Here is a 72089-nt window from a genome sequence, read left to right as displayed (position 1 = left end):
GTAATGGAAATCAAAATAAAGTTGCTATAAACCAAAGTAAGAGCTATGAAATGAGAAGGCAAATCTAGAGTAGTGCTTACAGAAAAGAAAACAAAAGACAGAGCAAAGTGACAAAGAATGTTCTACACAAAAGAAGGCAAACAGCCATCAGAGGAGAAATATAATAAGCAACTGTTTAGGAATAAGGAAGGAGGCTATGGAGTGTTTCCAAATATTCAATAAAGAATACCCCGGGAAGCCAGGCATGGTGGCACACACCTTTAATCTCAGGACTGAGGAGGCAGAGGCAGATGGGTCTCTGTGTGTTTCAGGCTAACCTGGTCTACAAAGCAAGTTCCAGGGCAGTCAGGACTACACAGAGAAGCCCTTTCTCAGAAAAACAAAAGCCAACCAACCAACCAAACCAAATCAAACCAAAACAAACACAAAAAAGAGTACTTCAGGAAAATGTTATTTGGGCCCAACAGCTAAGAGGTCATACCCTATGTGATGGTTGGGGGGAACAAAGAGCAGGAGGAGATGGCTGAGTATGAATTGGGGAATGTAGATATGAGTATGATTAATATGAACTACTCTATCTAGTAAAGAAAAGGGAATAGAAGCCAATTGTGTCCAATATCACCTACAAATTTGAATCATATGAAAAAATTTTAAACTATATTGATGTCCTAACCCAGTTAGAAATTGGAATTCTAATAGAAATTCTGGAGTGTGTGTGTTTATTTTTCTTTTTCTTTTAGATTTTTTCTCATATAATATATCTTGATTACAATTCCCCTTCCTTCTACTCCCCCAGTTTCTTTCCAACTCCCCTCCCATCCAGAACCATCCAATCTCTATCTCTCACTAGAAGATAAACAGGCTTCTAAGGGATAATAAAAAAGTAAAATGTAAGATAAAACAAAAACTAACACATCAGAATTTGGCAAAACAAACAAACCAACAAAAAACAAAAGGAAAAGAACATAAAAGAAAGCACAAGAAACAGAGACACACTCAGGAATTCCATAAAAACTCTAAACTGGAAGCCATAATACACATGCAGAGGACTTGGTACAGACCCGCGCAGGCCCTGTGCATCCTGCCACAGTCTCTGTGAGTTCAGATAATAAATACAATATCACCAGTCATGTGACAGCATATATGCTATAGTTTGAAGAAGTCCTCTCCAAAATTCATGTATTGCTTGAATGTGACAGTATTTATTAAGTGGGCCTCTCCTTCTTGAATGGGGTAAAGTCCTTTCTTTGCTTGAAAAGGTTTCATGATGAGCCCACTCATCATTGAACTTCCAGTATGTGAGAACAGAGTTCCTAACCTCAAGAAATCACAACCTTTATCAGACAACCAAACCTGCTGTAGTCTGACTTTGAACATCCTAGCCTCTAAAAATTCAAAAAAAAAAAAAACCTGTCTGCTTACTGGGCTTTGCTGCTGGAAAGTTAATATTTTCCCGTGTGGTATTGAAAATAAGCTGATGTAAGCACTTTCTTCTTTTGATTTTCCTTTATTTCTTCATATTATTTTTCTTTTATTTTTTTTATTTGGATGTATCCAAACATGATACTATATATTTACTCATTTACTTAGTCTAAAATTTCAACATTTATCATATGATAGCCATTGTTATTTTTATGGGTGGTCTTAAATTTGGCCATGCATCAAAATCACCAGCAAAACGAAATACAGAATTAAGGACCCTGATTCAAGCTGGTAATTTGTATCTCTAGAAGGTTTCCAATGATAGTGATGCTGCTCACTTTTAGACCATCATTTGATAATGACTAAATTAGCTCTCCTACTTTTGCTTCAATAACTTGAAGTAAATCTCAGGTATCATTTTATTTTCTCAGAAAACATTCAATGGATATATTTCTAAATAGAAATTTTAACAAAGTACATTGTATACTATATTAAAATGCCTTCATAAGGCACAATTAACTTCTACAATGAATATAATTGAATATGTTATAAATGAATAATGAGAATGGCCCACATAGGCTCATATCCTTGGTCACCAAGGACTGAAACTGTTTCAGAAGTATTAGAATGAATAAGAGGTGTGGCCTTATTGACTGTATCACTTGAGGTGGGTTTTTAAGTTTCAAAATTGCATACCAGGCCCAATATGTTTCTTTCTCATCTGTTGCCTGCGGATCTGTGTGTAAATCTCCCAGCCACTGCTCTAGCACCACACCTGTCTGTGTCCCGCTATGTTAATAATGGACTAATCCTCTGAAACTCTACTTAAGCCCCCAATTAAATTCTTTATTTTACAAGAATTGCCTTGGTCACTGGGTGCAGTGGCACATGTCTCTAATACCAGCACTTGGGAGGCAGAGGCAGATGGATCTTTGTGAATTGCAGGCCAGCCTGGGCTACAGAGTGAGTTCCAGAACAGCTTATCTCAAATAATAATAATAATAATAATAATAATAATAATAATAAATAAAATAAATAATAAACAAGCAAAAATAGAATTTCAATTACCTTGGTCATGGTGTCTCTTCACATCAATAGAACAATAACTAAGAAAAATTTAATATAAAATGATACTATTTAAAATAAAGTTTAGACATACCATTTCTCATCTGAAATATTAATTCTCATATCAAATATTCAGTCAGTGCTCAGACAGGCCTAGTTATTTTATATGTACATTTTAGTTAGTCCTTTAAATTCAACATAATTTTTTATTTAGTTGCTGAAATTCTTTTATAAATGAGAAATTGTCTTCTCAATGATTTGGTAACCTTGATAATAGTTTTCTGTAACAAATTCAGGGCAAATGTTTGATTTTTTATATTCAGCTACCTATTTAAGAATAATGGATTGGTAGATTAACAAAAATTTCCAAAGATAAAGCTAGGACCTTGTTTAAAGTGTTGTATGGACACAAGAATTGTTTTTAATAGTTTGGTTAACATGAAATTTGCATTCCTAAACCTTACCTATTTCAAAAGTACAATACAACTTTTTCAGTATAGTTGAAGAATTAATATCATCACAGTCTAGAACATTTCCATCATATAAAAATGAAACCTCATGAATGCATGTGTTTTTCAAAAATGTCTTTGATGTATACAAGCTCACTTTTAAAATCTTGGAATTTTAATTTATTTCAGTTTTGATCCTACTTGAGCTTGCTTCCTTTGCTAGACTATAGTGAAAATAAAAGGGTGAATTGTTAGGTGCTGGTGCATAGTTATGATTGTGTTTTTGAACCTTGCATGCATACTATAACAATTTGAATATACAGTCCATTCTCCATTATAATTATAGCAAAAACTCCGTAGGTGATATCCAATTAACAATCCCTATCAAGCCTACTGAAGCAAATACCACAGTTAGGACCCACTGTACATTGATGAGATACATTAATTTCCTTCCTTCTTCCACCTTTCCTAATACCCTACCTAGTCTTTTATTTCTGTTTACTCCTCTGATCTCTGTGTTACTTTTTGACCCAGTTAACAAAGCTGCTTTACTCATATGGCATCTTCTCCAGAAATCTATAAATACAAAGGATCCAGTGACAACTCATGCTGCCTTAGATGAAATATAAGAACTTGAATCAAAAACATGAAAATTAATAATACAAGACTACTCAGTGTCTAAGTACTTCCCTAGAATTCCTATAACAAGTTTTATATTGTTCATTATGATATTTTGGGTCACTCCTTTAATACTGTTGTGTCTATACTCATTTGCTCTAAAAGCCATATAGTGTCTTGCAATGGACCGATACAGCATTGTCTCCCCTGAGTTCTTCCCAAACATGCTGGATTCAGGCCCCACCAAGAGGCTGAACCAAATTTCAGCCTTCATTTCAGCAGTATTTATCAGTTGTCTCAGAGGCCCAGAAAAGTGAAAGAATTTTTCTCTAATAACCTAAAACTTAGAACTTTACCTTTTCTCCTCTGTTCTCTTTTTAGTAATCCTACCAACATTATTTAATTTTTGTTGCCCTGAATTCTTCACTGATTTCTCCTTTCCTTTCCTGTCACTTTGTCCTTTTTTGTCATGTCCTTCTGTTACTATGATATGCTAGATTGTCCAGGACCAATATCAATAGGGCCAACCAACCAGGAAGTAAAACCTCTGAAACTGCAGGCCATAATAAACCTTCTCATCATTCAATTTGCTCAGATAATTTGTAGTAACAGAGAGTGGCCAAGCAGTGGATATGTCATTATTATCCTCATGATATTGTTATGAAAATTAAATAAAGTATTGTGTGTAAATGGTTTAAAGTACTGCCTAGCATATAGTAAATTTTCTATTTGCTGTTAGTACTGCTATTATTAATATAATAATTTTTCAAAATATCTCCATGAAGGAACTAATCACCTAATTATAGAAGGTACTATTTGAGTACCATTCTTACCACATTACATCTTACTCTTTCCTATCCTTTGTGATTCTATTCAGTTTCTTTACAAATGCTTACATTTCACATCACTATGGTTGGGCCAAATATATGTATATTTGTAATCAGTGAGAGATGATTGTGCATTTCTATCTCCTCCCATCACAGAAATCATTGTCATCTAATTCATAACTGCAAACTGGCAATGGTTAGAGGATAATTGGTAAAAAGTATAATACAATATTGAAATCAGCAAACCCTAGAAATCAAGGATCATTTTTAAATAATCGGTTGGTACATATTTGCCAACACACCACTGATTTACACCCTTGTAATTTCTCCATCAAATTACTACAAAGCACACAGATTGTTTATTTTGCCTCTGTTCTTGGGTTACTCTGATCTATTCCTTTTACTAATGCTAGAATAAAAAAATATGTTTCTAAAACACTAATCCCATCAAGGCACCACTCTTCAGATTAAATAATTCAGTATCTCTCAGTTCCCTTAGGTTAAAAGCATAAATCTTTCGGATAGCATGCATAACTGGTACTGATTCTGTCAGTATCCCATTTTCATGCTCTGGGCACTCACCTTTCTTTTATATGAAAAGACTTCATTACCACAAACACATATAAGTCTCTGCCCGGGGCATTTTTTCAACCTAGTTAGAAGACAAAGAGTGTCAGAGAGTTAATTCTCAGGGGAGCAGTCTCCATCTAAAAATGAAAAGAAGTCATCTGGAATTATATAAATGTATATATTCTATCTATCAGGATGACTCAGAGGTATTTAGTGGACTGAGTCCCAGTTTACAGCATCTGAAATCTATTGGTATTACTGAGATCACCTCCCAAATAAAATACAGTCTTTAAATTCATTATCTCAGGGTCTGTTTCCAGGGGAGCCTAAGCAAAACATGATCATCCAATGCTTGCCTGTTCTCTACTTTAAGCCTGCCATCCCTCTCCTCACCCTATAATTCAAGATGTACAGAACAACTTTACATATAATTTTCCACATGTAACATTGTGCTTGATGCTTCCATATGCTGTGCAGGTGGTGCTTACTTTAATGTGGAATGGCCAATCCCAACTCTACATTGCTTCACTCAAACAACTTTAGCCTATCCTAACCACATCTCTGTATCCAACTTTGCCTTGATCATAGCTGTCTCTTTCTAATGGTACAGGACTCTGATAAGTTAAGCCACCTCTTCCTCACAAAATTGCTGGGCAATGGCTAGTGGGTTCCTTCCAGCATCCTCTTCTTCAGCAGTCTGTCAACCCTGCTCTTAATTCTTGTCATGACAAATACAATCAAGTCAATTAAGGTTTTGTGAGAGCATACATTTTTCCTGACCATTTGTCCCCTGTGTTCTCATCCTTAGAGAAAGTGTTCAATAAGGAGTTCAGGCTGAGTAACAACCACTTTCATGTGCTTGCCTATGCCTGTTGTTTAATTACAAACATTATCAGAAAATAAGCTATTTGCATAAATATAGCCAAACACACATTTTGCTTTAGTGCTGTTGATACATTTTACAAAAAAATCAGTAGCTTTTAGTCTTGACATTTTCTTATTATCTTTGCATTTCAATATTACCTTCTGGCTTTGCAATTAAGAAAATTCTTAGAATTCTCAGGAAATAAGCTTGTACCATTTAGAAGTGGCACCCAGAGCACTGCTTAATCGTCCAATTCTCTCTGGATGGGGTTACTCAGCTGTGACTACAAAGCCTCTTTTTCTGGAAGAGCTAGCCTTCCTGTTATCCTCCCAATTGTATCCTCTATGGGTTTTGTATTTGTTTTGTTGTTGTTGTTGTTGTTGTTGTTGTTGTTGTTGTTGTGTGTGTGTGTGTGTGTGTGTGTGTGTGTGTGTTTTGAGGCCATGTCTTACTATATAGATTGGGCTGGCCTTAAACTCAGAGATCTGCCTGCTTCCTGAGTGCTGGGATTAAAGGTATGTCCAGACTATTGTATATTCTCTGTTGAACATATTGCCTTACAGAATTTTAGTGTGAAGACCCTGGGAGGTTGACTCATAATCCTTGTCCTGAAAAGTGCCCTAGAGGATATGCTGAGAAACTGTTCTCTACTTACTGTGTAGACAAGCTTTGGTTAGGAAATAAGTGCTCTGCTTCCAGAAGTGTTTCCAACCTAGGCAAAAAACAGCACTTCACAAAAGTTGAAAAATAACTATAATGTGGATATACTGTGACTTCTTGGCCCCAGATGTACTATAAGTAAATAAATTCAGTTTAAAAAGCATTTTGAGTACTCACTACAGCATCAGCAGTAGGGGCTAAGTCTTTCCATATAGCCACCTTGGAAAATTTCATTTTACCACTTGGAAAATTATTACTTTCGTATCTTAAGGGCAAGTTATTACTTTCACATCTTAAGATTAAGCATTTGTATAGTTTATATAAATTAACTAGATACAAAGTTATGGCATTGTCTTTCATCTCATGTGTAAATAGACTAATATATGAGTGTGTGACTTTCCTTATGTCTATTCACATTTTAAATATTATTTCTGTCCAAGTCTGAACTCCTTAGTGAGGACTATCTAGAAATCTCTATACTTTTATCCTTTTATACATACTTTGGTTGACAACAAGAATGTTGAGATGACCAGTAGATTACACAGGTGAAATAAAAATTTGGCATAAAACACTAACATGAAGTTGAGAGACATGGAGGAGAGGGTTTGAATAAAGGCAGTGGTGCAGGGAAGTCCTGGGACCTGAAATTTTCAAAGAAGAGTGTCCAGAAAAAGAGCAATTCAGCACAATATATAAGTATTAATGTTAAAAGCTTCAGAAAGTCTTAGAAAGCATGTTCACATTTCTGTGGGATAATGCTTTTGTATACTGGTTTAATAAAACACTGATTGTCCAGTAGCCAGGCAGGAAGTATAGGCAGGATAAGCAGACAAGGAGAATTCTGGGATGAAGAAGGCTGAGTCAGGATACACCAGCCTGCTATCCAGGGAGCAGCATGTAATGACATACAGGTAAAGCCACAAAAAAAACATGGTGACATATAGATTAGCAGAAATGGGCTGAGTTTAAGTGAAAGAGTCAGTCAGTAGTAAGCCTGAGCTAATGGCCAAGCAGTTTTAATTAATATAAGCCTCTGTGTGTTTACTCGGGTCTGAGTGGCTGCAAACTGGGCGGGGCACATGAAAACTTCAACTATATCACATGAGCAAATAATAAAACCGAGATGGGCCAGTTGTATGACTACCAGCATGAAAAGCTAAGAATGATGGATGTAGTAGTAAAGGAAGTTATGGAATTACTACAATGGTGTATACCACTAGGTATGAACGAAGATTCTAGAGTTAGACCTCTTGGATACAAAGCTTTTATTCAACAAAATAGTTGGGATGAGTTAATATCTCTAAGTCTTGGGGTTCTCATCTGTCAATAACAACAACAACAACAAAACAATATATCATTATTTTTGTTTGTTAAAATATATTGTATGAAAAAAATTAAATAAAAATACAAAAACAGTATGCCATTCCCACAATTCTAGTCACCCCTTGATTTGGAAGACATATATGCCTGTATATGCCTTGAAAGAAAAAATGAAAAATTAATAACTAAAATTGTAAGGTGCTTTGATTGTAATATATAACCTTTTTGGAGGAGAATATTTTTCAAAAAAAATAGTGCCTAAGAATTGATAAAAATAGGAAAGTAGAAGTATTCAACACATAGGGAAGCCAGAAAAATGATATAGACCAAATGTGTGAAAAGCACTTATAACACCAACTGGTACCAGGTAAATGTTGCTTTCAGCTCCATGGGGTTGAGACCATAGGACATGTTTTATTTGTAACACCTTGATGTATGAACATAGAAGTTTCTCCAATTATGTTTCCCACCTTCGTCTTGTGTGACTTTCTACCAGCAAGAAACCTTAAAATTTAAAACTCCATGGTTCCAGAATGAGTCAATTCTCCTGTTGCAAGGGTAGTTTCTGATACCTTGTTATATGTGGAGTTGAGAGAATAAGGTAGATAGGGTACTAAGTATGCTTGTAATGATTGTTTTACAATGAGTGCTTATACAAAAGGATTATTTCTCTACCTTATATACCTACAGTTGCAATACTAAGATATAACTTAACTAAAACATAAAATAAAATAAACTAGTCTTACTATTTTATCAGCATTTGTTTTCCCACCTTTACTACAGTTTAGCATCATAATTTCTTACTATTTCTACTATATTTACTACTTCTAAAGATTTATTTTAATTTATTTTTATTTAAATTGTTTGGGTGTTCTGCCTGCATGTACTTTTTGTGCACCACATGTGTACCTAAATTCTGTAGAGGCCAGAGAAGGATGTTTTATCCCATGGAACAGGAGTTACAATTTGGTGATTATTCACAGTATGGGTAATGGGAGCTGAACCCCATTGTTCTACAATAGCAATAAGTGCTCTTGACCACTGTGCTATCTCTCTAGCCCCTAAATTGCGTATTTTATAAAACATCTTCTGGCTTAAAGGAGAAACCAGTGAAAATTCACTAGTGAACTTGTTAAAATAGTAAAAATATAGATAATACCTAGAATATAAAAACTGTTCTAAGTAACTAGAGGGAAAAAAAGAGTTCCTGCTCCATACTTTGTTTCTGAGTTATTCAGCCTTAAAAATCACATCATGAAAAAAGAAAGTTAGAGACCAAAATTTAGCTATGAAATTGTATCACTACAAGACCTCTACATTAAATATGAGCAAATTATCTGTAACAATGCCAAACTTCACACAATATGTTGAGCAAAGCTTTCACAAGAGTGGACATATGACTTCATGCAAACATTTAATATTTAATATATTATATATTGTATAGTACACTTGATATACTTATATGAAAATATCTTCATGAAACCCGTCATTGTGAATAATGAATATATAGAATAAAAATTTATAGTTATAAAAATGAATCTTCTGTTTAACATAGCTATAATTAGAAACTGCATTGTGAAATTTGAATTATTTTAGGAGGATCAATCTTACATTGTGTTTTTGCTAAAAATACATGTACTTAAGAATATAAGGAAGTAGAAGTATGTTTAATACTTTGTGATGTTATTATATCCATATTTTAAAAATGATTCAAATGTGTATTTTAAATATATCAAATTTTTTATTTTTTAAGAAACTTTTCATTCATTTTACACACCAATCAAAGATACCCCTCTTCCTTCCTCCCACCCCCTCAGCCTCCCCCTCCCAACCCAACCCCCACTCCCCCACTCCCCCACAAAAGAAGGCAAGGCCCCCCATGGGAAGGCACATCCAGTAGAGGCAAGTCCAAGCTCTTTCCCCTGCCTCAAAGCTGCCAGAGGTGTCCCATTATAGGTAGTAGGCCCCAAAAAGCTGGTGGAGTCTGTGTCTCAGGAAGTTACTGGGGTCACAGGTGGATGGGTATTGAGGTAGGGCATGGGTCTTGTAGATTGCAGGGTCAGATGGGGGGTTTTGGTGGGGGAGCCTGCCAACAGGAGTTTTCCCTGTTGGCCAGCAAATGGGGCAGAGTTTGGTGGGGGTTCTTGGGGACTGGATGTGTCTTAGGGCCTAGGTCCTAGAGGCAGGACTCTCTGGGTGGGAGAAGAGTCACTCAACTCTTGGTCCAATCTGCAATTTTTATATAACAGTCATACCCCAATAAAGCCAAAAAGTTATGTACAATAATTAAAAGTATATTCTGCTATTAAAAGACATTTTATAAATGTTTAACAAATAAAATATAAATATATATATATGGATCAATGTAGGAATAATTACTCTTAAAATGGATCCAAAAATATATAACAACAGTATTCTATTTTTCAAAGTATTAACAAATAGTAAAAATGGATTTTGTGCTCAAATGTTAGTGGAAATATTTTTTTATTTAAAAAGTATCACAGACAGAAAGACATGGATATAGGAAAGGGATTGGCTGGGAAAGGGAAGAGTTTTAGTGAGAGAAGAAGGGGAATGAGAATGGAAGAGGGAGGTTAGGGCAGGGTGAAAATGACTAAAGTTCATTATATAGATGTATGGATCTCTCAAAAGATAAAATGAAAAAAATAACTTAGGGCCTCACCATGTAATATATCAATATAGCACTAATGTATATGTGTGTGTTAAAGATAAAAATTGAAACAAAAGTAGACAGCAAAAGAGATATTTGAAAATAATTTCTTTTGAAATCTAGAAGGCTTGTACCCAAAACCATCACAGTAGTTGCAAGTGCAAACAATGACCAGGAGAACACAGTGTTCAGAGATAAGATCTCACAGTGCTAAGAGTTGGAGTTCTGGGCCAGACTTCCCACATGCCTGCATTGCCATTTCCTAGACATTAGCTTCAAGCAAGTTACTTTACTTCCCTATACCTAAATATTTTTATCTCTAAATTGGTATTGAATGATTCTCTACTTCAAAGATTGTTTCATGAAAATTAAGTGAATTAATAAAATTAGAAAAATGCTTACCACAGAGCAAGTATTATAGACTTTATTCTAAGTACATTTGAAAATGATAGATATCTATTTGTTACAAAGACAAAGGGAAAAGCTAAAAATCATTTTGAGTACAAGCTATGGCATATAATGGATTAACATTCTTAATTAAAAACATCTTCTGTAAGCCATTAAGAGAAGCCTGATTTAGTATGAGGAAGTACAAATGGCTGAACACTGCATGAAATTGTAGCTTTAAAACACGGACAAGCTGCTTCAGGGGCTTCATACTTTTAGATATGAGCTCTTCTTTTCTGCTTTTCTACTCAGCTTTTGACCTTTTCCAAGGTCAGTTTATGGTATACAGTAACTCAAGCTGCAGCCATTCTGTTTTATTCCAGTCAGCAGAAATGAGAAAAGGGGCAAATGACCTCATGACCTCTTCCTTGAAAGGATAACCTCTAGAATTTTTACACAAGATTTTTTTTTTCATATCATATGACAACAAATAGCTGCTTAAAAAGCTAGGGCATATCTTTTTTTTTTTAACTGTGATTGTATCCTTAGCTATTATTTGATACTCTTAATACTAAAGTACAATGGGGAATAGCCATTAGTGTCTCTGGAATTAACTCAGTTTTATTTGGCATGAGGCAGGGAATATCCAGTAGTCAAATATATATGCAATGAGACACTCAGTTTCATACACTGATTTTCTTTCTACTATACAGTACAAAGTTTTAAAGGTGAATTTTGACATGGTTTAAACTTTTAGAAGTGTGTACATGCTAACCTGCTCATTTTCTAGGAAATTATATGATGAAAATAATCAGATTCAATAAGAAATCTAGGAGCATTGATCGTCAGAGGTATATTCTGTATCCAAGACTAGTGAGACATAGAAATAATATTAACTTTTGGGTTTTAAATTGAAGTGTGGCTATAAATACAACATCCATTAATGAACAAGGAAAGGGGGAACAAGCAGAAGGGAAAGGGTTTGGGTAAGATGAGGAAGGGAAGGATGAATTTTTAAAAATAAATGAAGTACCTTGTTTTTTAGATTCCAGTTGCAAAACAGCTAATGTAGTAGGTAGCCATTCCAGCTTTGACCTGGAAGTTCCAACCCCCATTGAGGCTTCGGTGACTGTCAAGCCTACAAGGCAGGGCCAAGGGAGGGCCCTGAATACCCGAGATCCAGATGTGTCACATTCTCTTGTTTCCTTGACCCTGGACACTGGAGGTAGACCTAGCAGAGTTCATCAGAGAACACCACTGGACTGCTCTGCACACACCTTTCCCAGAATCTATAAACTATCCATTCACTTGTAAGTTACCCCACAAAATAAACCTCCCTTTTAACTACGTGGAATTGTCTTAATAATTTCACCAATAAGCTAACTTTTATATTTTTATTTATCGGCTTTTAAGTTTTTATACAGTATATTTTAAATATATTATTTCCCCTTCCCCAATGCCTACCATATTTTCCCTGCCTCTCTATTCACTCATTGTTATGTTCTCTTCTCTCCCCTCTGTCTCTGTCTCTGTCTCTGTCTCTCTCTCTTTCTGTTTCTCTCTCTCTCAAAAATCAAAACAAACCAACAAAACCACAAAAAAATACTAAACCAAGCCAAAACAACAACAAAAGCAAACAAAAACATGGTCTATTTTGTATTGGCCAACTATTCCTGGGAATGGGACCCACCCTGAAGTGTATTTGATATAGCCAATGACACTCTATTAAAGAAAGCTGATTATCATTTCCTCTCCCAAGCAGGTATCAATTACAAATAATTTCCAGGTTAGGAGTGGTACTTTGAGCCCACACTTCCCTTTCCATATGAATAGCTAACTTTTATTGAGTAGATAAGATAATTAACTTGTAGCACTATTTCATTTAATGTCTGAAATTCCCTATCAGTAAATACTATTATTATCCTACTTCTATAAATAAGAAAACTATTGAATAGAGACATTAATTGTCCTAAGTCACAAATATCAAAAATAGCAAGTTTAGTTCCAAAGTTTGTGGTTTTGTTTTGTCGTAACTGGAGAAAGACACAATAAAAAGAGAAGAAACAAATCCAAAGACTGGCCACTTCGGTAACAAAGCAGGTCATTTATTTTCTTCATTCTTTTGAGTCTAATTTTTTTATTGGAGGACTGTTAGCTGTAATAACAAAAATGGTAAAATAAAACTCAAGTGTCACTAACATGCATTATATCAATTCATGTTGCAGACAGAGGTTTGACTTGTTAATAAATCTGTGCTCATGCATAATTTATTGCATATTATCTAAAGTAACGTAAGCTGTTCTCTTGTTTGCCCACGGGAAAGAGGAAAAAACATTCCCTACTTCATTGTTGAATTATGCTCCTGATTTTCTCATCAGAATGCTATATAGCTAATAACTGTGGCTATTCACAGACACATGAATTTACTATACTAATATCTAGTGTCCTAAATGTAGGACATTTGTACTATAAAAGGAATGACAAGTTAATGAGTTTTTTCTTCTTAGTAGCTGACATTAGGTCCAATAAATAATAACAGTTTTTGTACACTGCAGAATACATCGTAGGCACATAATACTGTGTCAGTTAGCATTCTTATCATTGTAGCAAAATACTTGGCATACACAACTAAAAAAGGAGGATAGATTTATTTTGGCTCATACTTTTAAAGGTCCACCATGGTAGAAGGACATGTCAAAGCAGAATAGTTCCCATCATAGTGGCAATGAAGCAAAAATAAACAGTCTGTGCATATGCTGGCTTGCTCTCTACATTTCTCCATTTTATTCCATCACATTTGCCAGCCTACTGAGCAGCTCCACTAACATTCAGAACTTAGTTATCCTTCTCAGTACCTACCCTCATATACACATCCAGGTCCTTCACAATCCAGTCAAGGTAACAACCAAGATTAAATATCACGGGTATTTATATATTGGAGAAGTAGCATTCTTTATATTTTAAGCTGGGATTTGTACCCTACCACTACATAGTATTTCATTCCAAAGATGCTTTTGAAGGAGGGTTTGATGTGAGGTATGATATTAAAGTGAGTGAACCAATAGTGAAAGAAAGCAGACAAGGTCTTTGTCTACATAGACATTATCAGAAATTAAAACTATTTTCAGCAAGCTATGAGAAAGACAAATCTAGGACACTGTCAAGTTTTGCTTATTCCATGAGCTAACAACAGTTTTTGCATTGAAATGACTAGAAAAATATGAGTAAGAGATATCGAGACCATGATTGGAAAACGCACAAGGATAAATAGCCAAACTAGCAGAAACACATGAACTGTGAACCAATGGTTGAGGAGCCCCCATAGAACTGGATCAGGCCCTCTGGATAAGTGAGACAGTTGATGAGCTTGAACTGTTTAGGAGGCCCCCAGGCAGTGGGACCAGGACCTGTCCTTGGTGCATGGGCTGACTTTTTGGAACCTAAGGCCTATGCTGAGACACTTTGCTCAGCCTTGGTGCAGGAAGGAGAGGATTGGACCTGCTTCAACTGAATCTACCAGGTTGGGCTGACTCCCCAGGGGAGACCTTGCCTGGAGGAGGTGGAAATGGGGTTGGATTGGGAGGGAAGTCTGGGGGGTGGGAGGAGAGAGGACAGGGGATTTACATATCCGTGGCTGATATATAAAATTAAATTAACTATAAAATAAAAATATTTATTAAAAAAGCAAAATATATTTCATGAATTTTGAAGATTGTATAAGATTCAAGTTGAGAAGCCAAAAGTAAAATTTCATTCCTTCAAGTATTTAAAAAACATTTTAACTGAAGGATTAGGAAAACTGAAACTTTAGATGTTAACAAAAGGCATGCTATTCCTATCTATTACACTTTATTAAAAATTAAAATAATACCTCTAAAGTAAGGGTGATCATGAATTTCCTATAAAAGTCCAAAAGAAGAAATATTTGAGACCTGGTGGTTTATGTGGTCTGTTACAACTACAACATCTGTAGGGAGCAGAGAAAGCCTTGAGTGAATGAAACAGAGGGGGCTAGCAGGATACAAGTGGCGGAATGGGAAAAATAAAAGGCTATAATTAGGGAGGGGGAGATAAATATAGAAGTAAAAAATGGTACAATAATAGTAAAGATTTTTAAAATAGTCATAAAGAATCATATTATTAACTACCTGAAAAACCTCCTAATGCACATAATTCTCTGTATAAATATACTTACACATTTAAATGAAATTTTCCCATCTGGGTTGATAATGTTCCCTCTAAGAACCAAAGACCATTTAACAAAAACCCAGCACCAGGCATGAAAAACTCTTTGTTGAACTGTGGGTAATGGTTGCCCAAAAGACTCCCCTCAATCTATTTAAGGCTATTAATATTGATAATAGTTGCCTTCAGGGGTGGAATGTAAGCCCTGATTGCTGAAGACACCATGTACTTCAGAAACAGGGTTCTCTGGCCCCTGAGATGGGACTGACATGAATGCCTCTTCTCTGGGGACTAGCTTTCATGGTACCAGAAGGTGTCATGCAAACTTCCAAAGAAGAAACAGTCCAAAGCAGTCCAAAGCTTTAAACCACAATTGCCAGTATAGAATGTTAACCCTAAGGGTGCAGCAGTAGTAGGTAAACCTTGTCAGTAACCAACATCTCTCTAATTAGACTTAAGGTCTTATCAACACAAGGAAAATCATGCCTTGCTATGCAATGATGCTTTTGTACACGAGTTTAATAAAATGGTGATTGGCCAGTAGCTAGGCAGGAAGTATAGGCAGAATAAGCAGATATGGAGAATTCTTGGAAGAGGAAGGCTGAGTCAGGAGACACCAGCCTGCAATCCAGAGAGCAGCATGTAATGGCACACAGGTAAAGCCATGGAAAATGTGGTGACATATAGATTAACAGAAATGGGCTGAGTTTAAGTGTAACAGCTAGTCAGTGGTAGGCCTGAGCTAATGGTCGAGCAGTTTTAATTAATATAAGCCTCTGTGTATTTACTTCGGTCTGAGTGGCTGAGGACCAGGCAGGACACAGGAAAACCTCAGATACAATGCCTGGTACTGGAAACCTATGCAATTATCCAGGGCTAGTGAATCTGTAGATTTTGGAGGAGAACCTAAAATTACCACTTTACTAGACCAGCATAATCCCTAAACTACATTTTTTATACCCACAGAAATGTATAGTCCTCACCCTTTATCAAGGAAACTCCTCTTTGTAATAGACGATGACCATTTCAGAAAACCACAGCCAAACAAGTTACGGAGTTGTGAAGCCAAGTCTCAACTGACACATTTCCAAAACAGTTCCTGTACCTAAGGCTCAGAGCTCATTGTGAAAGGTGGGGCAGAAAGATTGTAAGAGCTAGAGGATCAGGGAGTTTGCTATGGGACTGTCTCCTGGGTATGTCAGAACCTACAGCCACGAAGTCTTACCAACAGACAAAAAGAACAAAGACAAAAAGAATAGCCCACAGGGCCTCGACTCTACACAAAGAACTACTGGCAACTACAGAGTGCCTTGAGCTGGAGAAATAGCTGAAGCTGGGAAAAACATACCAATTGGTTACCCAATACCAAATGGTCAGCCTGAAAACACATGAGTAACATTATACAGATGAAACAGGCTGCATTTTTATATTGAGGAATTTATATGTCTATACATGTACATGTATAAAATAATTATATAAAAGGGGCCATGAATTTGAAAGAGAGCAAGGAGGGGTATATGGGTGGATTTGAAAGGAGGAAAAGGGAGGGAGAGACAATGTATTTATATTATAATCTTAAAAACTAAGGAATTTTAATCAATAAGACAAAAAACACCAAAACAATAAAAAGCTTAAAAAAGCATGGAGTCCTTTTTGTTTTGGCCAATTATTGCTGGACATGGCCCTGGAGTGAAGATGATAGCCAGGTGACACCTCAGTGTAGACAACTGATTTCCCTTTTACCAGCAAGTATCAATTGCCATTATCTTCTTGGTTAGGGTGGGACTTCATATCTGCTTCCCCTTCTCAGTGTTTTGATTTTGTCTGGTTTGAATCTTGTTTGTGCAATCCTTGTGTATGCTGTCACAGTCTCTGCTTGTTCTTTTGTGTTTCAATACTGTTGTGTATGCATCAGTAAAGTTCCCTATTCCAATGATAACTTTGGTATTATTTTCCCGAGAAGCTATTTTCCCTGATAAACATATCCATTATGAGGGCATTAAGCTTTTCATGGTTATCTTTGACTAAATTAGTAAGGGGAGTTTATTTCAGATACTGGCAACTAATTAATGCTTTGAAATTTTGCTATCTAGTCAGATTTGGAAAACATTGTTTGAGTTGGTTAAGAGATTGGTGTAACACAGGGCCTAAGAAGAATTGGCACCCTAGAATCGATCATTCTGCTTTGAGGATATTGCCATAGATAGGTTTTGCACATATGGATGGCGCTAAATGGACATAATGAGTTCTTAAAAAATAAAGAAGAGGACGTGAATTTGAGAGAGGGACATGTAATGGGAGGCTCTTGGGGAAGTTGGAAGGGTAAAATAGATAGCATCATATCTCAGAAAAATAAGAATAATAAAATAAATTTTAAAAAGGATAGACAGAATCTTAAATGGATAATATCTAAGTGAGGCCAATTCTTGATTTCAGAAGACAGAAGTCTCATACAATTTGGAAACTTAGCTACTTTCTGAAACATAGTAATTTGAATTTCAGAAATATAAAACAAAGGGACAAAGCAAATACATACACACACACACACACACATATATATATAATATATACACATATATATACATATATATTATACACACATATATATACATATATATTATACACACACACTATATATATACATATATATTATACACACACATATATATGTATACACACACATACATGTGTGTGTGTGTGTGTGTGTGTGTGTATTAACAGGTAGCATTGCCCTGAGTTTTGTTACAACACTAAACCTTTGCCTCCACCACACAAGTTGAGATGTGCTTCCTCCTTCAAGTGGAAGGGAAGGAGCTTGACTTCAGAGTTTAAAGAAGGAAGAAAAGGGACATGATATGTCAACATTAATAGAGGAAAGGCACACCATTGTGACACATAGGTCAGTGGAAGGTTGACTCAAGTGTCAAACTTAATATATTTTACCATATTCTTTTTTGGTCTTGATATTTCAAACTTATGTACCTTTATGAACTTTGTCACTATTTTAAAATAGCACATATTCATATTTAAACATTTGATGAATATGGAATTGCAAACATGACTAAATGTATCACAAATAATTCCATGGTTCTATAATTATTTTTCTGTTTCTACCTTTAATATTAGAGCATATTTTTAAAGGATTGTAGAACAGTGGTGTCAGTGTGTGAGTGAGTGAATACATTTGTGGGTATGTGGTTGGTTTTGTACAGTGGATTATTTCACTTTCTACTATGAACATTTTTCTAAATGAGTAGTTTGTGAGGATAATTTTTTCTTTTTTTTCTAATAACAAAATATCACTTCACCCAGCCAATTTTTGTTAAGTGTCTGACACTTTGCTAGTTACAGAGATAGATTACAACTGTAAATAGGATAAAGTCAGTTTCAGATTTCTTGACAACTGGGACATTTGGACACAGTCTCATAAATATTATTGAAATTAAGAGATGCTCGCAATAATTTCTTATTAGACACAGCTTTATGCTTGAAGTAAGCATTGCTTGTGATTTGTTGAGCTGACATTAAGGTAACAGGAAGACATGTAAAAGAGATGAAAGTTCAAAAGCCAAACAACAACAAAAACATCAAATGATTCTCATTTTATAACCTAGGAGACTCTATATCCACAACTGTTAAAGATTACTAAACCATAGAACATGTCTTTTAGATAATGGACATATAGACTTCACTCTTCAAGATATGGAAAACTACAGAGTTTAATGGTTTCCTTCATAAGGACATAACCAGCATGTCCAGAGACACTGATACATATTCTATGGCATTTCATCTTCCATTATAACTGAGTTCCTAGTAATGTGAAATTTTTACAGACAGATACAGTTATAAACAAGAAAACTGCTAGTTGTTAAGATTACAACTCTGAGGCAGTAGTAGTGCATGCCTTTAATCCCAGCACTCGGAAGGCAGAGGCAGGTGGATCTATGCAAGTTCAAGGAGAGCCTGGTCTACAGAGTGAGTTCCAGGACAGCCAGGATGGTTACACAAAAAAAAAAACTCTATCAAAAAACCAAAACCAAACCAAACCAAAACAAAACAAAAAGAAAAGATTAAAACTGTAATATTTCCATGTTTTAATTTGGAGGAAGTTCCATCTACTATGATTTTATAAAAGACAATCTCAAAGAAAAATAAAATTAATAAAATTAATTCTGATTGTAGAAATTTGGACTGATGTTGGGGACCCTTTTCTCTCATTCCTGCTCAGATCATCAACCTGTTACTAAACATGTGGTTCACCTGAGGTCTCAGACCTGGAAATACTGGATCTACCTCCATACACTCAGTTTTAATATGCAGTAGAAGCTTATACTGACTTCCTTTGTCTGTTGTTACCTATTGTCTTGGTTTGGGTTCTCAAAAATATAAAGTAATGGTTTGCAGAAATGGTTCTGCTCTTCTGGAATACTCAGGTTTAGCTCCCAGCACCCATGTCGGGTAGCTCATAATAAGGTGCAGCTCCAACTCCAGGCAGGGGGGTTGATAACACTGGACACTGACCTGCTTGGGGGCACACACACACACACGCACACACACACACACACACACAGACAACACACACACACTCAAATATACACACAGACATGCATACATACACACAATTTAAAATAAAGTAAGACCTTTTTTCAAGGCACAACTGGATCTAAAGATTTGATTATAAGTAATTTCTTTGGAGGGCAACACAAAGAACTGGGAATGAAAGGAAGCACTTATAGTGCACAGTGTGGCAAATGGGTTCAGTGAGGCTGCTGGGAGCTTCTAGCTAATGCCTCAGATATTTATCTATCAATTCCTTATTAATCACCCATGGATGAATATTCCAAAGTGTATTAACTCCCTGCTACTATCAACCAGCTCCTACATTCTGGATACTTTGTGATCTCTTGTTCAGTAAGAATTTGACACATCAAATGGAGGGAAGGGCAAGAGTAAAAACTAAGGAGATCTCTCGAGGTTAAAAGGTAATAGGACTGACTTATGTCAGATTTTCCCTTTTCTGGGAGTTTCTAAAATAACATTCAGCATGTATGGTATTTAGTAACTGTCAAAAGGTTTGTCAGAAATGTTGAATTTTTCACTATTCTAATAAACTAAAATTAATTCCCACTTAATAAATCACAAAGGCCCCTGAAGCTTCCTCTTAGAAACTTGACACGGTATGATGGAAAATGTTTTGTTCTCTGTTTGTATTTGAACTGTTGAGGTTACTTGCCTATAACCTAGTTTTAGCAATGTATTCTGTGTATCTACATCCATACAGACCGCTATATAAAGTCATAGCAAGGAATAACGGGATCACAATTTTAAGATTGGCATCCTGTGATATTCAGTTATTCTTTCATCACAGAGAGATTCGCTGAACCTCTGGGTGTCTGACAGGAATTTAGGCTCAAGGAGCAAAGATCAAGGCTCTCAGAGTACCACAGTCGTTAATCTGGATACATTGTAGGAAATGAGGAACTGGATTAGCAATTGTTACAGAATCAAACCAAGGGTTTGGAAAGAAGAAACCCAACTTAGGTATAGAAAAAAAAAAAGCCTCTATGTCAAAAGAAAATCTTTGGGTGAAGTTACATAAAAGTAATAACCAGACTATGTCGATGGGTGTGACAGTTGTGTAACTTGATCTCTTTGTGGGGCTCCTTAAAGTGGGATCAGGACCCGTCCCTGGCACTTGGAACCTATTTCCCATGCTAAGTTGCCTCACCCAGTCTCGATGCAGGGGGAGGAGCTTGGTCCTACCTTCAACTTGATGTGCCATGCCTTGTTGACACCCATGGGAGTCCTGCCCCTTTCTGAATAGAGACTGAGGAGGAGTGAATGGGAGGGGGTAGAATGAGAGGAGGGAAGATAAATGTAAAATAAATGAAAAAAATTAATTAGTAAAAAACTATAGGAATGAGCCTGGCCAATGCGCAAATATTCATCCCTTGTTCTATAAAGTCTTTATTAACAATGTTCTTATAAAAGCTGTTCATAGCCGGGCGGTGGTGGCACACGCCTTTTTCCCAGCACTCGGGAGGCAGAGCCAGGCGGATCTCTGTGAGTTCGAGGCCAGCCTGGGCTAACAAGTGAGTCCCAGGAAAGGCGCAAAGCTACACAGAGAAACCCTGTCTCGAAAAAAAAAAAAAAAAAGCCGTTCATAATACCAAGTCGTAGATTCCAACTGTGGCTGTAGTATGATTCCCACCATTTAAATATTAAGTCAATCTTGTTGAAGACTCCAAAGCAGGTATCCATGACGTAAATTCTAGACATTCTATATCTTGTTCTTATACTTTCTGTAACTTAAGTTCTGTAACTTGTAAATTTCAGGTTTTGTTTACTATATAGATATAGGTGTAGATATAGATAGATAAATATCAACACCCATATATATACACGTATCTATCTATATTTATCAATCTCTATCTCTATATCTCTCTCTATCTCTATATCTATATCTAGAGATAGAGATACAGATTCAGGGTCCACATGAAAATGACTAAATTCCCAACCCTGCCTCTGACCCATCTAACACACAGGATATACTAGAATATAAGTATTGACAAAAATAAGAATGGTTGAAAACATTTATTCACAGCCACTATATACCAGATAATAGATTAAACTTCCACTTAATTCTCATCCTATAATAAAAATATTCTTAATGCCTCCATTTTATATGTGCTAACTTAACTATGGCATAGCCTTATCAGGGAATAACCAACCCCAAATCTTAAAGTCCTCTACATCATGCTCTAAACTGCTAACCTATACTATTGAAAGTACTTTCTAGACAATGCAGACAAGAGAGAGTGGTGATATTAAACCCCTTGGATATACCTAAGAAAGCCGAGATTTCTGATGCCTTCTGCAAGACTATGTCCTATTGACTGAAGCCCCAGGACATTCCATACAGAAGAGATCCACTTCTGGAAGATACAGTGTATGGTGGTTTGAATGAGAATGGTTCCCATGGGCTCATATGTTCAAATACCCAGTTTCCAGTTTATGGAATTGTATGGGGACATTTAAGAGGTATGGAATTCTTGAAGGAGGTGTGCCATTGGGAGTAATTTTTGAGGCTTTTCAAGTACATGTTTCTCTTTCTCCTGCTTGTGTTTTTCATATGGGAGCTCTCAGGTTTTTTTTTTTTTTTTGTACCAATACCTTCACTCTGTCCTCATGAAATCTCTTTGAAAACATAATTAAACACTTTCTAATTTGCCTTGTTCATTGTGTTTTGTCACAGCAGTAGAAAAGACTGACACATGGGGCTTAATTTCTAGATGAATTCTTCCTAATTAGATAAGAACTCCCACGGTATTCAAATATGAGAACCTAGTAGTACACAAAACATTCATTCAGCTGTGTTTGAGAAGGGAAAGCAGATTAACTTCTACAGGTATATCTCAATAAAGTGATATAACTCCACAAGAAGAAAGTAAAGCATTTTCTCACTAGCCCAACTAGAAGCAGTAATCTATATATTTGAAATGACAATAGCAATAAATGTGAGTTTTCTCTTTTCTAATTGTTCTTCTAATGCTAATTTTAAGAAAACAGTTAGTAATGACTCAGCAAATGCTTTTAATTTAGGCTGCATTAAGCATATGAGTCGAACAATCGATTGGCAAGAACGAATGCAAAGGTTAAAATTCAGCCTGTGTTCATTTCTGTCACTTCTTCCTCAGTCACCATTCTATTTTTATAGCTGCATAATGCTTTGGCAGCTTCGGGCATGTTATGATTTTGACAATAATTCTAAGCCATTATTATGCAATTTTTGGTGCTGATCCAAAACACTATATACCCAAGATGGGTTTCTCTGGGCCAACTAGCTATATGGCCTTGAGGTCTGGTGATGAGGTCTTGGATAGATCTGTTACTCATAGGATTTCCCACCACTGTAGAATCTCCTTTATTTTCTAAATTCTGAGTTACACTAATGAATTGGATGCTATATAAAACCAGAAATTCCATCTAAAGTTTGAATGAAAATCTTGGCCACTTTCCAGAAACAAATAGGATCATTAGTCAAGAATTTATTTGAGGCATGTTTTCATTGTAGACTTTGTTTTATTCTTTTTTAAAATAATATTTTTATTAATACTTTAAAAATAGACAGTGTGTTTACTAAAATCTCCATATTGATACTCAAAACTATCAATACAATCAGTCCTTAAAGACAATTTATATATAATTATGACTGATCAATTATTTTCATATTCTAATGTATGGAATAATCTGCATAATCATATACTGTCAATATCTTCCTGATCCATGCTGCCCTCATTAGAAGGATCTATGATGAAGTCAATCCATCCTTCTGAGAACAATAGTGAAAACACCAACAAAGTGATCCATTATTAGATTTGGGGAACAAGAGGTATAAAATAGAATTACATAAAAATTTGACATGAGAGCAACATGACTTGGCTTTGGGATAGGCTTGTAACACACCCTTGCTGCACACATATGTATTTGTGTGCATTTACTACAAATACATGTCTGAGCATTAAGGCAAAATTATATTGCCCTAAAGGAGTACAGCGACCAGAAATCTCTTTTGTCCATTCTTATTTAGCTGCATTGACACCACTTAAAAATATTCTGATGCAAAGCCTCAAGCCCCCTCCTACAGATGTTTCAATGTATGGCTTCACAATAAAATTATAAACTTTTGCACTTATGATTTCTTCTTCATTTATTAATTTTCCTATAAACCAAATAAGTAAGAAACAAAAATTTTCATGTGAAGTACTTATATTATCATCCTACTCTGAAAATTATTAACTTTTATAGTGTAATCAAATCATTTTTAGTGTATTACTTTCATATTACTTTCCTCTTACTATACCACTAACATTTGATACATATTAACACACACAAAGACATCACATACAGGTACACATTCACACACACACACACACACACACACACACACACACACACACACACACATTTCTATTCTCTTGATAACAATTACAAGCTTAGGGATATACACAAGCATTCTTAAATCTGCCTTCTCCCAACCTGACTGCCCCCCCTCCCCAAATCAGTGGAGGAAAGAGTAGCAGTTGTAGTAAGACTAATGATTTGTATTACAGAATGTGATCTTTCCAAGATTTAGGTTCACAGGAGCATCAAAAATTTAATTTAATTAATTGGAGGTGATTCAGAATTTAGAAATGAGGAAATGTTACAGAAAAGCATAGATGTACATCTTGGAATCTCCTGATAGCAGAACCTCAGACGATGATATGAGAGCAGGTGATTTATTTGGGTGGTAACCAGAAATGTGTGGGACAGGGAAAGCAGCTAATTAAAGTACATGAATGAGACCATTTATGCTGTAAGAAAATTAAGCCTTGAATCATCCAATAAAATCTTGGAATTATCATATATAGAGTACATGCAACTGAGAATTATTATTGTCATCAAGCCTTATCTATGATACTTTTAATGATTGGCTATAGGTAGTCAAATGAAATCCTCAAACCCAGAGAGAATGCTCAGGCCAGTATTATGAGTGCTGTTCAGCTTCATGAAATGGTGATACATGACTAAGAGACTTAAATGGCATTGGCTGCAGCAGACATCTAATGTCATGTGTAGTTTACTACATTCTAGTGTATGCATTTTATTACAGCTATGTGAACAAAATCTGCTTCTATAAATGTAGCAAAAGACACTCTGTTTCATAGACAAAAAAAAGGCCAATATTGGAATGAAAATGATGATCCAAATGGCAAGAGAAAAACCTATTGAAAAGGAAAACAGAGTGACTAAATTGTGCATCATATATACCAGATGTTGGTTTTAATTAGTTCATTCCAGCCATGAAAATTGGGAAGTAAAACTCATGCAAGAGTCACTAGAAGAGAATGACACTTTTCTGGTTATTAAGTATTTTACATGCCTCACAATCAATCTACACAAAAGCAGACTAAAATAGTTATCAGAACAAATGGAGATGCTCAAAAATGTTGTAAAGAGATTTAAATTAAACTTATACTCAGAGGGAGAAGACAGTTAACTGGCTCTAGAAATTAGCATGTATCTTTGTAATGAAGACACCATCTAATCAGTTGAAAAAAAAAACAAAGAGCTTGAGGTAGGTTTCAAAAATGACAATGTCTATTTCCCACCCCATCATCACATACTTGCCATCTATGTATCCCTTGTAAGTCAGACCTTCAAAGGTCAGAGGCTAGGTCTCTACCCCTGTGAAATTGGTTGGCTCTCCTGATTTGGCCAATGTACTGGGAGCCTGCAAAATGATGAGGAAGGCAGAAACTAGTTCCTTTTCTTTTCGTTACTCTTCTCAAGCTGCTTGCAAAATAACAGATATATGACACAGTCCAAGAAATGTGCTGAGCCTGACTCAAACTACATGAAGTGCTTGGCAGATAATGGTTGTTTGAGAAATGATATTTGAGGGTAAGTTTGTCATGCAACAAATGTTGCCTGTCTCAAGACCCTGATAGGCCTACTCACATTTCATGCTTTACAAGTATGTTTGATTTGTGTGTTATAGTCTGTTAATACTTGGGATTTAGGAATGACATAATGCAAAAAAAGAGTCAAAATATTTACTCTCATACAGGTTGTGTTCAGACATGAAAAGGCCATTAATCAAATATTAATCACAAAATAAGCATATAATGTGACAGATAATGATAAATATTAAGAAAGAAAGTAACTAATGGTTAAGGGGCTATCAAGTGCCGGAAGTTTCATGTAAGAAATTGATAAGCCTCTCATGGAGTTGATATTTGCACTGTTCTCTGTGTCATATGATATATATCTCCTACCTCTCTCCCTGGAGATCATTGCACTCCATTAAACCTCTTTCTCTTATAAACAGCCTGGTCTACAGCTGCTTCTATTACATTTGTGGTATATGTGCAAGAAAGCCTCTTAGTGAATGAAGCTGCTGGGAATGTATCCTTAATTACTTTTCTACTGTTGTAATATGATCCCATGACCAAGCCAACTTATAAAAGAAAACAATTAATTTGAGTCTCATTGTTCCATAGAATTAGAGTCCATAACCACTGTGGCAGGGAGAATGGCACCAGGTAGGCAGGTAAGCATGCCACTGGAGCAGTAGCTGTGGACTCACAACTAGACCCACAAGCATGAGGAGAGAGAGCTAACTGGGAATGGCATGGGTTTTTGAAACCTTAAAGACTATTGCCAGTGAGACACTTCTTCTAACAAGGCTATATTTCCTAATCTTTCTGAAATAGGTGCACCAACTAGGGACTAAACATTCAAATATATGAGCCTATGGGGGAAATTATCATTTAAACTATCACAAAAAGTTATAATTATTAGGGTGATTTCCATTGATCTTAAGATTCTAAACCAAAATAATCAAGGAAGGAGGCAAGAGGAATGGATTATTTTTTCCTTAACTCTTTAGAAATGATCAAACACTATCTACTTGTCCACATATGGAGTAAAGACAGCATCGAATGACTTAATTTTCTAATAAGAATATAATGGAAACTTAGAATATACTTGGATTCTAATATAAAGAGAATTTTGACCTTGGAGAAGAACTTCTTAGTCAAGGCAATATAAGCTGGTACATATTTAGCATAAATTGCTGACTATTCCACTTCAGGAAACTGTCTCCAAGTTCAAAAAAATATGCCACCTGCAGGCTGCTTTCTTCTTTTGGGAAGACTGCTGTTGTGGAACATTGTGGAACAAATGTGTTACATTCGTTTATTCTGTGGAATATTTGTTCAATGATACAAAAGATGTGTTGCATTCTTTTATGTTGCATTTTTCTAACTCTGTGAAGTTGTATTATTTTTCCTGCCTAAAACATCTGATGAATGGCCAATAGCTAGGTAGGAGAGAGAAATAGGCAGGGCTGCCAGATAGAGACAATAAATAGGAGGAGAAATTTAGGCTAAAGAGGAAGAGAAGAGTGAAGAGCAAGGAGCAACAGAGGAAAGGAGCCAGCCACCAGCCACACAGCCACACAGCCACACAGCAAGCCACGGATTAAGAAGGAAAGCAAAATATATAGAATAAAGAAAGGTAAAAAATCCAGAGGGAAAATATAGTTCAAGAGAAATGGGATATTTTAAGTTAGAAAAGCTGGATGGAAACTAGCCAAGTTCAGGCTGGGCATTCATAAGTAAGAGTAAGTATCCATGTATTTATTTGGGATCTGGGTTGAGGGCCTCTACAAAGTAAAAAAAAAAAAATACAGACTGCAGTTAGAATCTTAACTGTCTCATTGCCAGAGGATGTTTTACTTTAAGACATTTACCAATACTGGGAGAACAGAATGCCCACTGGTAAATAAATATAGGCAGGGCAATGGGGAATATTATGCCAAATTTTCTTTTAACAAGGTTTCCAAGAAGACTTCTAATATGCTCTTATTTCCCATGCTGATGATTTTCTAACACATAAGAAATACATTGGAAATGAGACCATAAAAAGAATCAATGTTTTCAATAAAAAAAGAAACTTCCTTTGTTCAAGAAAGACTGGGCTAGCCAGCAGTCTAATTTCATCATGGTATGCATCCTACTGAATCCAATGACACTACAGAACTTTTGACAAGGTAAGTCTGGAAGGAAAGTACAGTTGTCCCCTTTGCCAATTTTACTCCCAATTTTTATCAATGTATTTGACTATGTGATATAGATCAGAGATTTCATCATGTAAAATACTTTTAGTTTTTTTCCTATGGCCTCAACAAAACCGAAGATTTAAAAATATCAAGACCCCCTAAGTGATTTTGCAGTTTAAATTCTCATTCTCATGTACCATCTTACTCCTCTAGCAATGTATTTCTTGGTTCCTTTAGCAAATTCTGCTCATCAACATATTATTATCCCCTTCTAAACAAAGAACTAGTGGGCTATTCGAGAACTAACTAGGATAATACAATGAGTCCTCTATAAGTATTCATGTTCAAAATATTGATGTCCCATAATACCCAACAAGCAACATGATAGGGTAATTGTAAGAAATATTTTCAAGTTCATCTAAACCCTTCAGCAGCCTGGCTTTTATCAGACTATTCAGTTCCATGCTTTCATTTAGAATAAGGAGAACAAATGTATCATGTCAGCATGATGCCTGACTTCCTGCTCATTTCACAAATACTCCTAATCAGAATTCTCATAATTAATCCTTTTAAATTTAACCTTACGAGTATTCATAATCAATGGACCAAAGTAGGCACTGAGATAAATTCAACACATCCCTGACAGCTTTTGGAACTTGGATGCAGCATCTAGATTTGCTTCCCATCAGGTGACTTATTCTCATTTTGGAACCAGATGTGTTCACTTCATAAGGTCAAAGTAACAGGTACATATCATCCTGAAATATTTCATCTAGTTAGAAAAGTATGAAATAGGAACTGTAAAGGTCTTGGACAATATACACACCTTCATGGATAGTTTAGCACCTACACAATGGAAAAAGCGACTATAAAAACACAGTTTATTTTAGAAAAGTAGTCTTGGACATGGACTATGACCTTTCTCTAGCACAAGTGTAAGCATGGAGTCAGCATAAATAATGGTTCTCAGTGAATGAGTCATGGCAATGAACAACCTACCCTGAAATTGTTGATCAAATCATGCTGCTCCTCCATAAAACAAATAAAATGTGACAATTTGCAATGAAGTTTTTAAAAACTTCTCAACTTGCCGGGCGGTGGTGGTGCACGCCTTTAATCCCAGCACTCGGGAGGCAGAGCCAGGCGGATCTCTGTGAGTTCGAGGCCAACCTGGGCTACCAAGTGAGTTCCAGGAAAGGCGCAAAGCTACACAGAGAAACCCTGTCTCGAAAAACCAAAAAAAAAAAAAAAAAAAAACTTCTCAACTCGACCTATATACCTTCATAAAAAGGAAAACCTAATTTGACTCCATCTTCCTTAAGCGATAAACACTTATTTTCAACATGGATTAAGATGACCTCATAATCCTTTTCAATCTCCACCCAGAAGATTAGAAAATTTCTCCAAAAGACATTGATAGGCAAGCAGACTATCACAATGTGCTGTAGAGGACCTCTCACTGTTCACTCAGAACTCCTCAGAGATCTACTCCACCTTAATTTCCCACTACTACCTATCAGTTGATATTGTCAAGAGGTAGACAAATACACAGAGAAAATTATACTCTTCTGGGCATCTTAGTCACTCCGTTTCTCTCTAAAATATTTTTCTACAACACCATATCATCAAATCCAAATTTTCTCTGATATATGTATCCTTCTGTGGATTCCATTTTTCTCCCACGGACATGATCCAAACCAGCAATTCCAGACATTTTCAGACAGACCTAATAGTAGAGACAACCAATTGATAGTATGTAACTTTCACTTCAAGAATGATTCTTGCCCCTTGCAGACAAAACTTGCAATTATAACAGTGTCCTGTACATTGCTGCTTCTTGTGGAAATTTCATTTTCCATTTCTGGCATTGGCAGTGCTCACAACAATTACGGTAATTCTTTTCATAGAGCTCACACAAAGAAATGGCCTCAAGTTTTAGTGGACCACAAGAACACAAATTAAATATAAACTCTCTGATATTAGAGGAATTAGAGACTTTTATTCTTCTTACTTTTCACCTGTAGATATCACGATTTAGTGTGATATCTGGTGGGTCAATATTGAATATATATGTAATGAAGATACTCTCCCCTAAGGAGAAACTTTTGGTCATCAGAGACAGATAGATCAAATTTGATCTGCTGTCACAATTGCCAAAACAGAACATGACATTGCTCTTTCTTGGGTTAATAATGTGATTGCAAATAAGCATGAGCTGAGTGGTATGCAACTATTCAGAAAACTGAGATAGGAGGTTTCAGAGTTCAAGGACAGCCTAGCAAATTTCTATCAAAAATAAAAGGTGATATAATACCTAGTGATATATCTCAGCAGTAGAGATGTAGACAAGCATGGGGTGGTTGTGTTTAATCCTCAATTTTCCAAAACAAAAAAAGGATTGCTGATTTCTTAAAAGTGAATATTGCTATCTCTCTGATTTCATGTGGATATGTACTAGAATGGCTTGCATAAGTAAGTATCCACTATCAAAGGTCAGTGAGTACAGAGAGGGCTGCTGTATGAAAGGATCATCAGAAGTGGTCATTAATGAGAAGTGGTGAGAAAAAGCATGCCTTGGAGCTAGATGGAAATGGAAGAAATGAGTACATATCAGGAAGATAGAATATGTTTGGTACTTAGTGCCTGTATACAGTCTGCACATGAAAGTCATTATCATCACGTTATGGGTTCACTTTAAAGTGAATAATCTAGATGTGTTGATAAGCCAAAGAATGAGGTCAGGACTAATGGAATATGAAATTAACAATGTCTTGTTTAAAAAATAATTAGCTAATAGAGCCAAGAACTAGATATTAATAAAAATAATACCTGGTAAATCCAGAATTGGCTATAATTTCTCTCTCCTGTCTTGGTCTTCTTCTCTTAGTGCGTTGGTCTGTGATATACCACTTCATATTTTTTTAACTGATTTACATGTCAGTTAGAAACAATCTCAACTTTGTACCAGGGATAATGAACCATTTCTACAAAATTCTCAGCCTAACAGCAGTGGCATAATATCATGTAGCTCCAACTATTCTTAATTAGTTCTAACAGCTCTTTGCTGTATTGAACACAGGCAGATTTTTCTCCTTCTGATATATTCCTTGCCAAATATGGGCAGAATATAAGCTCAGTTATCCTTGAAAGGGTTTTCTCTCTTGGAGCAGCAATATAGGAGGTGGAAATATCACTCTAGTTGCCCTGGATTTCTGAAGGAAATAAAACAACACCTTAGCATGTGCTATTCAAATGAAAGCCCCGCCATAATTAGAAGCCACTACTTTGATTTTCTTGAAATATAATCATTTCCTGTAGGCTACACTGATATTTTCCCTGAAGCTACTATGTGTTTGACTCTGTGTAGGCAAGGACAGCATGAATCTTAATTTTCTAGAAGTTAGATAATTATAGAAAATGATCTCATGGTGTACATTTCCATGTTCAGGGTCAGAAAACTCTAGAGATCCTGCTTCATTTTATCAGTCACTCAATCCACCATACCTTTGGCACACCACTATGAGACTCTCTATGGAATGCTAGCTTAGATGCTGCAAATGATGATTAAAGAAAAATAAGGAAGACTTTCCTGAGTAATTTCTTATAAAAATGGACAGACAAGCTGAGGGAAGTAGAACACTTGAAAGGTGAATGTGATACAGAGTTTGAGGTCAGCTGGGTCTTCATGAGACCCTATCCTAAAGAAATATATATAAATAACAGACAGATGCAAAGACAGCCTCAATAAAACAATAAAGCTTGTCCAAGTAGATATACATAACACTATACCTATTTATTCATTCTCTGTATGTTCTTAATTTAGACTTTCATCATCTTGTTTATGTTGTGAGAGCTGAGCCTCAGGCATCCTCGTTGCTATTTTGCAGACTGGAGCCCTGTGAGGCTTTAGAATAGTGGTTCTCAGCCTCTGGGTCGTGACCCATTTGTGAGTCACATACCAGATGTTTACATTATGAATCATAATGGCTAGCAAAATTATAGCTATGAAGTATCAACAAAAATAATGTTATTGTTGGGGCTCACCAACATGTGAGGAGCTGTATTAAATGGTTGCAGCATTAGGAAGATTGAGAAGCACTGCTTTAGAAGGATGTAAAAGGTGGAAAAAAGAAGAGCAACTTGTTCCTTCTGTGTGTTCCCTGAGATTTCTCTAGCAACACTAATTTATTACTGCAGTGGCCGTATCATCACAGTTGAACTGTACAGTATGCAATTCTGTTCTTTGGAGCTCACTCATCATCCATTCTATTCCCTTCATAAACACCAGGATAGACATGGTTACAGGTCTAGGCTTCAAGTCTATGGGGACTCTCTGAGAAACTAAGTTTTAAGAATAAATATTAAGAATTTTGACTTCTACTTGTGTTTCTCACACTGGGGATGGAAGCCGCTTTTTAAAGTTTCCCTTCCTTGATTCCTTAGTGTTTTCTTTATACCTTGTTAATAATTCCATATATTTAGGTAGATATTAAAATAACTATTAAAATATTGAATAATTTTATTAAAATAACTTTATTAATTAAAAATTTTTATTATTCTATTAAAATAACTTCAGAGATTTCTGAAACCCCATTGAACTCTGACAAAAAATGCGACCTATACTCAGTTTTACAATGCAAAATCATTTTTGAAAGTCTTTGGATTATTCAATGCTACAAAAGTCAACCAAGTACTCCACAGTAAATATACTCCTTTATAAATAGAAGAAAAATTTGAGTCATCACACCAATTCTTTAGACTTTCTACCTACAGTAACTTAGAGCTTTCAATGATGTGCAAAAAAAAATCAAAAATTAAAAAAAACACATACATAAATCTAAGACTTTTCTCCAGATCATCTCTAATTTATGCTGCATTGCTCCATAGTAAACATAAAGTCTTAAAAGTTGTCATTAATAAGAATATATACAATAGTTATTCTAAGAGCTTCTGGAGAGCTCCACTGACTTCCACAGGCAATTCTATATTCTACTCCTGGGTTGTACCTCTACTACTTGGTTTGCCCTACCTGCTGGATTGGGGCCTAAAATCTCTTGCCAATTCTTTCCTGGAAATCCAGAGGAAAGTGCTTTTCTCTGCTCAGATGTTGTCTCTATCCAGAGAAGTTCCAGTGAGAAAGGGGGGTTATTTATATTGAGATTTCCTCTTCTGAGACTCCATCAACAGTCTTAATTCTTTGAATGATAATAGCAGCTAGAAAGACAAATTTACTCCTGCAAGGTCCTCAAAATATTCTCTTATGCCCTTCCCCTTCCCTACTCAAAGACATGTACAGAAAGTCAGCCAAGTAAAGCCACAGTTTATGACACAGCCATTATTTAGTTCCCCTATGAATTCAAACCTATAATGGGAGTAACTGTAATTTATAAAGTGTGGTCATGAAAAAAGCTGACCTGTGCATGGTCCAAAGTTATGTAAAGATTATATTTGGAGAATAGAACATGATTCTTCACAGTATTTGGAAGAATATACAAAGCAAGAATGACTCTAGTATTATTGAACATTGAATGAAGAAAGATTGTCACAAGTTCCCAAGCGTAACTTTGGTGGCAAACAAGAAGTAATATTTTCCTTTCCAAAAATATTTGTTATCCACTTCCCACAGTTATCAACTCTAAGAGACAGCCAATCATGTGATCTTCTTGTTTTCCCTTTAGTGTTTCCAAAATTATAGAGGAAGGAACTTGGATTGAACTCCAAGATCTGCTTCCTTTACTTTTCTTTGCTTCCCTAGAATCTGACACATCACAGTATCTGTTATTTACATACAGAAATATAGCCAAACCTAGTCATTTAGCTACTATGTATAGGTTTATTCCCAACATGATTGGCAAAAACAAATCAGTGAATTGATTCTTTATGATATTCTTCTATAACACATAGATGAGTGCCTTGTCTAGTAGTCATCAGAGAGGTTTCCTCCAGCATCACATGGGAGAGGGTTCAGGGACTCACAGCCAGAAATTATGCAGAGTGAGAGTCTAAATTGCAGGTCTCCATAGGGTCCTTCCCCTTGAAGATTAGGAAACCCCATGGAAGAAGGGGAGATAAGATCACAGAAGTCAGGGGGTATGGAGAACATCAGGAGGACACAGTGGGACATGAGAGGGACATCATGAGGACATTAGGAAAACATGGTCCACTTAACCAACTAAGCAGGGCTTTTGTGGACTCACAGAGACTGAAGCAGAAAGCCTGGGGTCTGCAGAGGTCTGTACCAGATCCTCTGTGTATATGTCACGGCTGTTAGGTTTGTGTTCTTGTTAGTCTCCTAACAGTAAGACCCAGTGTAACTCAGACTCTTTTTGCCTGCTCTTAGAACTCTTTTTCGCCTATTGGGTTGCTTTATCTATCCTCTATCTGAGGGCTTTGACCTTGGCTTATTGTACCTTGTTTTGATCTGTTTGAATGTTGTCTCTTAGAGGCCTGCTCTTTTCTGAGAGGTAGTGGATCTAGGGGATCTGGGAAAAGTAGAGAGCGGGAAATCTGGTTGGAATGTATCATATGAGAGAATAATCTATTTTTTTATTTTTTAAAAAGTAGCATTAAATAAACATGATAAAAGAGCAGATTGCCTACAAAAAATTACTACCGACCCTTTAAAGAAAATTTCTGTCAACTCTTATTAATAATTATTTTCATATATACATATATTTCATATATATAAAAAAACAGAAATTACTTAGTTAAGTAAAATTTTGCTTCCATTTGATGGGAAATTGTAATGGAGGACCTATGGAATTAAAGATCTAGCAATAACTGATAACATTTGAAGCATTACCAATTGCTTGCCATTATCATTTTCTTGTAGACTTGGCATCCTGTATTAAGCAGCCTAACATATTGTTTTATATACTCTTAATAATCATAGCACATAGTTTTCTGTTTTTAGATGGGCAAATATCCTCCAAGAAGTTTATAATATTATCAAAGTCATGCAAGCAATAATTAGTGAAAATATGATATAAATATTAAGGTAATTCATTACCCAGGTCCTATCAAACCTTATTGTATAAATAAACTGTCTGTAAATCTTGTTAGAATAAGGATGTTGATTCGGGGGGGGGGACTGAAGGAGAGCATACTTGTCTTCATTTTTTTTGTACATATCCAAGTTTATGTGGCAGTTTCCTCTGAGATTGAAAGATTTCATCCTGCAAGCAAGCACTTTAAGACAGAAAGTAAACAACTCAAAATAGCTTCAGGAAGTCCATGAAATTTACCAAGTTCATTAGGTCTCTCTCTCCCAAGAGGAAACAACAACAACAAAAGACTGCTAGGAGCCACATTTAGATAGGCCAAGCTTCAAAGAAGAGTCTCACTCAGATGAATCAAGTTGTGGAGAAGTAGAGATGAGCCAAGAAGCTTGAAAGGAGCATAAACTGGACAAGTTGCCTAGAGAAGACTTAAGCCAATTGAGCTGCCCGAAAGGGACACTTTCAAACCTGTCAAGCTCCCTGCATTCTGTGCGGTATGCTCCAGGTTTATGAATTTGGTGAGCAGTTACCCATGTTGATGTGGGCTTTGGTGATACCAGAGTCTTTAAGTCATTTCTGTTCCTGTAAGTAACCATAGTCCTGTAAGTAACCCCAATAAACATTCATTGGTTCATCAAGTTGGACTTGGATGGCATCCATAATTTAGTTTATTGGAGGCTCCCTATCTGAGATGAGTAGATGTGTGTGTGTGTGTGTGTGTGTGTGTGTGTGTGTGTGTGTGCTGCATTTCCCTACAAAAAGTCTGTCACATAACAGGGGATACTGTTCATTTGCAGATGACAATGAGTAATAAGCCATTATTTTGTATTGTATTACAATTGTATTGTAAATAAATAAATCCATTTATTTGCATTTCCAAATCTCAAACTCTGAAACTTTCAAAACTCTGAAAGCCAGAAGAACCCAGAGCAACTCTTCAAATACTATGGTTAGACTTCATTAATATAGTCAGAAAAAGTATCTGCCATAATTGAAGGAGAAAGAAAAAATGTTTTTGCAATATAAAGATCCTTAAAAATTATATCAAACAAATCAAACCTAAAGAAAATATAGAAAGCAATATTTTAGGCTGAGAAGAGGAATGAGCAAAGCAGAGAGACTATAGGAAGAAATATGAAGCCATAATGATTAAAAAACAAATTACCTCTGAGAACACAAGCGACAGCATCAAAAATTAACAACACAAGGACCACAATTAACACACAGTTTAATAATAACTTTAAATATCAGTGACCTTGATTCTCCCTTCAAATGACACAAGCTATCCAAATGGATAAAGAAACAAAATCCAGCTGGGCGGTGGTGGCACACGCCTTTAATCCCAGCACTCGGGAGGCAGAGCCAGGCAGATCGCTGTGAGTTCGAGGCCAGCCTGGGCTACCAAGTGAGCTCCAGGAAAGGCACAAAACTATGCAGAGAAACCCTGTCTTGAAAAACCAAAAAAAAAAAAAAAAAAAAAAAGAAAGAAACAAAATCCATCTCTTTGTGGTCTACAAGAAACACATCTTAGCTTGAGAAGTGGGCAATGTCTTAGAGCAAAAGGATGGAAAAATGAATCAAATTAAATAGGACCAGGAAGTAAAAAGGCATCACTCACCTAATATCTGAGAAAGTAGACTTCAGACTAAAACTAAATCAGAAGAGATAAAGAAGGACACTTAACTCTAACTAAGGGAAGACTTAAGCAAAAAGACTTTACTATTCTAACCACTTAGGCAACAAACTCTGATGCACTTAAATTCATAAAAGAAATGAACTACTGGATTTAAAGACACAGACTAACATCAGTCCAACAATTGTAGGTGGTTTCAATATTCTACTTTCTAAAATAGACAGACCATCTAGAAAAAGTGAATAGAGAAGCATGAGAATTAATTGACACTATATATCAAGTGGACTTAATGGATTCTACAGTTTTTCACCCAAACACCAATGAATGCACACTGTACCCAAGCACATGGAAACTTTTCTAAAATAGACCACATCCTGAAAAATAAAACAAGCTGTTATGAATCCAAAAAGACTGAAATAATTCCTTTTATCTTATCTGAAAACAATGTAATATTAAAATTGAGAGCAAACAACTTTAACAAATATGCAAACACATGGCTATTAAAAAACTAATTATTGAATGATGAATGAGTCACAGAAGAAATCAAGAAAAAAAATAAAAAATTCTTGGAACTAATTGAAAATTCCAACATAACCCCAAAAAACCTCTGGGACAGATTAAGAAAAATTTACAGCTCTAATAGTCTACATTAAAAATAAGAAAAAGAGCAAATAAATTACTTAATGATGCTACTCAAAAAGGGAAAAACAAGCCGGGCGGTGGTGGCGCACGCCTTTAATCCCAGCACTTGGGAGGCAGAGCCAGGTGGATCTCTGTGACTTCGAGGCCAGCCTGGGCTACCAAGTGAGTCCCAGGAAAGGCGCAAAGCTACACAGGGAAACCCTGTCTCGAAAAACAAAACAAAACAAAAAAAAAAAAAAGGGAAAAACAAGAATAAACCAAATCAAACCCTGACAATGGCAAGAAACAATAAATATCTGAGAGAAAATCAAAGAAATAGAAAACAGAAAACAACACAAAGAACCAGTGAATATAAGAGCTGGTTCTTTGAAAGAAAAAAAAAAAAGGACTGATGAACTCTTGGCTCAGCTAACAAAAAATAAGGAGAGGACTCAAATTAATAGGCTCAGAAATGAATAGGGAAACAGTACAACAGCTATCAAAGAAATTCAGAATAAAATAAATACTTTTGAAACCTGTATTTCATTAAACTTGAAAACCTAAAATAAATCAATGCCCAGGCTGACCTCAAACTTGTTATCCTCCTGCCTCTGCCTCCTTCAGCAAATCCTACAGGCGTATACCACATGTGCACTAGGTCCTCTCCATATGTGTTATAGTTGCTGGCCCAGGATTTGGGGGGACTTCTGATAGTAGGTGTGAGGGTGTCTTTGACTCTTTTACCTGCTCTTGGGATGCTTTTCATCCTACTGGATTGCCTCGCTCAGACTTGATTTGAGGGTTTGTTCCTGGTCTTATTGTATCTTGTGCTGTGTTCCATTGATGTCCCTGAAAGGCCTGCTCTTTTCTTGGGGCAGGGAGACAGAAAGGGGAATAGATCTGGGGGATAGCTGAGTGGGGGACTAAGAGGAGTAGAGGAAGGGAAGCTGTGGTTGAGATGCATTGTATCAGAGAAAAATAAATAATTAAAAAAAATAAATTAATGCATTTCTGGAACCAGCCATATCTCTACATGTCAACTAAGAAGTAGTCAACTATCTAAACAGACCCATAAAAAATGAGGGAATTGAAACAGTAATAAAAATCCTTCCAGCTAAAAGATATCCATGGTTAGATGGATTCAAAAAAGAATTCTACCAGACTTTGAAACAAGATCTATGATCAATACTTCTAAAAGAGACAAAGAATCAGAGGAGAACTCACAAACTCCTTATAACCAAACCAATGAAACTCTAATACCAAAACCAGATAAAGACATACAAAGAAAGAGAAACCACAGGCCAATACTGTTGATGCACATAGATTCAAAAATACTCCATAAAATACTTGCAAACATAATACAGACATAGATCAAAAAGATTATCCACCATGACAAAGTTGGCTTTATCCCTGAAATGCAGGGATGGTTCAACATATATAAGTCAATAAAATTTTTATAATTTTTTTTTATAAATTTTTTAAAATTAGCTTAAAGATAAAAATCTAGGTCATCTCATTAGATTCAGAAAGTCTTCTACAAAATCTAACATATATTTATTAAAAAAGTCCTGGAGAATGTCTGTCTAGAAGGAAAATACCTCAATATTGTAAAAATATATGAGAAACCTATAGCCAACAATATCCTAAATGGAGAAAAGCTTAAAGAAATTCCACTGAATTAAGAAATGAGAAAGGGATGTTGACTATTCCCATTCCTTTTCAACATTTTGTTAGAAGTACTAGATGGAATAATAAAACAAGAGAAGGAAATTAAAGGGATACAAGTAGGGAAAGAAGTCAAACTATTTTATTTGCAGATGATATGACTGAGTACATTAGCTATTCAAAAATTTCTATCAGAAAACTTCTAGAAATGGTAAAGAAATTCAGCAATGTGGCAGGATATAGAATCAACTTGAACAAATCAGTTTTCTATAAAATAGCAACAAACATTCAAAGAAGGAGATCATGGACATACACCCAGTCACAGTAGCCTGAAAGAAAACAAAATACCCAGGAATTAACTCAACAATGAAAGTGAGAGACCTCTACAATGAAAACTTAAGAATATATAGAAAGAGATAGAGACACTAGAACATGAAAAGATGCCATATGCTCATAAATTGAGAAAATAAACATTGTTAAAATGACCATTTTACCAAAAGCTATTTACAGGATCAACTTTGAGATTTCAGCTAACCCCAGTCAGAATGGTAAAGATCAGCAAAACAACTGACAACAAATGGTAGATATGGTATGGGGAAAGGAGAACCTTTCATTATTGGTGAGATTGCAAAATATTGCAGCTGCTATGGAAATCAATGCACAGAACACTAAAAAAGCTGAAAATAAATCTACCTTATGATCCAGCTATACTACTTCTTGGTATATAACCAAAGGATTTGACATCCTACTCCACAGCATCCATGTTCATTCTACTCACAATAGCTAGGAAATGAAATGGAAAAAAACCTGAATGTCTTTCAACTGATGAGTAGACAATGAAATGTGATAAAATACACATTAAATAATATTATGTTATAGTAACATTATAAATAAATAATGTTAAATATCATACAGATGTAAAGAAAAAAAAACATAAAGTTTGCAGGTAAATGGATGGAACTAGAGAAGATAATATTGAGGTGAGTGAAGTAACCCAGGCCAAGAATGACAAATATAGAATGTTATCTCTCATTGGAGGTGCCTAATTACAAATCTTTAGATGCAAGTACATATCCTGGAATAACTATAGAAATGAGAAAAATGTAAACAGATTATTTATGGGTTAGAAGGGTGGGAAAGGTATAAAGAGCACAATAGCAGGATATAATTGATCTGATTGGGGAAAATGAGAGACTCTGACTAGGGAGTATAGAGGGAGATTAAAAACAGAAGATAGAAGGAGGAGGATAAAATAACAATAAGGATGTCTAGAAAATTCACGATAATCATATTATTAACTATCTACCTTAAGAAAAGCTGCAATACACATTAATTCTTTAAAAAATATACATATGCTGAGCGGTGGTGGCACACACCTTTAATCCCAGCACTTGGGAGGCAGAGCCAGGCGGATCTCTCTGAGTTCGAGGCCAGCCTGGGCTACCAAGTGAGTTCCAGGAAAGGCACAAAGCTACACAGAGAAACCCTGTCTCGAAAAACCAAATATATATATATATATATATATATATATATATATATATATATATATATATCTTGAATGATATTTTCTCACATGGTCTGATAGTGCTCCCTCCAAGAGTAAAAGACTACTTGACAAAAAAATACTAGACATGAGAAACTCTGTTTGGAGTTGTTGGTTAGTGTTGTCCAAGAGACTTCCCAATACACCTCAGACTATTATTATTGCCATTGGTTAACTCCAGAGGTGGGATGTAACTCTATTGTGGACAACATTATACATCTCAAAATCAGGGTCCAGAGGCCCCTGAGCAGGAATTGACCTGAATGCCTTCTCTCTAAGGACCAGATTTCATGATACCAGAAATCACCATGAAAGCTTCCAAAGGAGAAAAGTAAACAACAGTACCACCCAGCTATGAAGTCTATGAACCACAACAATGACCAGCATGGCACAATAATACTAAGGGTACAGTAGGGGCTCACATAACATCAGCCCTCTTATTGGACTTAAGATCTGCTTAACAAGAGGGAAACCATTTCTGGTGCTGTAAACCTAACTAAGTACCCTGGGCTAATGAAGTCATGGACCTTGGAGGAGAACCTACAAACAACACTTTACTAAACCATCACAATCTTAAACTATACCCTAAATAATCTTTATATCCACATATAAATGCAATGCAATTATTACCCACCAAAACAGAAACATTTATTTGCAATATACAGAGACTATTACAAAAAACAACAACCAAACAAAATGCAGAGTTGTGGTACTCAGTCTCAGTGGATACATCTAAAAACCAACTTCTAAACATTAGCCTCAGGGATCACTGTGGAAAGAGTGGGCATAAAAATTGTAAGAACCAGAGGATAAGGAAGTTTTCCTTGATACTGCGTCTCCTAGAAATTTTAGAAGCTACACCTACAAATATCACCAACATGACTGCCTAAATATGAGGTGAACAAGGACAGCAACAATAGATATGCCAAAGCAGACCAGGGCATATCCTAGGAGGCCTTGACCATATACAAAGACCTGTGAGCATCTAAAGAAAGAGTCTACCAATTAGTTATCTAATACCAAAAATGCTCATAAAAATAACATGATACAGACTAAGAAGGATATCTTGAGTAATACATGTATATATAAATATGTACACATAATGACTAATGTAAAAAAGGTCATGAATGTTAAAGTGTGGGGCGGGCCACAAGAATATATTATAGAGGTTCAGCTGTGTATTAAAGCAATACTTTGAGAGGCTAAGGGTCTGTCAAAAGGCAAGCCATTTATTATGAATATTTGGTGTTGTGAGACCAAAGCTCCATTTTTACAGAATAACAAGTTAATCATGTGATGGTGACTGTGTGACCATGGAATGTCCCAATTCTGGTCCCCATGGTGATTTTTTAACCACAGAATGTCCCCACCTGAGGTCAGCCAATGAGGAATGGTGATAGGTAACCACCCACCTAGCAATAAGATAAAGATAAGGTTTCTGGAAAGTCCCTAGAATTGAGCCAATCAGAATTGTGCCCATACTAGCACCCCTAACTGATGTAACCCTGTGGTTTTTGCCTTTAAAAACTTAGCTTGCTGAGGGGCGGGCACTTCCTCTAGCCTCTACTGTGTTGGATGTGTTGGATGAAGTCCCTGCCTAGGCTTGTATTGCTCTTGGATATCCCAAATTAAAGCCTTGCTTTTATATTCCAGTATGCTCATCCTTGGTGGTCTCTCTGGGGGTCTTTCTGGGCACAGCAGTGTTATCCAGCTTTTAATATTTCAGCTGTCTTCTGCTATAAAATTCTTGCATGCCCAAATATTCCCAGACCAATTGGCAAACAGTTCAGCTCCTCAGACCTGCTGAACTTCTAGGTAACTGACTTCCCTGCTGGAGCCAGTAGTTGGATAAGGTCACATAGGCAAAGACAAGATGATGGGAGACACATAGCTTTGTTTCTTGTGCTAATGAAGCTCAGACTATCCTCATGCCTTGAGGCTTAGTAGCTCTCCAGAGCAACTGACTAAGAATAAAAGAGGTAGGTGGAAGGTAGATTAACATTCCTGAAGAGTTAGAGAACTGAGTGGCCAGGGGAAGGACAGACAAGCATTTTTCTGTAGAGCAGACAGAATGGCATGACCAGGGAGAAGAGAAGAACACATAGGTAATGTAGATGGTAAGGCAGAACTCTTGAGCCATAAGTATAGAGCAAGTAGACATGGAGGGAGAAGACAGAGGATGAAGATGAGGTGGGAAGCATAAGGGCTTAGTTGTTAACAGGACTTTGAGGAAACAGCAAATGAGGAGACAAAGAAGACCTGAGTGTCAGGATGGAACTGACGCTATGGAGACAGGATTTCATCCAGGAGAAATATAGTATATGGAAAAGAAGCTTGATGTATCTAGACTTGTCTCTGCCCTGAATGCCGGATGGAGCTATAGCTATATTGATAGAATTTTCTCTTAGAGGAATAAAGTTAACAGACATAAGAGCATAGTGTACATAGATTTTTTTTCCCCTTAGATATCCTACACCGGATGTAGCAAAATCCCCGAACCCCTGGGTAGACCATGAAAGAAAGCAAAGAGGGCTATATGAGAGATTTTGGAGAAAAGAAAAGCAAGGGGAGATGATGTAATTATATTATAATCTCAAAAAATAAAAGAAATAATCAGAAAGAATAACTAGCCATCACACTTTATTAAGTGCATCTGATATCAGTCATCTCATTTTATGTTCACAATCATCCTCAGAAATAAGCAGTTTTTAAAAGAGAAATGTTAGTGTTCCTTTAGCCTAAAAAAGCGTGTATAGTAACTGTACTTTTAGATTTGAATGATTTTATTATGTACACAGGAAGCTAAACTAAAAGTATAAATAGCAAATGATGGGATAGAAAGATGATATGTAGATCAATAGATAGACAGGATAGATAGATAGATAGATAGATAGATAGATAGATAGATAGATAGATAGATAGATAGATTAAAACAAACAAACAAAAAAACCCTTCCAATTGGGTGCCTAAAACATCCAACAATAAGTATAATCAAATAAAAGTCAGTCTAGAAAATACCTTTGTGTGCTCTATTTGAATTAGCCTAAGATAGCCTTACACATTAATTAATTTTCTGCTATACTTCACTGAAGTTACAATATTTTTCAGCAAATTAAGATAGGAACTCAATAATGGGAACAAGATGATATGGAACATCATTTTGGCAAAAACTGAAAATTCAAAAGTGATAATATTTCTAAAGTAATGGCTTTGTTGAAAACAGTAAATGCCACCAAAAGCATTTATTTTCCTGTCAAGTGCTCTAATGCAAATGGCAGTAAAACAGGATGTGAAATGAATCTTCCCTTAAAAGGTATTGTTTCATTCTGTCAGCTTTCTATTCCTGTCATTTAGGAATATCAATAAACTCTCAAAAAGAAGCTTTGGTAGTGGTTACCATTGTCACTTGGTGTTTGTCTTCCTCTACAAAGACTTATAAGTAAAGATTTAAGACTTCTGATATCTCCCAGTGTAGTGATTCACATTAAAAAGAACTGAGCATAAGCTTTGCCCCAAATCCTCTGTTTGAATGACTTTATCACCTACAAGCATTTCCAGAGCTCCCAAGGAAGGCAGTAAAAACTTCTGTCACACTGACTTGCTTTATGAAATCCCAGGTTATCACAATTGAATATATTTACTGAAAATGGTTTCCCTTTTTTCCATCCCCATGTTTTCCCAGCATACTGTTAATAGCCCTGTATAGAGTCCAAAAATTGCAATCTGATTTGTGCTGCTCAGATGTCAGCAAATTATTTGTACCCCTGTTTTTACATTTGTAAAACTATTGCTTTTAGAGGTAATGTTTGCATACTGAAACTAGATAACATCTAAAAAGGAAGCAAAGTTTTTAGAAAACTAAATTGCATATATCATTTGTTTTCATAGTGTTTGTAATATAATTCACATTCACTTTACCTAAATACAAGGTCTTAACATATTTTCAGTTTTTCATGTTTTATTACTTTTATTTTTTGAGATTATATTATTACATCATTTTCTCCTTCCATTTCATCCTTCAAAAACTTCTCATACACCCCTCTGCTCTTTCAAATTCATGGCCTCTTTTGTCATTAATTGTTTTACATACATATATAACTCTCTCTCTTTCATTTGAGTTACTCTCTATCATTGAGCTGTAAATGCTATTTATATCATCTGGGTACAACTACATTATAAGATTGTTGTGGGATGATCTTTTTGTACACTGTGAAGATGTGTCTCTGTTTAAGGTGCATTCTGATTGGTTTAATAAAGAGCTGAATGGCCAATAGCTAGGCAGGAGAGTATAGGTGGGATTTCCAGGGAGAGAGAAGAATTTGGGAAGAATCAGAGGTGCACAGATTTCACCACCCAGACATGGAGGGAGTCAGACATACAGAATGGAAGAGAGGTAAAGAGCCACATGGCAGAACATAGATTAATGTAAATGGATTAATTTAAGTTATAGGAACAAGCCTAAGTGAAGACCAAGCTTTCATAATCAATAATAAGCCTCCATGTCATCATTTGGGGGCTGTCAGTTCCAAGAAAGACCTGCTACATAAGATAAATGATTTGTAAATCATCTTTATGTTTGTGGTCATCTTTATGTTTTCTTGAGCTTTCTTTGAAAAAGAACTTTAGTTTTGATAAAGTGCAATTTACCTTTTCATTGCTTTTGCCTTTGATGACATATCTAAAAAATACTACTTAATACATGATTACAATAATTTATTCCAATATTGCATAAGTGTCATATTTTTAGTTCTCAAATTTGCATCTGTATTAATGTTTAAATTCTGTGTATGGTGGGAAGTAGAGATCTAACTTAAATTTTGCCTGAGTACATGCAGTTATACCAGCACCATTTGCTGAGAAAATTATTCATTTCCCAGTGACTTGTCCTTAGCAACCTTGTCAAAAGCAATAGACCATAGTCTAAGTATTTATTTCTGGACTCTTATTTTGATTCCCCTGACAAATCAGCCTGCTCTTATCCCAATACCACATGTTATTTAGTATTTTGTTTTTTAAGTTTAGTTTTTAAAAGTGCAATGTGTCATATATATATATATATATGTGTGTGTGTGTGTGTATTCCTTTGTATGTGTATATATTTCTCTATAGATATTTCTATCTCTCTTTCTCTCTCTCTACACACACACACATATACATATATATATATACATATATATATATATATATATATATATAAATATAAATATATATATTGTCATTCCAGGTTCATGTTCTTCCATAGGAATTTCTGGATCAGACTTTTCAGTTCATTCAAAAAATGGCACCTGAGATTGTTAAAGGGTTGATATTGAATTTACACATGAATATGAGCAGCACTATAATCTGAACAGTCTTAATGTCATCTGCTTCATGTACCCTGGCACATTTATTTTTCATTTCTATGATTTTTTTCACTACACAACCTATACATACTTCTCAAATGATTTCTGTATTTTCTTCTTTCAGTAACATTATAAATGACCTTTCAAATTTTATTTTGGATGTGCACATTACTCACACATACAAATATGGTAAAGCTATATTAATTTGTACTCTGAAATCTTGACTGCACTGGTCCATAAGTTCTAGGAGCTTCTTACTGAATTGTATAGCACTCTCTATATAAAACATTTTATTACCCACTTTATTTGATCATTCAATTTGTTCCTTAAGAATCTGAATACCAGCCGGGCGGTGGTGGCGCACGCCTTTAATCCCAGCACTTGGGAGGCAGAGCCAGGTGGATCTCTGTGAGTTCGAGGCCAGCCTGGGCTACCAAGTGAGTTCCAGAAAAGGCACAAAGCTACACAGAGAAACCCTGTCTCGAAAAACCAAAAAAGAAAAAAAAAAAAAAGAATCTGAATACCTTTATTATTCAATTTTTGTATCACTTATATGGCCAAATCATTTAATATAGTGTTGAACTGAAGTGATAGAAGCAATATCCTTGCCTTGTTAATGATCTTAAGAAGAAAAGAAATTACTGAGTTCCACAGCATTAATGTTGTGTGACTTGTAGGTGTGTGGTTTGTTTTATAAAGAGTTTGAAAGAGTGTCACTTATTCTATTTCCAACTTCACAATTTCTAACTGTGTTCTAAATACTTATCTCTTTACCTACAGATAAATGCAATCCTCATTCTTCCTCAGCAATGGAGACTACTACAGAAAACCACCACTAGTCAAAAGGTAGAGATCAACTAACTGTGGAGTGCTCAGCCTCAGTTTATACATCTACAACACAACTCCTGCATCTAAGACTCAGAGCCGGAGAACATCATGGAAAAGAGGATAGACATGAAAATTATAAGAAGAGACTGTTGTGAAATTTATGTACTAGATATGCCAGGAAAGGTACACTCATCATAATATTTTGCCTAAATAAGACCTCCAACTCCTAAAATAAGTATGACATCAATAGACATACTAATGTGGAAGGGTGAAATACCACAGGTCCCCAACCCTAAACAAAGATCTACAGGCAGCTAAGGAAACCTGAGAACAGGAGAAAAAAGTCTCTTCCATAGCCTCCTCCTCAGTTGGTTATACAATACCAAGTGGTCAGCTCTGAAATCATATACACACAAGTAACATTATACAGGATGAGCACATTGTAATTTTATTTAGAAATATGTCTGTGTGTGTAAGTGTGTGTGAGTGTAACTGTGTTTGTGTCTCTGTGTGTAAATATATATGTAACAGCAATTAAATAAAAAGAGACCACAGATCATGAATCTGAGAGAGAATGGGTGGAGTGTATATGAGAGGGGGTGGAGGAAAGACAGTAAAGGAGGGAAAGGATGTAATTATATTTTAATTTCAAAAAGTAAAAATAAAAGGAAGGTTCTGCATTATGTTAATTTATATTTCTCTAACATCTGCTGATAGCAAACTTTTTCATGTATTTATTTGCCACACATGTATCCTGTTTTATGTCTTTTCACTTGCTGAAACCAGTCATAGTGACACATATTCACACAGTGTAAAAGATTATTCCACATCCTTCCATCTCCCGAACTCCTCTCAGATATGTCCCCATCTCCCTACCCACTCAACTTCATGTTCTCTCTTTCCTTTTAAAATATCTTTGTCGGCTGGTGTCAAATTGCTTTATCAGTTGTGCCTTTACATGACTATAGAGATCTGTTTCTGGGCTCTCTATTTTATTCTATTAATCTTTAGTATCTACCCATCCACAAATACCAGGTAGTCTCAGACATGTATTTATATCACTGAAATCCATTTTTTCTACTTCATTCTTCATTCAAACTTGTTCTAGCTATTCTTGTCCCTTTGATTTTTAAGATATATTTTAGAACAAGCTAGTATATATCCAAAAAAAATTCTTGATAGGATTTTTTTCTTTTTTTAAATTTTACTTTACAATACTATTCAGTTCTACATAATAGCCCCAGATTCCCTTGTTCTCTCCCTTCCTGCCCCCCTCCCCTTCCCCCCGCCCACCCCCCATTCCTACCTCCTCCAGATCAAGGTCTCCCCCAGGACTGGGATCGACCTGATAGACTCAGTCCAGGCAGGTCCAGTCCCCTCCTCCCAGATTGAGCCAAGCGTCCCTGCATAAGTCCTAGGTTTCAAACAGCTAACTCAGGCAATGAGCCCAGGACCTGGTACCACTGCCTAGATGCCTCCCAAACAGATCAAGCCAATCGACTGTCTCACCTATTCAGAGGGCCTGATCCAGTTGGGGGCCCCTCAGCCTTTGGTTCATAGTTCATGTGTTTCCATTCATTTGGTTATTTGTCCCTGTGCTTTATCCAACCTTGGTTTCAACAATTCTCACTCATATAAACCCTCCTCTTTCTCACTAATTAGACTCCCAGCGCTCCACCCGGGGCCTAGCCTTGGATATCTGCATCCAGATTCCTCAGTCCATGGATGGGGTTTATGGCACAACTACTAGGGTGTTTGGCCATCCCCTTGATGGGATTTTTTAATGTAAATGTTATTAAATTGAGAGAGAACTAAATTATTTGTAATATCAATTTTTTCACTCTTTGAATTTAATAAATTTTTCTTTTTATATTTTTATTTCTTTCATCAACATTTAAATTGTTTCAGTATATAAATCCTATGCATGTTTTGCTAGAATTATACCAAAGTGTATCATTACTTTTGAGCTACTGTAAATGGTATTGTACTTTTAATTATGGTTCCACTATATTTATTACTAGCCTATAGTAATACAACTGGGATTTACTTGTTTATCTTGTACCTGCAAACTTGCTGAAACTAGTTATTATTTCTCTAAGGTATTTAATATTCCTTGAGATTTTATATGTACATTGTGTCATCTGAAGGTGAGTGGAGTTTCGTGTCTTCTTTCTAATCCCTTTTGAGTTTATTTTTTCTGATTTTATAGTCTGAGATGAGAAAGTAAATTGTTTAATTTGGGACATATCTCTGCATTAAAATCACCTCTTAATTCTCAGCACTGCATTAGCAATAACCTACAAATTTCCATATGTGCTCTTATTGTCTTCTTTTTGTTCTACATATTTAAAAATATTCTTTTGAAATGTACTGTTTAAGTTGTACATTGTTTAAACATCTCTTAAAATTTCCTAACACTTGAATATTATCCATCTTGTTTGGGTTATATATTTAGAGAGTGATACCGTTTTGGTAAGATAATACCATGTGTGTTATTTCAATAATGTAAAGTATTTTGAGCTGGGGAAATAGCTCAGTGTGTAAAGTGATGGCTGCACAAGCATGAGGATCCAAATTTGGATGGCCAACATCTAAACTCAGATCCCTGTACTACACATCAAAAGTTCTAGTGCTAATCTACTGAGATTCAAAGTGGAGAGGGGAGAATTCCCAGAAACTCACAAGCAAGCTACTGTAGCAGATGTACTGATAAACACCAAGAGTTCTCAAACAAGACATACTGAGGAGACTGACATCTGCTGTACATCATGGTATGCTCACACACTCACATGCATACATCATACATACATGGTGGGTAGATGACACACAGAGACATAAAGAGATGGAGAGAGAAACAAGTTAGTTTCAATATGTTGAGGTTTGTTTTATGACATAAGATACAGTATATAATCTTGAAAATGCTATAGGATCTTGAAAAGAATGTGGTGGTATTGTGTTCCCCAAAATATTGTGCACCCTAATAAACTTATCTGGGCTCAGAGACAGAACAGCCACTAGATACAAAGGCTAGAAAATGGTGGCACTCACACCTTTAATCCTAGCATTCCAGAGGTAGAAATCCCCTCTGGATCTCTGTGAGTTCAAGGCCACATTAGAAACAACCAGGCATAGTGACACATGCCTTTAATCCGAAGAAGTGAGCCTTTAATCCCAGGGAATTATGGCAAAAACAGAAAGATATATAAGGCATGATTACCAGAAACTAGAAGTTTTTAGCTGGTTAAGGTTTCAGGCTTTGAAGCAGCAGTTCAGCTGAGATTCATTATGGATGAGGACCCAGAGGCTTCCAGTCTGAGGAAACAGGATGAACTGAGGAACTGGCGAGGTGAGGTGGCTGTGACCTGTTCTGTCTCTCTGATCTTCCAGCGTTCACCCCAATACCTGGCTCATGTCTGATTTTATTAATAAGAACTGTTAAAATTCATGCTACAAAAGAATATGTAATTTGCTATTGTATGGTAAAGTTTTGTATTAATATCAGAGTCTATTCGTTGATAGTTTTGTTAAGTATATAAACTATTTACTATCTTAGTTACTTTTAAATAGCTGTGATAAAACACTATGACCAAATTAACTTACAAAAAAAGAGTATTTAATGTGGAGCTTAACTGTTTCAGAGGTTTAGAGTCAATGGCTATCATTGTGTAGTGAAGTTGCAGGCAAATAGGCATGACACTGTATCAGTTGCTGAAAATTCACATCATGTGACAGAACCATGAGACAGAGATAGAGGGACTGGTCTCTTGAAACCTCAAGGCTCATACCTAATCCAACAACTCCATATCTCATACTCATTTCCACCAACTGGGGACCAAATATTCAAATATATGAGCCTATGGGGGCCATTCTCACTCAACCCACCATAGTTGCTTTCTATCTGGGTCCGGCTATCAATAGCTGATAAGAATGGTGACACTTCTCACTACAATAATAGCAGGAATGATTTATTATTTCTATAAATTCAGTGCTCACACTATTTTATTAATTGGGAATTTCAAAAAGGATATTTTTATCATATTCACTCCCAACTCTTCCTTTTAACTCCTGTTCAAATCCACCATGTCCCTCCGTATATCTCCAGGTAAGTCTCCTTTTTTTTCTTAACTTAATAACCAATCAACTCTAAGATATGCTGTCTATATATTGAATGGAGCATGATAGACCTACCAGGAGCCACTGCCCATATCTCCTCAGTTATGGATGAGAGCTCATGAACCACTTTCCATTCCATGCTAGAATACTGACTGGCTTTGTTTAACTTTATCTTATGCAGGACCTTCTGCAGACAACCATAGCTGCATTGAATTCATGAGTAAAACATCCTATCATGTTCAGAAGATACTATTTTGTTCTGGTCCTCCTGACCTCTGGCCATTGAGTTTTTGTTTCATGTATTTTGAGCCTTTGCTATTAGATTCTTATTCATTAGGGATTTATTTTCTCACGGTATGTTAACCTAGGATCACATGATACCTTTTTATCTGATACTTAAAAAAATCCTTGAAGTACACAAGTATTGATATAGAACTACTATTAATAAAACTGCCTGCTTTGTTTTGAATAAAATTTTGTGGTATGTATTTCCAAATCTTTTACTTTCAGCCAACTATCACATTTGAACAAAAATTGCTGTAGGAGGCTAATACATGGAACACATTTCTTCTCTACTATGCCAATTTCTGTTTTAATTAGTGTATGTGGCAATAAGAGACCATAATAAATGAAAACCCCATGGGAATAGGAAGAAGCAAAGAACTAGAGAGGTCCACAGAAATCCACAAAGATACCTCCACAATAGACTACTGGCAATGATCGAGAGAAAGCCCAAACTGACCTACTCTGGTGACTGGAGGGCCAAACACCCTAATTGTTGTGCTAGAAATCTCATCCAATGACTGATAGAACCGGATGCAGAGATCCATGGCCAGGCCCCAAGAGGAGCTCTAGGAGTCCAACTGGCGAGAAAGAGGGGGGTTTGTATGAGCGAGAATTGTTGAGACCAAGATTGGAAAAAGTACAGGGACAAATAGCCAAACGAATGGAAACACATGAACTATGAATGAATAGCTGAGGAGCCCCCAACTGGATCAGGCCCTCTGGATAAGTGAGAGAGTTGATTAGCTTGATCTGTTTGTTCATTCTCCTCAATTTAAAAGGTTATAATTTACATGCAACTATGAAATTGCTAGTCATTATTCTTTGTTTATTCTTGTTCTTTCCCTTCTGCTGAATGCCCAATGAATGGAATATTAGACTTTTCATTGCAATCACAGCTTCCTTCAGTCTATAGCCTGTTAAGATCAGTTAATCTCTAATGTTATATTTTCATGTTCATTATCATATTATCATTTCCATTTTTACTGAGGTTAACTGTAGTTTTCATTTATAGAATTTGTATTAGTTTTTTATTTTAAATTGCTTGAGAAGAATTTCTAGTTCTTATTTGTTTCAAGCATATTCATAGTTTCTTAATGATGCCATTGTTTGGCAGATGTTTATAAGTCAACTTAAATGAGTTTTGATGTCTTGATTGAATGTTAATGCCATTTAATTGTGATTTCTCATTTATGTTATTATTACCTGTTTTTTGTTATGCTGAAAATTTTCATTTATATCTTACACATTTGGAGTATTGAAAGGCTTGAGTTTAATTTGAACCTTCTATTTTTGGTCTTCACTAAAATATTTGTCAGGGGATTGGGTCCAACCACTTGGGGAACAGGAAGATGTAGAAGTCTGGGCTCATTATTTCACCTTCACCTACACTGTGGAAAGGGATAGGTGTAGCTCATTATCAGAGAATGGAAGTTCAAGATGTCTGTGTGCTATCTACTGACAATTGAGGATGTGGTGAATAGAGACATTAGATTTTTCCCCTAGAAGTGCTTAAAATCTAGTGTCTGTATTTGGTCTCTTTGAACACTAACCAATCAAGAATGGGAGCAGCATCTCCTTATCATTATTGAATAAAAGTAGAAATCTAAACTTCTCACCTGGCTACTGTTAATGGGAGAGAACTGGCAGAGAAAAGGAGAGAGTATTCCAGTTTTGTTTAATTCTGCATGAATGGAGCAATTCATGCTAAAAGGTTTGCTTCCTTATTAAACTGCTCTTCTGAGTAAACTTGATCTTTGGTTTAAAATTACAAAATTTTCTTGGTATATTTTAATTTTTTTGGCTGTGCATATGAGTATTTCTGGGTTATAGATATCCTCAGTGCCCAGTTCTAGATACATGAGAGACACATAAAAAGTCAGGCACATTCATCAAGATCTGGGATGTCCAACATGTCTGCTTTCTTCCCTCTGCACGTGAGGGAGGAACATGTGGAACAGAAAGAAATATGTCTATGCCATTTTGACGAAAATCAGAAGTATTTCTTAAATTTATTAACTGTGGAGCAACTATTTTTTTAATTTGCATCTATAATTTGTGTCATATTTCTATTGATAGAAAGCTACTTTAGATCTTAGCTCTGTCATTTGATAATTGGCAAGGTCAAAGAAATGTTATATAGGTTTAAACTTATAAAATCCCTTGATTCTAAGGAATGCTGTTTAGTTACTTTAAACAATGTGAAATGGTATAACTAATATTGTTGCTCTTAATGCTTACCAATAGCAAAGTTACTTATAATGAAATCATCCTAGAAAGCATACCAAATACCTCAAAATATAGATAAGGGATAATTGAAAGTTATTATTTTAAAAATAAATGCATATGCTAACATTTCCATGGAAGTAGTTTGTAGAAAAAAATTTCCCAAAGTAGATTACAGGTGCTAATTATCTTACTATTTTTAATTTTGTGCTGGAAAGAAAATTAATTATCTAAGAATTCTACTTATTTATATACCTAAATAATGAATATCCTCACTCTGTGATGAATAGACTCAATTTGATAAAGTATAATGTATAGCTAAAAACTAGCACTATAAAAATTGAGAGAACTTTAGGAATTCTTCTCCCTCCCTTAAGGTTTTCCTTTTCTGAACCTACTGATAAGTATTTCCTGTATCCTTATGATATGTTCTCTTACCCTCCATTCTCCAACATACTTTGAAAATTTTATTATATTAGTAAAGTTCATTTTCCCCCCAACATCCATGAGAAGCTTCTTGAAACTCACTAGATTCCTAAGAGTACAATTTCAAGAATCTGTCGATGAAATCTTTGTTTTTTAGAACCCTTGCTTCACATGTCTGCTGGACAGAGCAATGACTAAATATATAAAATTCCAAGGAGACTATTTCTATAAAGTGTATTTATTAACTGTAAGTCACTGTAAATATTACAATAATCAATTCTAGTAAAAAAAATTTCACTCCTAAATATAGTTGATTTTGACCAAGTAGCCAAAAATATACACTGGAGAAATGACAGCATCTTAAAGAAATGGTGGTGGTCAAGCTGGATGGACATGTGTAGAAGAATGAAAATGTACTCTGCACAAAAGCCAACTACAAATGGATCAAGGAACTCAACATAAGACCTGATACACTGAGTTTGAGAGAGAAGAAAGTAAGGAATATACTTGAGCTAGTTGGCGCGCGCGCACACACACACACACACACACACACACACACACAAACACACACACACAAATACCTTCCTGAACTAGACCATCAAAGGCGTATAGACCAACAACTAATAACAGGGACTTGATTAGACAAAAATACTCTGTACAACAATGAACACCAAAACTCTAGTGAAGAGTCAGCCTGCAGATTATGCAAAAATATTTACCAGTTATACATCTGGAACTGGGTTAGTGTCTAAATTATATAATGAACTCAAAGAACTAAACACTAAGAAAACAAACAACCCAATTAAAAAAATGGAGTGTGGAGCTAAGCATTGGATTCTCGAAAGATAAAATACAAGTGGCTGAGAAACAAAAAGAACAATGAAACATTCTTACCCATTATGTAAATGCAAATTAAAACTACTTTGAGAGTTCATTTTAACCTGGTCAGAATGGCTAAGATTTTTTAACAAAAATGTGATGACAAATGCTGGCATGAATTTTAGAGAAAGGGGAATATGTGTGTACTGTTAGTGAGAGTACAAACTGATATATCCACTACAGAAATTAGTGTGGAAATTCCTCAGAATGATTTCCTACACTATCCAGCTATACCACTCTCCGGCATATAGCCAAAGATTCTATATCTTACTACAGAGATACTTGCTCTTCCATGTTCATTACTTTTCTAGTCATAGTAGCCATTCACCCAATGGTGAATGGATAACGAAAATGTTTATAGTTTCACAGTGGAATATTGCTCATATGTTAAGAAATATTGAAACTCACAGGTAAATAAATGGATGGAAATGATCATTCTGAGTGGGGTAATGCAGACCCAGAAAAACAAACATTGTGCATCTTTTTTTCATTTTCTTTATTAAGAAAATTTCTACTACTATCCACAACCCCGTCACCTTCCTCCTCCCATCCCCCAGCCCTCTTTCCCAAGCCACCCTGCAACCTCACAAACCCCAAATCGAGGTCTCCCATGGGGAGTCAGCAGAGCCCAGCACACTGAGCCTAGGCAGGTCCTAGCCCCTTCCCACTGAACCAAGACTGTGCAAGGTGTCACACCACAGGCACCAGATTCCAGAAGTCTGCCCATGCACCATGGACAGATCCCCATTCCTCTGCCTTGGTGCCCACCAAACAGTTTGAGCCAAACAGCAGTCTTCCGTATCCAGAGGGCCTAGTCCAGTCCCATGGGGGCTCCATTGCCACCAGTCCACAGTTCATGGGCTTCCACTAGTGTGGCCAGTCATCGCTGGACATCCTCCCATCATGGTCTCTATGTTCCTCGCCTGCAGTATCTCTCCTCTCTCTCATCATTTGGATTCCCGGAGCTCAGCTTGGTGCCTGGCCATGGATCTCTGTATCTGCCTCCATCTGTCACTGGACAAAGGCTCTATGATGACAGCTAGGTTATTTGCCATGCTGGTCACCAGTGTAGACCAGTCCAGGCACCCTCTGGACCACTGCCAGCAGACCAAGGTGGGTCAACCTTGTGGATTCCCAAGAGCCTCCCCAGCATCCTGCCTCTTCCTATTCCCATGATGTCCTCATCTATCATGGTATCTTCCTCCCTGCCCTCCCACTCTGTCCCTGTTCCAGCTTGACAATCCCATTTCCCTATGTTCTCTTCCTCCACTACTCGCCCTCTACTACCCCCCCAAGCTACTCATGTAGACCTCATCCACTTCTCCTTCACAGGATCATCCATGTGTCCCTCCTAGGGTCTTTCTTGTTAGCTAGCTAGGAGTTGTGGGTTGCAGTCTGGCCATCCCTTCCCTCCCATTTAGTATCCACTTATGGGTGAGTACATACTATGTTTGTCCTTCTGAATCTGGGTTACCTCACTCAAGCTGATATTTTCTAGATCCATTTTTGCCTGCAAATTTCATGATACACAAATCAAAACAAATCTGAGATACCATTTTACACCTGTCAGAATGGCTAAGATTAAAAATACTGAAGACAGCTTATGCTGGAGAGGATGTGGAGAAAGGGGAACACTCCTCCACTGTTGGTGGGAATGCAAACTTGTACAGCCATTCTGGAAATCAGTATGGTGGTTTCTCAGAAAATTGGGAATAAGTCTCCCTCAAGACCCAGTTATACCACTCTTGGGCATATACCCAAGGAATGCTCACTCTTACCACAAGGACACATGCTCAACTATTTTCATATCAGCATTATTTGTAATAGTAAGAACCTGGAAACAACCTAGATGCCCATCAACTGAAGAATGGATAAAGAAAATATGGCACATATACACAATGGAGTACTACTCAGCAGCATCTTTTTTTTCATTTGTGGATGTTAACTTTGAATCTTTAGATATGTGTGTTTCATATGGCATACTCATAAAGGTCATGAAATTATTAAGGATAAAAGAGAGTACAATTCTATGGAAGAGGAGATAGAATCCTATGATAGTGTTAAGAGGGAATAGTGTAATTAAAAAGGCTAAATTATGTTTGGGGCAGAGTAGAGGAAGAATTACAAAGTGATAAATAACACTAAAGATCTTTCAAAAATCAAAGGAAACATAGTACTGTAAAAGCTTTTTGAAATATATGTATACACACATTAAAAAGTGTTAAAATAGACTTACCCTTTCATAGGATGACAATGCCCCTAACTCATTGTCAATAATGGATATACCTTTTGGATATGTTTCTGTGTTCCATAGAACCCTTAAACATTGCGTGCTATTGCCAATGTTATTGCTTACTCTCCAGAACTTGACAGTAATAACTTATTGCTGAAGTCATCAAATTCTTGAATCCTAGAACATTGGAAAACCATGCTGTTATTGACCTGGCTACTTTTCAAAGTGTTGCATACTGCTATATATGTTACTGGAGGAGAAAAGTAATCATGAATCTTACCTGGCTGCAAATCCTGTGTGCTATAATAATGATGGCCAGGTAAGACATGCTTACTTGTCCAGTAGTGGCATGAACATCATGAAAGTCACTAATCACTTTTTGATTGGATTTCAGTCCAGCTATACAAGATGAAAAACATATCTGGCACCGTTGTCTGGCCTGTGACTAGACAGATCATAAGTTTAGGGAAGAACCCACTCTGCTAAATGGACAGCAAACAAATTCCTATTGGCTTCTCTTTATACTCTTACCTTAATGCATTTCCCAATGCTCATCAGAAAAAAAACTATATTGTAGTAGATGACAATTAGCACATAAATCCACAAGAGTGAATATCCAGAGAATAAGAGGATGGAAAATTTTTCCAGCCTTAAATTGGACATCTATATCACACTCCCTTCTCCCAATGCTCAGAAATAGTAAAAATGTAATAGCCAGAGGCAGTGGATGGCTACAAGAAAGCAGTATTTTCCTTGACATAGTGGGACAGTTGCACAAATGAATTCACAATGCTTATGACAGCATGCCTAATACCTACATAAGCAGAAGTCAGACAAAATCCCAGCATGGAGCTCAGAGATGGGCATGAAGTCCCAGCCCTAACTGAGGAGCTATTGGAAATTTATAGCTGCTTCAAGAGCAGGTCCTTGTAACCCCTGGTAGACTGACCACACTCCAGTGGAAGGCCACACACAGAAGAGTATATAGGTAGTACAAATTGGAATCAGTGTTGTTTTTTATAAGAGACAAAGGTTGTGTGGATATAGAAGGGGGTCGCATCTGAGAATACTTGGGAGCAGAGTGAATATGATTAAAATGCGCTGTATAAAATTTTCCAAGAACTAATAAAAAATTTCACAAGTGAAGTTTGCCTCAGATAAACACAGGTTTATTAAATGAAATACTGTCAAGATGATTTCAAAAGCATTTTCACTGTTAGGCTATTTTAGGCCACCAGCATTAACTATTTATTATACAGGAGAGTTTTGTGGAAATTGGACCAATTTACTGTTTATAATATTTCATTATCTTAATGGTATTTAAATGTTATAAGCAACCCTCTAGGCTGAATGCTGAAAATTATCTTTTTTTTTATTAAGAAATTTTCTATTAATTTTACATACCAACCACAGATCTCCCTATCATCCCTCCTCCCACTCCCTTCAAGCCTTCCCCCCCCCATACCACTCCCAGCTCCTACTCCAAAAAGGTAAGGCCTTCCTTGGGGAGTCAGCAAAGCCTGGTACATTCAGGTGAGGCAGGTCCAAGCCTCTCCCCCTGTATCAATTCTATGCAAGATGTTTCACATTAGGTAATGGGCTCAAAAATGTCAGTTCATGCACCAGGGATAGATCCTGATCCCACTGCCAGGGGCCCCTTAAACAGAACAAGCTACACAACTATTTTGCTTCTATAGAGGACTTAGTCCAGTCCCATGCAGGCTCCTCAGATGTTGGTCTAAAGTTCATGAGTTCTCACTAGCTTGGTTCGGGTGTATCTGTAAGTTTCCACATTATGATCTTGATGCCCCTTGGTCATAGTATTCCTTTTTCCTCTCTTCAACTGAACTTCTTGAGCTCAGCCTGGTGATTGGCTGTGGATCTCTTCATCTGTTTCCATCTGGATGAAGCATTTTCACTGTTAGGCTATTTTAGGCCACCAGCATTAACTATTTATTATACAGGAGAGTTTTGTGGAAATTGGACCAATTTTCTGTATATAATATTTCATTATCTTAATGGTATTTAAATGTTATAATATGTTAGAATATACTCTATATTGTATATAATGTTAGAATATACTCTATGAGTATAGTTAGGCTATTCACCAATCTGATTACCAGATGGGGGCTGAGAACATAAGGGAACAGTATGGTCGAGCTGGAACAGGGATGGAGTAGGTGAAAGAGATAACTTGATAGAGGGAGACATCATGGAGATAGGTAGAAACCTGGTGCTAAGGAAGTTCCCAGGAATTCACAAGGATGACACCAGGTTAGACTACTAGCAATAGTGGAGAAGGTGCCTGAGCTGGTCTACCCTGGTAATCAGATTGGTAAGAATTATCTTAAAAATAATTTGCCTTTCATTGCATTACCTTTCTTTTAGCCTTGTGACAAGCTATAGTCACACATTACCAGAAATGTTAATCCTTTCTTTCTTTACCTCCCACTGCCCTGCAAGAAGCTTTTAGCTACCTGATCCAATAGAATTAATTTAACAAACAATTCGACATTTTTATGTTCATAGTTTTCAAGAGTATGTGGATAAATAATGTCAAGCCATAAGCCATGGGGATACAAAGGTAGCAAAAACAATACAAGCACAACAGATATGCTTATTTTAAAGATACCTGTAGCAGAGAATGTGACATCCTATATTTTTCTAACCAGTAAGTCTAGCCATAGTAATTAACAAATGACCCTAAAAGGGAAATTACTCTCAATACTACTCTGTACTTAGATTTTACACCAACACTCCCTCAAAGACTGGATCATCCTTTATTTCACCTTCAGTTTCTTTTATTCTTCCATATCACCCTCATTGAGTAAGAGGAGAAGCAAATTACTTCATAATACATAAGCAATAGCATTGTCCAAGAAATAGTTTATGATTGATACATTCAATGATTTTTTTTCTGAATATCCTTGGCCAAGTACAGAAAGACATAAAGATATCAATTTCATTGTTTCTGTAACAAATGAAAAAAAGATAATTTCTGATTTGTCTAACATCTGTAGAATTCTGTAATACTAAGTATTCCAAATCAAAATGAGGAGTTAATGATTGAAAAACAGAAAAAAAATAAGAAGTAAAACTACATTTCACTAAGTAAATTTCCTTTTGAAATATTCAGTGAAGTAGATGATAATGAGAACTTCTCAAAACTATTTCCATTCATGGAAAACTTGGAGGGAGTTATGATATCATTTTGTAAGAGAATATTTGATTGAACAATCAACTAAAACTATTTAGGTAATTCATATTGATCCAGCACAGTATTACAACTCATTATACAAAATATTATTATACTACTACTATATTATACTACTTATTATACAAAATATTTAAAGGGAAAATGGCTGTTGAGGTTTCTGGACTTAGTAACTCAATTTTAAAACATATGAAACAGGCTAAATAATTTTATAGTGGAGAAAGCTTGAGTAATACCACTTAACCAAGTGACTAAGGTTAAAATTACTAATAATGTGTCATTCTGATATCAAGTAGCCATGTCTCTAAAAAGATGTGATGAGAAGGGCACTTCACCTCTGTTTTATTTCTTTCCAAATCCCATAACCTTCATCTAATCATGAGAAATTACATCAGACATACCCAATTTGAAGGACATCCTACAAATGCCTGATAATTATCCTTCAAAACTGGCAAAGTTATGAAGAATAGAGAAAGCATGAAAAACTCTCACAAATATCAAATTAATGCAGTGTTATGTCCTGGGCTGAATCCTATGATATAAAAGAATTCATAGCTGGTAAACTGGGGGCAGTTAAGTACAGAGGTTTGTTAGTAGCAATACAATAGTAATTTCCTGTGTTTCATACACACATCATGGCAATATGGAAGAAACAGACTGAGAAGTACATTGGAACACTCTCAGTACTATTATATACATTTTAAATTAAAAGACTGCGTAAAATTGATTAGAAGAAAAATCAAGCACTAAGTAAATCATCCAGTCAATAAATAGACAAATGAATTAGACAGACAATTCTTCAAAAGAGAAATGCAAACAGCCAGTATATATATAGGGAATATGTGTTCAATAACCTTAGCCATTAGGAAACTGTAACTTAAAACTACATTGAGATTCCATCTCACCTCAGTCAAAATGGTTATCATTGAGATAACAATGCCAACAAATGCTGTCAAAGACATATAAAGAGAGGAATACTTAAATCCAGTCAGGAATGTGTACTTCTGCAGCCAAGTGGAAAACCAGTATAAAGATTCCTCAGAAAACTAAAAATAGAAGTACTATATGAACCATTCCTTGGTATACACACACAAAAAATTTATATCACCCTATCAAAGAAATATATCAGCCAAGCAGTGGTGGCACATTCCTTTAATCCCAACACTCAGGAAGCAGAGAAGGCAGATCTCTGTGAGTTCCAGGCCAGCCTGGTCTACAGAGCGAGTACCAGGCCAGCCTGGTCTATAGAGCGAGTTCCAGGCCAGCCTGATCTACAGAGCGAGTTCCAGGCCAGGCTCCAAAGCTACACAGAGAAACCCTAGTTTGCAAAACCACAGCAGAAATCGATCAACATACTTGTTTATTGCTTCAGTATTCACAATAAAGGCAATGCCACTAGTCTAGATATATATCTGCAGATAAAGGAAGAAAGAAAATGTATATTATTCAGCTCTAATATGAAATTATTATTTGTCAGAAAATAGACAAAACTTGAGACCATATCCAATGAAATTACCCAGACTCAGAAAGCAGTTTTGTACATTTTCTCTTATGTTTGAAGTATAAATTTAAGCAAAAGGGACACAGTGGAGAAAGGAGTGGTTGGAATGATGAAGGTAAAAAGACAGTATATCACATGCATTCTCTTATATACAGAATCTAGTCAGCTATTTATTTTTTATTCAAATGCAGAAGGACTATTTCAGGACATGGAGAGACCAGTGGTAACTGGTAGGAAAAAAGGCAAGGAGGAATGGGGGAAAGTATTGGATGGGAAAATATGAAGACAGTAATAATGAGAAAACATTAATGAAATGCATGAGTAAGTCTACTGGAAAACTCCTTTGGAAAACTTGGCATTAAGCAATTGATCTTATCAAGGCTCTTAACTGTCAAAATTTCTGGAATATATAATAAGCTCTGTCACTTTAATAGAGAACACAATTATTACATTTTACAAACATATTTGGCTAACATTTTTTTTTCAAAAAATTATGTTTTAGAAAAAGTATGGATGTAGAAAAGCTTTGTTCCAACTTCTAACCCATCTTGAGCCTCATTTAAATTTTAGTTAAACAGCTTTGCCTGGAGACAGAAAAGTGAGAAGGGCATTAAGTGGTCAAAAAGTTTGACACTAGAGAATAATATATGAGAAAAATAATCATTAAATATTGAAAAGCATACATAAATTGACCAAACATAATGAGATAAATATAATAAAGGAAAATGGACTTAAATCCACATCACATTACTTTGAGCAGCTTTGTGTCTTAGAAATTTTTAGAGTGAATTTTCAAAACTGCCACACTCAGTCTGAAGGCCCTAGTAGTTGTAATAAGGTCATCTCTGTCTACTTTGACTGTTTGGGTATTTTAGTTCGATGTACTACAATACAAAATGTCCTCAGTGGGCAATTTCCAGAGAAGGAACAAGATGTGTATTTTAGAGAGCAGGACACAGCAGGAAAAAAGAAAATGAGAATATCACAGAAGATCTTGTATCCCTAACAGAGGAACATAAATTTCAAGACAAAAAAATAGTATGAAGAAAAAAAGCTATTTTTTTCTTGGTATTAAGGAACGGTATTAAGATGGTATTAAGGAAAATGCAGTGGGTTTTAATAATGTCTATATTAAAATTTTTCCAGGATACTGGAAGACTCTGGGTGTGTTAAAGATATGGATCATTTAATATACACAGGCAGGGCTAGAAATACATTGACAACTTTAAGACAACAAATTCTTTCAAAACATTGATAAGCTTTCAATGTTATATATAGCCCTTAATTAAAAACAAATTGAAAATTCACACCAAGAGATTATATGGGAAAATCATGACCACTTATATTCTCTAATGACTTTGTATATGGCAACCATAGTTATTTTCTTGCTTTAAAATTATTGTATTGTATTGAATAATAGTTTTCATCAATTTTTACTGAAGCTAAAATACTATTATTTCCCCCTAGTTGTTGGTGACACAATAATCCCTAAAATATCTCCATTACCATTTTGACAGGACTTCAGGAGACAGGGAGCTCTGGGAAGAAGAAAGGAAGGGTTGCAATCTAGATATAGAGGAAGCAGAATGGGCAAAATGGGGATGAGGTAACGAGTATGCAGAAAAATGCAGATTGAAAAATATGGGCTAATTTAAGTCATAAGAACTAGGCAGAGATGTCTCCATGTCATTTTTTTTGTGAGCTGGCAGCCCAAAGAAAAAAATCTACCTACAAGATCTCAAAGGAAAAATCTGAAATATTTCCAGTTATATCTTATAAGTCACACGGACTGAAACTCTACATGATTATTACTTTTCGTATATTTTATATTGGTGGTTATTTACAATAGTCAATACTTTCTAGAAGCAGGCTTTGCTGACACAACTCGGAGCATAGTGGCATTGATATATCTTGGATACTTGGACACTAAACATCCTTCATTTCATAGAAAAGCTCATCTTTGATACAACGAAGGATGGTATGACCCTAATTTTAGTAGTTCTACAGATGACAAATCCTGCAATAGATTAACCAAATAAAAGAAAAGGAAGACCAACAAAATAAACAACCAACCAAACACAAAATACAACAAAAAATTAGACAGGAATATATAAAAGGACATTTATATATGGTGCTCTGTGTAATATTATACTCTCTACCAACATCCCTATGTTTATATAGTCTACATTTATCAACCAGAATTAACTCATCTAACCTAACAGTGATATTTGGAAATGTCTGAAAACAGTTCAATCTCTTTCTATCAGAGGTTGAGATTGCTAATAGCATCAAGAGGTCAGAGGTCAGGGATAAACAGCATATAATGCACAGGGCAGCATCACACAATAAGAAATTTTTCAGTCCAAAATAATTTTGAGGTCAATAAACTGTACTTCATTGCACTTTACATAAACTAATAAACTATCTGTATGAATGAGTTATTTTTAGAAACTCAAAAAATAAGTTTTACATATAAAGTGGAGCAGGTTGAAATCAAGTCATGGACCAGCAGGACACAAAAGAGAGCAACTGCCAAACTTTGCCGAGAAAAGGTAGGACAGTTCTTCCAAATTCCCTGTTTCTCAGAAATGTCTGTCAGATATACTAGGACTGAAGGCCAAAGATGGATGCCCCAATTTTACAGAAGAACCTTGGATGACTGTTCAGGTAGCCAGATGTTCCTGATTAGGTAACATTTCACCCTTCTGGAGTCTTTGATGGAGTTAAAGAACAAATAATTAGACTTAAAGGTTTCCTTAGTTAGGATAGAAAGTGAATTAGGTACAAAACTTTAGATTCATCAAGATAAGATAGATAATTGAGTATTTTCTCTAATTATAACTGTAATTGATAACTATTTTGTTTCATGTAATTTTATTATGTTAATATTAAAACCTTCCTTTTTAATTAGACAAAAGGGGGAATTGTGTGGAATAATCCTTTTGTACACTGTAAAGATTTGTCACTCAAATTGGTTTAATAAAAAACTGACCGGCTAGTAGCCAGGCAAGAAGTACAGGTGGGACAAGCAAACTAAGAATGATGGGATGAAGAAGGACAGAGTCAGAGGAGATATCAGAAGATGCAGAGGAAATAGGATGTCTAGAAAATGAGGTAAAAAGCCATGTGCCACGTGGAAGGGGGTAGAAAAAAATATGGGTAAATTCAAAATGTGAGTTAGCTAGTAACAAGCCTGAACTATTGACTGAGCATTTACAATTAATATTAATTTTCGAAGTGATTATTTGTGAGTGACTGCCAGTACAGGAAAACTCTGCCGACACAGAAGAATGATAAAGTCTCCTTACTTGAGTCCCACCCTAGTGTGGTCACTGATGGAACTGGTAGAGAGGGTTTCTGTTGGTAGCTAAGTGTCACAAAGGGACAGAAATGTTGAAAAGTATAGCAGGAAAGAAAACAGGGACCCTGGTGTCCACACTAAGAGGCATAGTTACCAGTTCAATAAAATAATTCCCCACACACACACCAAGAAGTAGAGTATTTAGTTTATTAAAATAAACTTGGGTATGTAAAATGGGTATGTTAACATAATTGTTCAATTAATTAAATCATATTCATTCTTGATTTTTGAATAATTAAAATGACATTCTTAAAGAACACTTAAGGGTATGATGGATTTTTATTTATAAAATGGTATCAAATTTTCTTTTAGAAAATTGTACTGGCCCATATACCCAAACAGACAAAATAAATAAAATACATAAATACATTGATAGTGGTTATAATCTTCTACATTATAAGATTATGGGTGGCTTTAATCTTCAGATTACTTTGTATAATTTCTAAAAATGATTTTATTATAATAAAAAATATTAAAGATAATTTTAAAATTATAATTTCAAAAGTAACTAAATGAAAAATTTGTTGAAAAATTCATTCCCTAGGTATTGTATCTGAAGTCATTCAAAATAAAATTATCTTTTTTCTATCACACATTAAAATATACAAACATTAATAGGAAAATTTCTCTTTTTACCATTGCATATTCAGTACTAGAATTGATGGCTGCAACATATAGGAGCACATTAAACATCTGAATTAATCAAAATAAATTTGTTGCTTTACACTCATTGAAGAAGTAAAGTTTTCTATTTCTGACCCCTTTTTCCTATTGTCATTTATTTAGTCTATACTTTGCCATCTGTATAATAGTAAGAAAAAGAAGAGTGTATTTTGGTGCATTTTACACATGCCACTCACTTGAAGGGATATTTTTATCTCATTTTGCAGATTAGAAGACCAATACCTAGATAGACCACATTGATTTTCCATGTTCAAAAACGTGAGTGAATAACTAGTGGTGAGAAGAACAGATTTAATAACAATGGCAGAGGCTGTATATGTGATTCACAGTTAGAGCACTTACATAGCATCCACGAGTACTGGATTTCATCTCAATATAGAAAGAAGACAAAAGGATGAAAGCTACAATACATACCTTTAAAATGTACCAAAATCTATTCTTCATAGAGATTTCCACACTATGTAATGTTTTTCCTTCTATTCTCTCCGGGCCTACAGTGTCTCTGCCACTTTCAGCAGCCCAGCAACCTCCATGCTAAATTGACAGTTTTAAATGAAGGAATAACAATCAATGAATAATCAGACTTTTCACAAGCACTTCCAAAAGATTAGGCTAAATAGGTTGGTTGGATATCTGTGCACTTAGGCACTTAGTAAAATATGAGGCATGACAACAATCAAAGGAAAAGAAATGGTTTCAAGAGAAAACTGCAGTAAAGCCTTCAAGCTCCTGGCTGTGAGAAATTGGTGATAATATTTGGGTAGAACAAAATAAGCAAAAGAGCCTGCCAGTATAACAAGTCATAAATTCAATAACCAATTTATAACCTCAAACTTCTGAATCTCTTGGAACAAATTTATGAAGTGTTCCTTTAGCAATATTTAAGCTTTAAGATTCCAATGGTTTTCTTGCTCAACAGCTACAATCACCCCCACCACCTCCTTCTTACACTTCTTTCTATTAGCTGGTGTTACCCAGGTCCAATTTTTTTGATACTACTAAAACTAAAGGGTTATTTTCCTAAGCATCCTTGAGACTAAAGCATAAGCATGAGAAACAAAGTTGGCCTAGGATATTATTAACAAAATGTGTATCTTGCAGTTATGAAAATAATAACTCTGCTTATCTATGAAGATATTCATGTTTTTATACACCACAGCATGACAGTATTAATCTATGATGGTCATCTTTACACACTGAGATCAATCTGTAGGCTATTCAAGATGAAATCCAAGATGTTGAACATACCCAAAAGGAAAATGGCAAAGGACCCAGATCCTGGATGGTGTACCTGAGCTACTGAGTTAAACTCTATGTGGCTTCTATGAATGTGTGCAGCTGAGATCCTCACTCAAAAAGAGCTTGCTACTCAGCAGGAATGAATGATATCAACTGATATCCTTAACCTACAAAGAATCCATGAGAACATCCAGGTCATAGCTGAGCTCTTCCTGGACACCTAAGCCAATTCTAACCAACATTTGAGTCTTCTATGTGTCCTATTTGTGACACAGCTCTGGTTTGGAGGCCTCTAACATTACAAAGTCCCACTGTAGACTTGAGCTCCTCAAACTGGGGTCTACTTCTTTCCTTCTCTTTTTTTTCACACTTGTCAGAATCCATGCTAAACTGCAGTCAGAAAGAGTTCCTCCAACTATTCTTGATATTTTCCCTCATGGGAAAACTGAGAATAAATTAATAATATGCCTTCTGTCAAAGTAACAAATCTTCTATTATGGAGAAGTTCCAATGAGGTCTACTTTGTTTAGTTGAAATTTGACTATGAGCAATTTAAACTCTTTCCTGCATATTTGTTTAATGGGACACTGAAAATGCAGGATCCTACAGGGAATTTCCATAATTTTATAGAAACTGGAAGCATATCAAAGAAGGACAGTTTGTGAACAATCAGCTTCAATTAGAGGAAAAAGTTAGCAACCAGCAGAGTAGAAAATTCAAGTCACAGTCATAAGAAGACTCGATATCAAGGTCATCTGAGCTGAAAGCTTTAAGAGTGTTTATACTTGGGTGGACCTAAGGACATCACTGGCTTTGACAGATGTGAAATGTAGCCAACCAAAGAATTTCTTGCAACCTTGGGAATTCAGGGTTAACAATAGGACCTAATAGAGACACATGGCATTAAGCAATGAGAATCTTCTCTGGAACACAAGGAAATAAGAAAAGTCTTTTGATACAAGAAGAAATAAGGAGAGAGCAGATGAACTATCTTATTTTCCTACCTGAGCTTAAAAAATACCCTATTAAAAAAAGCAGAGAACAAGGACTTTCACAAGAATGTTGAGAAAGCAAAAAAGCAGTCTCTCTCCCCTCCCTTCTGGTAACCCAAGTGTCCTTCCCTTAATAATAAAAAAAAGAGTAATTCAGGATTCTTGGTGTATTGATTGGATAAGAATCTATAATTAAGTGGAAAGATAGAAGCAGGGCTGGTCTTCTCATTGTGCTGACTCTTCCATTTCATTTCCTAATTAATGCCAAAATTATTTGGTGCCATTCAAGTTCACAAAATAAGCAGAAAGTTTGATGTATTCTCTCCATCTCCAGCTTAAATAAAATACATCCAATCTTGTAATGTTTACAATGTGTGGTAAACTTTCAGTAATAAATATTCTTATGGGTTTGGGGATTCTATTTAAAAATTTAGTTGAAACCCATTTTTCATATGTAGCAAAATCCATGTGAAGTTTGAACTAAATGCTTTTAGACTTACTCTTATAAGAAATCCTATGCTGTTTATGTAAACGCTTAATTTTGTTTTTTGTCTGTGGAATCAATAAATGTGGCATTTGTTATCTTTCTCTGGGCACCTCTCTTTTTGTTCTGTTTTATAGGCCTTGGTAACACACACACACACACACACACACACACACACACACACACACAATTTCATAGTGCTTTTCTATAATGCATCATTGACATGCATTCAAACATTTTAATGAATCATCATGCACTATCCATTAATATCTTTTATGGAACATCATATGATGCACATTCAAACTTTGCCCTGCCATGGATAAGAGTGTATGATGATGATAATCCTGAGCACATATCAGTTTAGGAATTTGCAACTAGTTATATATGAACTTAGGCAAGTTATATAAAAGCCTTAACATTGATTTAATTAGCTATAAAATGCAGGTGGTTATTTTAATTTTTACTCCATGAATATCAAGGCCAATTCAACTCAGATATCACTAGCATCTACAAATTCTACAGCAATTCTACTACAAATTCAAGAGCACAATGCTTTTGTTTGAAGGCATCACTATAGGGAGGATAGCATTTCAGTCTCTGTCAATATAATATGTTTTTGATCAGTGTTTTTCTCAGCATATCTATTCCATTTTTTTACTAAACACTGCCTTTCCTTGTTAGTCACTTTTCTCATTATTGTGATCAAATATCTGACAGAAGTAACTTAAGGGGAAGAAGGATTTATTTTTGGCTCCTAGTTTCACAGAGTGTAGAGAACATGGTTGCTTGGCCCCTTCATTTGGAACTAACATCTCTGCAACAGGATCAAGTGACAAGGTTATTTTTCACTTCTTCACAAGCAACAAGCAGTGAACAAGACAAGGAATCAGAGATGACACACTCCAAGTAACCACTCCTGGTGACCTAATTCCTACAACTACGTCACACCTTAAGTTAAGAGACTCTTCTAAAGTAGTACCACCATCTGGAAACTAGGCATTCAAAATATGAGCCTATGGGAAAAGAGTTCATATGCAAATTATAACATTGCCTTTTGCCATTTCTGTATGTGTGTGTGTGATAGAAATCATCTAGAATGTTTCAACTTCAGCTTAATATTCTTGTAAGGCAGGTCTAATTTAAATCAGGTATCATTCATGATTCAATCATATGTTATTGGCAAGAGCACAGTGGTCAGGGCACTCCAATATGAGAATAACTGTAAGAACCCATCTGTGGTGGTTTGCAAAAAAATGGTCCCCAAAGGGAGTCCTTTAGCACTATTAAGAGGTGTGACCTTGATGGTGTAGATGTGGTCTTGTTGGAGGAAGTGTGTCACTGGGAAGATGGACTTTGAGGTCTCATATATGTTCAAGCCATGCTCAGTGAGACAGACCACTTCCTGTTGCCTGTGAGTCAAGATATAAGACTCTCAGCTCCTTCTCCAGCACCACGTCTGCCTATATACCACCATGTCATACTATGATGATAATGGACGAAACCTCTGAAATTGTAAGCTACCGTAATTAAATGTTTTTCCTTTATAAGAGTTGCCATCGTCATGGTGTCTCTTCATATCAATAGAAACCCTAACTAAGACACCATTCCTATGTATAAAGGAAGTTAAGCTACAGCTAATTGATACCTTAAAATTTACAGTATTGAATGAATGTGTTTACTTGTAAAGAAATTTCATATATATGACTATAGATTCAGTTATTAATTTAGTTGTCATATAGATACTATTAAAGTTTTATTTTAGCATTCCTTTGAAATGTGGGCATTTTCCTATTTACTTTGCCACATATAACATCAATCCTATTCTTGTGAAAACTTCTATAAGATCATCTGATGAGATCTACCTCTAATGAATTTTAATGACCATTTTCCAAGAAAGACAATACTCACTATCTATAAGTAAACCATTTACCAAGTCTATTCTACATAAAATATAAAGCCATTTAATTAATAAGCATCAATTTCTAAAATAAGACATATCACATTAATTTATCTATCTCCAAAACCCTTTTATATGAAAACTAGTTTCATTACTATTCTTATCATATTTAAATATCTACATTTTAGTGCTTGCTGGAACACAGTTCAAGAATGGAGTCATGTGAGGAGAGCTCTGAGTACTTGTGAGAAAATTCCCAGAAAATAAGACAAAGGTCTTATGACTTCAATTTCTTTAAAACCACAGAATTGTTCTTGGAATGTGTATTCGTGCCTTACCCAAGTATAGTGGATAGGAGTTAGTTTACTTCAGATAATTTATTAGAACTGGCTATTGTTATTTGATTACATGCCTCTATGGAAAACTGTTTTTGCCACATGTGGTTTGTCCTTACTTGTGTGATTCTTCTTAACCCTCAGAGTATAAATCATCTGATGCTTTGAATAAAGTTGACTATTCAGTAAGACTTTAGTCCACCTCATTTTAAGACCCCACTCTCCCAGTTTCATTCATACTGCCAACTAGAGGGACAACAAGTGCTCAAAATATATTCTGAGTTTTATGTCTGTGATACAGAAAAGTTAGTTATTTCTTTATATTGTTTCTCCTATCATCCTAAGCACAAAAAAAATCATCTGATAATTCAACACAACACAGATTTTTTTCTTATTTACAAGTTATCTAATTAATTACCATATCTCATTCATTTGTCATTGATATGCTATCTCAATATAAATAGTCCATGTAGAAAAATAAATAATTATTAATCACATTTACTCTTTCAAAAAGTATCTTTGACTATATAACATAGGATGTGCCAGATAACTAAATCTTAAGAACACATAAATAGAGGATCAAAGAACTCTGAATAGAAGAAATAAACTCTGTGGTTAAAAATATACCAAACTACTTTAGAATGCTTTAAAGGCAAAACTAGCTGGTCCAGAAGAAACATTTAATGGAATGTTGCCAAACATGCCTTTCACTATTGTGCATTTGACATATTGAATCATGCCAGGTGCCATGGTCTGATTAGGAATTCAAAATTTCTAAATACATATTAATCCTCACTCTGAACCTTACAGGATCCTAATTTGTATTAAAAATTGTTCTAGATAGCTGGTTTTCATGCTTAAATGTCTACAGTCAATGATGTGTATTACTGGAGTCGAGGCCCATTGTTTACTCAGAAATCAAATTCTATGCATATTTATAAAAATCCATAGTACTTCTTGAGCCCCTAAGCATACCTAAATTACAAACTTTTACTATTGTACGAACTCCAAAACAAGAACATAGCAGACAGCTGCACTTTACATTGCCAAAATACTGTCTAGTGCTGTGCATAGTAGTAGCAAAATGTGAAAATGTACATGCACAAAACTCTACTTTCAGAGTAATAATAATATTTCTGAAGTATAGGGTGTCTAGTAAATTATGCATATCTCAATGCAGTACCTGTACCCTGATTCATCTAATTTAGGACTGTGAAAAGGTATTCATAATGCTACAAGCAATCTCACCATTTGACCACCTTACACTCCTGATTATATAGCCTATGTTAGATATTTGAGTACCTGAGATAAGACTACTAAACAACGAATAATTTGACACCGAGTTTAATCATGTTCCTGTTTCAATGGTGAATGAAATACTATGAGGTAGAGCTAGGATCTTTCCTTTATGCATGTATACAGATGTTTCTTCGAGATATATAGAGAAATTACATTCAAGTGAAATAAACAAGTATGACTGGGCAGTCACTGTAACTTACATTCCTTCTAGTGAATTTCTACTAATAACAATAATTGTTAAACATTTTTAATAGCTTTCCTAGAAAATGTATGTAGAACTGCAGTTGCGGATTCCGAAAATGCATATTTTCATCTTCAGTAGATATGGTCCATAGCTCTTTAAAGATGTTAAACCTATTTACATTTCTAATAGTAGTTTAACATGTGTACTCTTATTTCTTAACAAGCCATATTATTAGACATCTTAACTTTTTCTGGTCTACTATCAGATGGTATTGTATTTTATTTACTGTTTTCTGATTACTTGGTAAGTAGAACATCATACATTCATCAGTCATTCAGAACTCTTTGTAAATTCTCTAAGCACATTATATATGTCTTCTGCTTATTGATTCCTTTGTCCATTAAAAAGTTTGATAACATCTTTAGATCTATGAATTTTTGTTTTATTTATAGCACCATCTATTC

This window comes from Peromyscus maniculatus, chromosome X (assembly GCF_049852395.1).
Source record: "Peromyscus maniculatus bairdii isolate BWxNUB_F1_BW_parent chromosome X, HU_Pman_BW_mat_3.1, whole genome shotgun sequence".
In the NCBI taxonomy this organism is placed as follows: domain Eukaryota; kingdom Metazoa; phylum Chordata; class Mammalia; order Rodentia; family Cricetidae; genus Peromyscus; species Peromyscus maniculatus.
Note: the sequence above shows the minus strand (reverse complement) of the source record.